This window comes from Mytilus trossulus, chromosome 8 (assembly GCF_036588685.1).
Source record: "Mytilus trossulus isolate FHL-02 chromosome 8, PNRI_Mtr1.1.1.hap1, whole genome shotgun sequence".
NCBI lineage: Eukaryota > Metazoa > Mollusca > Bivalvia > Mytilida > Mytilidae > Mytilus > Mytilus trossulus.
The window spans coordinates 25,168,689-25,240,777 of record NC_086380.1 but is presented as its reverse complement, the minus strand read 5'-3'; the positions used below and the strand labels follow the sequence as shown (position 1 = coordinate 25,240,777).

At 32.9% G+C, this 72,089-nt stretch overlaps 3 protein-coding genes across 4 annotated transcripts in view; all 3 read left to right on the top strand.

Moving 5' to 3' along the window:
* Positions 1-3,361, top strand: part of LOC134680739 (sulfotransferase 1B1-like) — an 8,574-nt gene extending 5,213 nt beyond the window's left edge. For both annotated transcript variants that reach the window (XM_063539948.1, XM_063539947.1), the window contains exons 4-6: positions 915-1,018; positions 1,467-1,647; positions 2,782-3,361. In XM_063539948.1, coding sequence (XP_063396018.1) covers positions 915-1,018; positions 1,467-1,647; positions 2,782-2,951 — 455 coding nt within the window. In that variant the 3' untranslated portion in view covers positions 2,952-3,361. The remainder of the gene's footprint in view (positions 1-914; positions 1,019-1,466; positions 1,648-2,781) is intronic.
* Positions 3,362-8,622: 5,261 nt separating this feature from the next.
* Positions 8,623-20,294, top strand: LOC134727499 (sulfotransferase 1B1-like). Its single transcript, XM_063591879.1, has 5 exons — positions 8,623-8,794; positions 10,310-10,624; positions 11,431-11,534; positions 12,443-12,629; positions 19,993-20,294. The coding sequence occupies exons 1-5, from the start codon at positions 8,623-8,625 to the stop codon at positions 20,022-20,024; spliced, it is 810 nt and encodes a 269-aa protein (XP_063447949.1). The 3' UTR covers positions 20,025-20,294.
* Positions 20,295-30,199: 9,905 nt separating this feature from the next.
* LOC134681769 (uncharacterized) lies at positions 30,200-57,486 on the top strand. Its single transcript, XM_063541410.1, has 4 exons — positions 30,200-30,488; positions 32,125-32,292; positions 44,117-44,344; positions 56,505-57,486. Exons 1-4 carry the CDS (start codon positions 30,338-30,340, stop codon positions 56,714-56,716), a joined length of 759 nt encoding a protein of 252 aa, XP_063397480.1. The 5' UTR covers positions 30,200-30,337; the 3' UTR covers positions 56,717-57,486.
* Positions 57,487-72,089: the final 14,603 nt, after the last annotated feature.

The following is a 72,089-nucleotide window of genomic DNA, read 5'->3' as shown; positions in this document are numbered from 1 at the left end:
ATTGACAAAGATACAGCTATGCGTAGAAACTGTTTTGTTTCAACTATGTAGTACTTTCGTTTATGTTCTTTCCGGCCGGGCCTGAATTAGTGGTTCAATACCTTACACGCCAATTTCAAAACTATTGGTATTTGTAGTGGCCTTGGTCAAGGAAACCAGATTTAACTTCCGATCTCCTGTAGAAAAAAATCAAAATACTTGACAATATAGATCTAGGTCGAGCGCACCTACCGCATACGGGTTTACCAACCTCGGTATTGAAAGGTTTGGCATACAGTTAACGTAGTTTGACAAATCAGACCGATCAGCCACTGAGCTCCACCTTTCTCTCACAAAGACAAGGGAATCACAAATGTTGTTTACCACATGAAAAAACAGAGAGCAATTCGCCAATTAAGAAACAGTGCTAGATTACATTTTGTTTAGCAAAGCAACGTGACCACTGTTTCTGAGATTGTCAATTACACTACATGTAGATGAAATGTAAGTGTTCTTTTAATTTAAGTAATAGTCTTGAGGGAATTTGGTAAGGACATGAGTCGAACAGCTACATTAATATCAACAAACTTAAGAGACTTCATGGCATCAGTATTACACGTGATAATTTTATTAATATATCAGTTGATAAGTATGGATAACCGCATGGCATTTCCATATTAGAACCATTATCGGCCCTAGGTAATGGTATCAGCCCAAGTGCCGCTGACTTGAGGGCTGATATCACTAACAAGGGCCGATAAAGGGTCTGATATGGCATAATACATGTAATTATCTTTTATCCTCTTCTTCAACAGAATTAAATAACATATTTCCATACAACAAACGATAATGACCTTACTTTGGTTTTCAAAACTGCACAAACAAATACATAGAATAACATCTTTCTTTAATAAATAATATTATTTCTTCTTTAGTTCTGTTCAACGGTTGGTTTCAACATACAAAATTATGGGAGGGAGTTAGACAAAACAATCCTGATAATCCCATACATGTTCTATCCTATGAAGATACAAAAAAGGTATGTTTTATTATCTAAATACATTTACATGTAACGGGAACCAATAAGCAGGTGGAATACAGATATAGGTTCATTCATTGTGTCCCACTTTTATATCCGACTTGCTGTGATGTGCTTCTTTTCACACGCTATGGTCTTCTTTACATTTTTAATATGCAATACACTTAAACAAATGTTTAATCGGTCCATTTTTTATACTCATATTAATTATCTAAAATAATTTCTAAATCTTCACCATGTTTCCTATAGTTTTAAGGCTTATCAGTGGATCACTATCTACAATCAATAATTGTGTTTTTTTCCGGTGGTGTTTCTAAGTTTTGTTATGTATAAACCTTTCTGATTTCTATATTTCTTTTTGCTTTGCATATATTTAGTAAGAAAATTTAAACAAAGTAGGGCTGTGTTGATTCTGGTGTTTTGATATCCGTTACTTGTTTTTTTGCAGAATCCATTTGATGAATTTAAAAGACTCTCCCAATTTCTCCAGCTAGATGTAACAGACTCAATGATAATGACCATTGCAGAAAACACAAACTTTTCGCAAATAAAAACATCCAAAAAGACGATTGCTGAACACCGGTTAGGAAGTGTATTTGTAGGCAATACATATCCTTTATATAGGAAAGGTAAGTTTATAATGGTTTACAAGTATAAGGTTTCATGAGCGCAATTATACTAATACCAGTACTAACAGCCAAGGAACTGATACAAACAGAAGTTTACGTCAATATTTTAAAAAAATTAGTGTTTATTCAATTGTATATTTATCGTTGTTAGCTCACCTAAAATTTGTGTCGCATCAACATATAGTTGTTGTATTCTAACTAGTTAGATTTGAGCGTCACTGATGAGTCTTATGTAGACAAAACACGCGTATAGTGTATTCAAATTCAAGTCTGGTACCTTTGATTACTAAATATTGCTTCTGTTTGTTTTGTTTCGAGGTTCTTCCATTTCGATGTTGTTGGCTGTTGATTTTGTTGTGTGAATACACAACCTGATCTGAAACTTCTTTGTCCAGACTAAGTGTAATAAAGATGTCTGGAGTTTTATTGCATTTCTTTTACTCTAATTGTATATCCAAAAGACTAGCGTCTCTAGAATAATTATCTTACAGTTATCGAATATTTCAATTTATTCAATCCGTTTATGATTAATTGAAAAGGATGGCTATTGTATCAGTTAAATGGTGTGAATAGACTCAAAACAACTACATTGTAATACAGTTTCAAATACAAAATTAAGTTGTTATATTGAGTAACTATTTATTTAGACATGATAAAATATACAATATATATAACTTCTACGGTACCATATTATCTGGTACCATATAACGATATATGCCTATTTTGGCATAAGTACATTTAACCGTCGGTTGTTGTATTTGTGTTAGTCTGTTAATTTATTCAAGGCACGGGCATTTATTTATTACAAATACTCATATTGTGATTGCTGTTGTGATTCATATACATAACAAAACTCTGTCCGCACCAAAGAGATCTTTTCACAAAAAAAGAAGACAAAAGTGACAAAAGAGAAGAATATCATAATGTTGCAGTTAAAAAGCTTCAAAATTTCTTTGTTGGCAAAACGCAATGTCTGCACAAAAAAGATCACACTAAACAAGTACTAAGAAAACTATTTTTTAGTACAAAAAATTGTGGTAGAAACATTGATATAGAAACCAACAAGCATCTTTCATGCACCGTATATTTTTATTTAATCATTTTATGTATATGATACCTTGTTGTTTTATATAGGTACAGAAGACGACTGGAAATCTTATTTTACATTGCAACAAAATGCTGAATTCGAACATATTTACAAGGAAAGAATGCAGTACAACAAACTTCAGCTTAAATCTATCGTTAAACCCGGCAGTAACGCTACTGGTTGTGTAGAGACGACTAGTTATGGATCAAAGTTGTAGCTATTTATCATTTTTGGCAATACGTGCCATAATTAGTTCTCTTACTTGTTTTGCGATGTTCCAAAACAATCTGAAGGTTTTATTTCATATCTGAAACCACAGAACTGGCATGAACACAACAAGATAGTAACTAAGAATTTAATTATTAAACAACAGCTAGTATTTAAAGTTGCGGGTTCACATTTATATCATAAACTGAACTGTTTTGTTAAATTATAGAACCGAGTTGCTTTATTGCTATAATTTATATATGCTTGCCTGCAACATTTAAGGTTTGATGATTTTATCACCAATCGTAATTACAGGTTAATAAACATGCAAATAATAAAAATTTTACTCACGATGTGTTAAATGTACTATGCTATCTAGTTAATATGTTTACTGTATAATAGTTTAAGCTTGCAGATATGTTAAAGCAATATATTTTTTTTTATATAAACTATTATAATCTTATTTAAAATTTACTTCGCTTCCTGTTTTATGACACCTTAGAGTCGTGTATGACTCATTTTAACTAACGGCTTAATTGGATAATGTTTACCTGTCTGGATCACATTAATTCATTACAGTTGTTATGGGAACTCTGGTTTTGAATAATGTCACGTGAAATTACATTATTGTTGTTATGTTGATCTTGTGACATAATGAGCTCTCAAGTGTCAAATCGCATGTACCATAATTTGTTTGACTTCTATTTAAAAGTTATGGGTAACCTCACATACACCACAGTTCCATGCAACCCCTTTAATTTATTTACCAGATGCTTTGAAATGATGGTACTGTGGTGTATGTTAGATACCCCACACTTTTATCTACAATGTAAAACATTTGTTTTCCTGGAATATTTTCCAACCCTCAAGTATGTTCGCTTGTCATGTTTTTGAATTTTCGTAAGATTTTTGGAATCCTCTGATTTGATTCATTTGAATGTCTTTACAAAATTGCCCATTGACCTCTATATTACTTATTATAAATCTTATGCATGTATAATCATGATAATTATGAGCCATTTCTAAACGTCTTACAAAATCTAATTTGTTTTTTAATACGTTTTAAGAACTTTAACTTGTTTGCTTATTTGATTCCCTAATTAATTTCCTATTAATATATACTAGTTTTATGACAGGCTATTTATTTTAAAACTGAGTAGCGAACTTCCTTAAACTAGAGTTTAGGTAGAAGTCGCATTGGTGAATTTCCCGTATATTTTCTTTTTCATATAAATAAGTACAACCATGAATTCTAATAATTTATTATTTTAAAAACAAAGGTGAGATTCAACGCTACAATATTAATCCTCTGATCGTACTAAAAAGATATACCTCATTCCATAATACAAACAAATTCATTGAACGAAAGACACCAAAGCATTCGACATAATCCACACATACTGAATTATTCGCACGATAACGTTAACGTTGGTATTAATTTCCATTACTAGAATTGAACATGGATCCAGCCAACACACTTTCAAAGCCTCCTCCAGAACTATTTAATGGTTCACGATTTGTCGTTTCCATTATACAAGTTAAGTTGTAACGCCTTACAACAGGCTATCCCATTCAGACCACGTACAAAATGCAAATACTGTTCATTATTCTTGAGACGTGCAGGGTATTGAAGGTAGTGTTATACGATTTTGGCAATTAAGTTCTACTGATTTGAGTCCTCCTGAAAAGATGAAATATTGGCATTCAGTGATATAAAGGTCATCTTTGAACAAAACTGATTATCGAAATATAAATCAGTTTTATTTGGCCTTGATTGTGGGAAATATAAAACGCAAATACACGACACAATACACCCGTGTTTACCTTATTTGTTCCAATTTAAGACGCACCTGTTATAGTGGGGACTCGACGAAGACACCAGGATTTTCTGTCAGTCAGGTATTGATACAAATAATAACAATAATAAAAGTCTTTATTTTACGGAGGTAACACATTTAACAATTACATGTTTATCTTCCATGAGGCCTTCAAAAACTATTAATACAAATAGAAAACGGACAAAAATACATACAAAATAAAATACATAATACAGTTAAATATAGCAGCTTAAGTATTGAATAAGAACATATATGAATTCAGTAGAAAAAAAAATATGCATTAGTTTCATGCATCTTTATTCTGTTCAGTTAGAAAATAGTTTGAATAGTTGGTCTTTATCAAAAAAGAAAATATTGAAATACACAGAAAAAAAAGCATATACATGTTTTTCTCTTGATATTCATTGACTTGAAGCTGAAAACTCTCGTCAGACTGAAAACGCTGCATTCATCAATTAGGATACGCCTATCATAACCAAACTACAAAACATAAACATGTAATATTTAATGTGAAGTACAAAATTAATGTGTTTTTCAAGAAATGAAATGTGTTTTTGGGGAGATATCAATAAGCATGATAAACATAGATCATCTGATGGGACAAAATAATTACGGTTAAAATAACCACCTTATAAAACACATAAAAGATAATATTGTTTGTGTTCGAGGAGAATCACCATAAATGTATGAATATCCAGAGGACATACATCCTTGAGCTTTTTATGACGAACTTGTATCAAAGCGACCTTCAGATTTTGGTGCAACATATAGTCTCTTTTATTTTGCACCCAGGATGATGATCATTGACAAACGATCGGAAAGATGTCTCAAACATAAAATTATCACTTTTTTGATATAATGAATATTATGAAAGGAAAGGGTGATTTGAACACAGAGAATCACATCTCAGTGTTAGAAAATATTTGGTGCAGAAGCTGTATAAAAATGATAGACAAATACAGACATCTTTCACATTAAAAAAAAATAATGGGCGCAGAGGAACTCTGGACACTAAAATGTAGCTGACAGAGCATCTGTTCATCCTTCGTGTACAATGTTTTACCTGCTCTAAAATTTCGTCTGAGAATGTTAAACTCTTCAGTCCACCACCCTAGTGCTCAATGGTAAACAGCAGGATAAACTCCATTGCCTACGGAACAAACCTTAAAGTACAACACTTGAAGGTGTACATGAGTAACACACAAAATCGAATATTCAACAATGGCATGAATCAGTGAATGTCATTTGAATTTTAACGTGTAGAAAAAATCGAACATATAAAAAAAGAAGATGTGGTATGATTGCTAATGAGACAAATATCCACAAAAGACCAAAATGACACAAAAATTAACAGCTAAAGGTCACCGTACGGCCTTCAGCAATGAGCAAAGCCCATACCGCATAGTCAGCAATATGCATGTTTTGATAGACATTCGAATTAAACAAAAAGTAGTATATTTCATACAGAAATACATTCTCTATATATTTTCGATACTGTTATTCAGTAAATATTTAATGACGTTTCCACAATTTGTTTTCTTCATTTTCTCTTTTATTATTCTAGCATTCATCATGTTCATATGGAAGACAATAAATAAATAAATAATAGAAAAAAGGAACACAAATACGCACAACACATATGTGTTTATATATTGATTAACTGCACGTTGTCGAAACACGTGTTCCTTATGTGTAAACTGTTATACGATTGGAGTTAAATAATTGTGTCATTTTGAGGTTATAAATAGAATGGGATTATGTAATATGTATGCTAACCACTCTATCTTTGTGATCTATATAATTGTGCAGATATTTATCCAAAAGGTAATGTTGTTCGTAATTTAATTTGATTCACACTATTACACATGATTGTTATATGAAATATATTGAAATAATATTATTGATTTACTTGATAAAACATTTATAACAAACGTTTTGCATTTCAAGTTGAATTTGTTTTACTTAATGATTACGAGTACACACAAAATGCGTCATTCCACAAAGACTATATGTCAAATTGTGTCAAATTGAGTCAACCTTAAACTTTAATAAATGTTTTTGCTGGCATTGTTGTTTCACTCTTTTTATTTGGAAAACGTATGTATAATATTAAAGAGATGACATAATATGTATGAAAAGGATTTTATTGATTTCGAATTTAATTAAATCAAAATTTTCAAGAAAAAAATGTCCGAAAAACGGAACAAAACAGGGCTAGTTAAATGAAAATGATTGATACGAAATTTATAACGTGTTTTTTCGCACCTTTTTCTTTTCTTTATCTTATTGCAAATTCAAAACAGAGATGTTTCTAATGTGTTCAGAGAGATTATGTGTGTCTTTTGAGATAAACGTTTGTGTTTATTTATATTTATTTACAAAATTATGCCCAGTTTGTATACAGACAAATTCAAACGCTTAGAACTTCTCCGGTATTTAAATGATTAAATTGAAACTATATCATGATAGCAGGTACATACACAGTGACCTAATCAGATTGTTTTTCAATTTGGAAATATGAAACTTGTTTTACCTAAATAAAAAGATAAAAAGATGAATAATTTGTACTCTGGTCAAATGTGACTTAAAAAGTACAACTGAACTCTCTTCATAGATCAATAAATCGCTCCGTTCGTAACGCATATGGTAAAAAGGGGGTTACTTTGCTAATTTGCTTAGCGGCCATATTGAGTTATCATAACTACTGCTGATAAAATTGGATAACAATTGCCCCTTTAAATTTTAAAAGGAAATATGTAGAATTGTACATGTTTTTCTATCCTATCCGTGAAAACTGTTTACATTGAAAAATTTGTTCAGAAACATGACTTTATTATATTTGCTGTCTAAAATAACGAAAAATCGTAAGAAAATTCAAAAGTCAAATCAAAAATAATGATACCAGAAGACGTTATTCATGATATATTCGCATTGCAGGTTAGTGTTTCAGGTTCAACATCTTATATCCTTCCTGCTTTCTAAGGTTCTCATCAAAATATGTGAAAACATGATGATGTCATCCTGCTCAAATCAGGGGAAGTATAATTTTCATCATATTCCCGTAAAATTACACCAGATATTTGTAAATATCCGCCAAAGGAGGTTTTTAAAAACATGGTAATTTTAGATCCAACACAAGAAAAGACTGAATAATCTGTAGCGTTGATATAATTGATATTTTTAATTTACAATTTAGTAATTAAATCAAAAGGGCCTAGTGAACCTGTTTAAGAATTGTGACTTTGCTGCTCCATTGGAAATTATCCCGAACGAGAAAAACATTACCATTAACATTTTATACGATAGATAGATTTTCAAATGTTTATCAGGACATTTTTCTTTTTCTCATTTAGATTGTTTTACATATGTCATCTCGCAGTGCTTTATACATGGTATAGAACACTGTTGTATAGTCTTACACATTTTTGAATATTTTTAAATACTAAGGCTCTTCAACCTCAGGCATAGCTTACCTTAGCTGTATGGTAACACTTTTAGGAATTTTGGTCCTCAATGCTCTTCAACTTTGTACTTTATTTTGCTTCTTTTTTTTATAACTTTTTTGGATTCGAGCGTCACTGATGAGTCTTTAGTAGACGAAACGCGCGTCTGGCGTATATACTAAATTGAGTCCTGGTATCTACGATGAGCTTATTGCTTTCCATTGTTGACGGCCATGCGGTGACTTATTAACTCCTTAGTTGTTTTGTCTCTAGGGAAAGTTTGTTTTTTTGCAATATATCACATATTATAATCTTATCGTTGCCATGACTTTTGTAAAGACTTAAGATATACCATTGATATTACACGTATCTAGAGAATGGTAATATTTATTTTTATACAATGTTAAAAACTTTTGTTGCGGATGGTGATTTAGCAGGATCCGTAACCGTAAAACAATATGAAGGACGTTATTTTCCACCAGATATGCCAGATATACCTTCACATTTGAAACGTTTACAGTCATTTGATGCCGATGGCAGTGATGTCATTATTTGTGCATATCCAAAATCAGGTATTCTGTTTAACAGCAGAAGATATTCTAACACGCTGAAATGGTGTTCCAAATAAACTGTGAACTAACTGTTTTGTATTGCGATTTTGACATGAAGTATAAAGTAAAATATTTTCCTAAAGTCGCATAAAACCAAAGTAGAGACGGTAATCAAGCAAGACTGTCTCTTTTTGTATCGAGCTTAATATCCTAAATGTGCAAGACTAGCTGATACAGTTAACTCCATATCTAGAACATAGCTATTATGATAAGTAGTTTCTTTTTTAGAATTTTTTTGTAAACATGTCCTTGGCTTAATGTTGCGGTTTTAAAACATTTCAAAACGAAGTACAAGTATGAGACTTAGTATAATTTTGCTAGTGAGATAGCTTTTTAAGAAGACAAAATAGTTAAGCGTCTATAGGTCTTTGAACTTACTTTAAGAACTAGTTATTTCCCTTCTTTTTAGTTATTTATAAACGATATCGACGTCACAAAATACCAGAGACTACCTGCAGCTTTCTGTGTACTGCATGGATGAATTAACATATTAAACAGGCAATAGCCAACGAAAATATTAAAATAACAACCAAATTGATTGAAAGACGAACATCAGGCCTTAATGTGATTGTGTGATAAAGATTGCAGTAATGCATGATAAGTTTGCTTTGTGTACGTTTATTCTTAATGAATAACCAATAACATTTGTTATTCTTTCACAAAAGATGTGCCAGGTTTTATTGTGTTTCTTTGTGTATTCAATGATTTCCGGTAAATCTGATTGTTAAAAAAAGCTCAGTTAAAGTTGCCTTAAATTCATGGTTCGTAAGTCAATATTGTACTTCAACATTGGGTTCGTTCATCAGTTCTTATAACTTTAATGTCAACAACACTCGATATATAACGTATATGTTCGTCTGGTGGGTTTATCTGACATTGACTTATATTTGATGATTCTTAGGTTAAAAATTAAGGTTTTTTTGTAATGGTTCGTTTCCTAGATGTTGTTAGCCCTTTCATATCATTTTACACCAAGTATGCATAGAAGATTCATTAAGATACATGAACGTACTAAGCAGTACGGGAATGCAAAATGTTGTACAGTGTACAAAACAAAATATACAAAAACAAAAACAAAAATTAGAGCGTCATGGCTTACACATTCATGGTTTGATTGTCTTTAATACACTTAACGTCTTGATTTGATTAAACATTCTGTATTGATGAGAAGTACGATAAAAACAGTTCTCTAATTGATAAACCATTCTATTCAATTGATGAACAAAGAGGGGATGGAAACCTTATTAAAGACATCTTTATGAAAATTTTCAGGCACATTTCAATCCCGTTGAGGCTTGGATGAAAACCTATCAGATTTCATATCGTAATGCTATTGATACATATCTAGACAAAAAAAAAACAACCTTAAAGATATTGTGAGCAAATTGGTATCCTAAGAAATGAATTGTTATACCCATCCGCAATCCCTTTTCAGATATGACATGAAATGGTTCAAATGTACCATCATAATTTCAGGATTCCATTGGATATGGGATGTAGTGACAATGCTCATCAATAACACATCAAGTATTTCGAAAGAACTACCAGGCAAATATAGTTTAGAACTTGGGCTTAGAAAAGTTGAACAGTCACCACCCAGAGTTCTAGGGAGCCATTTGTATTATGAAGAACTTCCACAGTCAATCAGACAAAGGAAATGCAAAATAATAAATGTTATAAGAGACCCAAGAGCGGTAGCAGTTTCAAGTTATCATTTCTTCACTAAAATAAAAAGAAGTAAATGGAACGGTACCTGGGCAGGTTATTTAAATTTATTTTTAAATGGTAAAGGTAAGATAAATATTCAATTTTAAAGATTAAACAGTTACAATATTACGGTATCAAGACTTCCTCTTTTTTGGAATTCAAAAATGCAGATTACCATCGGTCTATTTATTTATTTTTTAAAGTCAATATACAAAGGTAGACAATTATCACGTGTTTTGTCATACTACACAAAACTTTCTTATTTTATTATTAATAGCATTTTAAGTACATCCCTAATGACGTTTATTTATCAACATCTATTTTATCTTTCTTTCATAGCTTTAAAACAAAATATAAGTCCTTTATGCGTACATAAATGTAAAACTACCTAACTAGATCATCAGAGGCAAGAGGTAAACAAAAACAACTAAAAAGATGATTGTTAAAATTAATTAACATCACATGATGGTTTAACTACAGACTGATCAATATTGATTATCAGAAAACATTTTGCACAACCTACTACACAACACAAACTGATCTAGACAGAATTTAACTCTTCTTTTGCCGCTTGTAATATAATTACATTGATTCGACAATCGTAAAAGAGGGATGAAAGATACCAGAGGATTAGTTAAACTCATTGATAGATTATAAACTGACAACGCCATGGCTAAAAAAGAATAAATAAGACAAATGAAATTATACAAGACACATAATAAAAAAGAATAAATAAAATTATTCAAGACACATAATAGAAAACTAAAGACTTTGCAACAGGAACCATATAAAAACTGTGGGTAATCTCATGTGCTAAACATGTGACATCTGTTGCAAGAAAGCTCAATTGCGCCTACATAGTATATTCTTGATATAAATATCTTCTTCAGTTTTGTTCAACGACTGGTTTACATACACACAGTTATGGGAGGGGGTCAGACAAAACAATCCTAGTAATCCTATGCACGTTCTGTTTTATGAAGACATAGTACAGGTATGTAAATTAATATAACCGGATATATAAACAAAGAGTTATGATACTATTATAGTGTTATAACTATACCATACGCCACCTGATATGGGTTTGTAACAGGGTCACTTTACAGTTACGTTTTTTGCCCATGTGTATCCGATTTCGGCGATTACTATCGCATTGATAATTCTCTGACCAACCATTAAAAACTATTGAAGTATAATAGTAGATATTCGATACTTATACTTTACCCATGCCAGCCATAATAAGACTCTCAAACTGTCCCTAAATCGTGACCATGTATTAACATGCCTATATAAATTTTTCTCTCTTTTTGTAAAACTATCATTTGGGTTTCACTAATCACATCCTGAACTTTGCTGAAAGGTATTATTTTACATGTTTTATGAATTTTATTTCTGTACCTTATAATTGAATAGCTTATACTATAGTATAGTGTGTCAATATTTATTGAAATCGACGATTCCTGTTTACAAACCTGTAAGAATGTTCAGTCGGACTATATAGAAGAGGGCGATAGATAACAGAGCGGCATTCAAACTCATAAGTCGAAAATGTACTAACAAAGCCATGGCTCGAAACCAAACAAATTACAGACAAACAATAGTACAAACGTAGACTTGGCTACACGAACTTCCAAAAAAACATATCAATATTCATTGTTATTGAGGAAAGATGTAACTTAAGCCTTGAACACCTTATTGCACGACCTATATATTATTTTTCGACTGCAACATACAAGGAATACTCGAATATATTCTTCAAGGTACCGACACTAAACTTGTCTTAGTTTTCCCACTGAATAGATTAAAAGGAAGGCAAGCGAAATAAAACTAGATTGCAATTAAGAAAATACGATAAATAGGGCTGTGAAGACTCTGATGACCAATATATTTCCTTTCTTGCAGAATCCATGCAAGGAATTTAAAAGACTCGCTCAATTTCTTCAGCTAGATGTTAAAGACTCTTTGATAATGACCATTGCAGAACAAACAAAGTTTTCGAATTTGCAAACTTTTAAAGAGGCGGCTATTAGACACCACCCGCTTGCAGGAGGCATGTTTACGGGCAATAAATATCCTCTTTACAGGAAAGGTCAGTACATGACTATGTTAAAACATATTTTCCGATATTCTTCCCTTTTAACGAATGTTTTCTACCGATTTGGATTATCTAAACTTGTTTGTAGTAACATGAGCAAAGCGACAGGTGCCACATGTGGAGCAGGATCTGCTTACACTTCCGGATCATCTGAGTTTACCCCAGTGTTTTTTTTGGAGTAGTCTTTGTTTTCTATAAGGTGCTTTGTGTGATGTTTGTCTTTATCTTTTTTACACATCATGCACATGGCTTTGTCATAACTCTACAATTGTTTAGGTGAAACAACCAAAAATTCAAACTGTTTCTCTGTTTTGGGGTAATAAAAAGGGCAATCTCGATGCCCTCCGCCGCTACGGAAGTGACGCATTTATACAAATTAAGAAATTGACTTTTATAAATTAATAACATGACAATGAATAATGTACAACTAAGGCGTATTGTTCCTTCCATACTTTATAAGTAAAGTCTATTAGTTTGTTTGTTAAAATGTTTTATTTAGCGTTGTCGTATGTTGTTTACCATTCGTTTCGAAAAACTAAATTTTGAGTTTTGCATTTTTCTGAACTTCCCTCTTTTACAATTTATGGTTCGGTATTCCGCATTCTATATCATAATTGCATTCACTACAAAAGTCAAAAAGTCTGAAAAGACCAGTTTTTGCATGAATGTTTACTCGACATTCTTCATTTGTCTGAGTAATTTTAAAAAATTCTTGACATAGTATTAATTTGTTTAATAAGGTTCTTGATTTTTCTTGACAAGTATGACCTTTGTCTTGAAATTTCTTGACACATCCTGTATCATCCGATAAGAGTCTTCTCAACCAATTTTGTCAAAAATGTCTTAAAGGAGTAGTTCCAGTAAGACCCTATTTTCGCCCCAAAATACAGCAGTTTTACAAAATTGTTAACTTTTAGTTATTCATTGGACAGTAGAATGCTTCTGCTACATAAAGTTGGACTGATTTTGACAATACAATGCACATTTATCGGGTACTAGCACCAGTAAGTCAAGCTAAATTACTGAAATCTTCACAATTCTATTAGTTAAATTTTAGACTGTTTTCGTGTTAAAACGAAACTGGCCGCATTCGTGTTCATCCTGAATATGTAAATGTAAGTTGTATTTTATGATAATACATAACATATATAAAGGTTAAGGATGAACATGGATGCGGCCACTTTCGTTTTTGACAAAAACCATCATATTTGGAAGATTTTTCATATTTCAACTTTAATCGGTACGTTTTTTTGTGACTAAATCAGTTAAAATATCTCACATAAACTAATTGATTCAAATAAAATAGACACTTAAGTGTTTAAAAAGTGGTTAAAATCTTTCGACAGATGAACAGAAAATTGGAGGCCAAAATCGGTCCTTATCGGACCTACTCCTTTGTCTCGATCTGTCGTGACACATTATTGACATTCTTAATAATGTCTAAATGTGTCTTGACATATTCTTGACATTCTAAATAATGTCTGAATATGTCTCGACACATTCTTGACAGTCTTAAATATGTCTTTTCACTATCTCAACAGTATAAATTTCGCCTTAGGATGTGAACAGACTTATTCTACCCTGATTAGGATATTCTATTGCTGCTATATACTTATTATGGCTAAACCAAACTTTGAAGAATCAAGGAATAATTTAGTATAGTAAGATACCCTTTTGGTGCAACTGAATTGGAATACCCTGAATAATATAGTTTAATTTTTGTTTTTATTAAACGTTGAATTAATTGTTCTTACTTGGAATATAAGTTGAAGTTACTCACAAGCAACATTTAGATTTTTGCCAGTCAAATATGCTTTCTTTACTAAAACATATAAAATAGGTGTTGTGTAGACAGTTTTAAAATATGACCATGCGTCTCTTTTGGACCCAAAAATTCATCTTATGTGTGTGTGGCTAACAAAAAAGGGGTGGGGTGGGCTTTTGTGAAGGTCAAAGAATTTGTTCTCATCTTGATTCAAATACCTTATTCATTTTTAAGACAACCAAAACCCATTCTTTATTCCAATTTGAGTGTTGAATTTTCTAATTTTTTTTAACAAACATAAATATTTGTGATATCTCCTTTCGTAAACAAAATATGTTGAGATCTATATTGTGCATGTCTTTTTGAGATCCATTTCATAAGACAAATAATTTCTATAGAAAATGGACCAATAATAAATATATTTTTTTATTGTTATGCGTGGTGAAGATAATACTTTTCTTTTAATATTTTGGAAATCTTCATTGGTTTTTTTATGTTTAAATAATTAACTTCATAATTTTGATGAAGAAAATCAATTTTCAGTCATTTTTTTCCCATCAAAATGATGATTTTTATTTTCATATATGAACAAACTTTTACCATTGTAGTGGCATGGTCGGTCAACTGATAAGTTGTATAGCTTATTACAGGTAAAGCAGTAATTTCTATTTGACAGTTACGTGTACTCTGTTGTGTGGAATGCCTTATTTTTATGGAGAACATCCTATCCATGTGTAATACTTAATATATATATTCCAACAGATGTTATTACACAATTTTTTCTTCTGTTAAATGAATGTAAAACATCATAATTTGCTATTTATATGAGCCACAATTTGGTACAATAATTATTTACCATATAAACATTGGATATTATGAATGTAGATTGAAATATGTCTACAGTATGATTGGGTTTAATCATTTAATTTATAAGATTAAGGAATCAAAATTTGTCATTATTTAAAAACTCAATTTTTTTTTTATATCAACACACCCACATTTAAATTATTTTATACATTAGAGTTCATAGCCATATATGCATTTGTAAAGATATTTATATACCCAAGTTTTCAATTATTTTACATGCCCAGCTTTTATTTTTGAAGTGCAACTTGAAAAAAACGGTATATTATATAAGGAGAAATAAAGATTAAAGTTATATCATGAATATTGGTCATGATTTGTAAAATTCAGAACTGTCAAGTAAATTTAAGACACAATTCAAAATGTTCAGAATATGTCAAGCCATACTGAAAAAAAAATAAGAATTTCAAGAACATGTTTAAAAAATATGTCAAGAAATTTAAAGACACAAGTCATACTTTTAGATAATGTTGAGTTAACATTTATGCAAATTAAGACAAAAACTGGTCTTTTCAGACTTTTATACTTTTGTAGTGATTTACGCACTCAAATTACAACACTGGATTATCCGTTACATAACTAGAGGCTCCAAAGAGCCTGTGTCGCTCACCTTGGTCTATGTGAATATTAAACAAAGGAAGCAGATGGATTCATGACAAAATTGTGTTTTGGTGATGGTGATGTGTTTGTAAATCTTACTTTACTAGTCTTGCTGCTTACATTTATCTCTATCTATAATGAACTTGGCCCAGTAGTTTCAGTGGAAAATGTTAATAAAAATTTACAAATTTTATGAAAATTGTTAAAAATTTACTATAAAGGACAATAACTCCTTAGGGGGTCAATTGACCATTTCGGTCATGTTGACTTATTTGTAAATCTTACTTTGCTGAACATAATTGCTGTTTACAGTTTATCTCTATCTATAATAAAATTTAAGATAATAACCAAAAACAGCAAAATTTCCTTAAAATTACCGATTCAGGGGCAGCAACCCAACAATGGGTTGTCAGATTCATCTGAAAATTATAGGGCAGATAGATCTTGATCTGATTAATAATTTTACCCCCGTGTTGGATTTGCTCTAAATGCTTTGGTTTTTGAGTTATAAGCCAAAAACTGCATTTTACCCCTATGTTCTATTTTTAGCTGTGGCGGCCATCTTGATTTGATAGTCGGGTCACCGGACACATTTTTAAATCAAGATACCCCAAAGATGATTATTGCCAAGTCTGGATCAATTTGGCCCAGTAGTTTCAGAGGAGAAGATTTTTGTAAAAGATAACTAAGATTTACGAAAAATGGTTAAAAATTGACTATAAAGGGCAATAACTCCTTAACGGGTCAACTGACCATTTCGGTCATGTTGACTTATTTGTAAATCCTACTTAGCTTAACATTATTGCTGTTTACAGTTTATCTCTATCTATAATAAAATTTAAGATAATAACCCAAAACAGCAAAATTTCCTTAAAATTACCGATTCAGGGGCAGCAACCCAACAATGGGTTGTCAGATTTATCTGAAAATTATAGGGCAGATAGATCTTGATCTGATTAATAATTTTACCCCCGTGTTGGATTTGCTCTAAATGCTTTGGTTTTTGAGTTATAAGCCAAAAACTGCATTTTACCCCTATGTTCTATTTTTAGTTGTGGCGGCCATCTTGATTTGATAGTCGGGTCACCGGACACATTTTTAAAACTAGATACCCCAAAGATGATTATTGCCAAGTCTGGATTAATTTGGCCAAGTAGTTTCAGAGGAGAAGATTTTTGTAAAAGATAACTAAGATTTACGAAAAATGGTTAAAAATTTACTATAAAGGGCAATAACTCCTAAACGGGTCAACTGACCATTTCAGTCATTTTGACTTATTTGTAGATCCTACTTTGCTAAACATTATTGCTGTTAACAGTTTATCTCTATCTATAATAATATTCAAGATAATAACCAAAAACTGCCAAATTTCCACAAAATTACCAATTCAGGGGCAGCAACCCAACAACGGATTGACCGATTCATCTGAAAATTTCAGGGCAGATAGATCTTGACCTGATAAACATTTATACTGTTCCCAGATTGAATAGAATACAAATCAGTCACAGAATAATTATTCATCGGCGAAAAGGATAGTATCTTTTTGTGTTTGAAGAATCGTAAAAGTGTTTTATTTTCTAAATTCTATTTATCTACTCGGATATCATAGAGTTTAAAATTCTTTTTTTACCATATTGGACTTCATATTGTGTATCGAATTGAAACACGAACGCGGACCTCGATGAGAACACCTGGATTGAAAGTTTTCAAATGTTCTGACCAATGAAATTCATTTTACTATGTAACGCAAACCTCAACGAAAGCACCTAGATGAAATATTGTGTATTGAATTGAAAAATGAACGCGGACCTCGATGAGAACACCTAGATTGAAAGTTTGCAAAAGTTCCGACCTATGACATTCATTTTGATATGTAACGCGAACTTCAACGAAAGCACCTAGATGAAATATTTTATTTGTATTTTAAATCAACCAACCCATCGTTATCGCAGACTAAAATTGATCTCATATAAACAGAATATATGTTCATTATAGCAAGACTTGTTGTAAGTCACGGTGCATGACAGCACAATAATCCCTTTACATATCGGAACCACAATTAACGCCCGTTTCGCGTCAGTGACCGATATTACAATTTGACACAGTTTTAAAAGTTTATTGAGCTGTTCCTTCATTTACAATGGTGTGTGCAAGACTTAACTGTTTATTAAATTCAACAAATGTCAGCATTATCTTCATTAATTTTATTAATTTAACACAACATTGTTTTTATTACAAGCTATTTATATATCAATATGCAGCTAGGGAATATTTGTTGTTGGCCGAAAATATAAGATACACATCGATTTAAACTATGTGAAAAATAAACATATTTTGTAAGTTACTTTAATTTCCGTGTCTATATTTAATTAACGAGTACACTATAGTAAGACAGAAAATGAGAAACGGAAATATACAGGAATACCTAAAGTTTCGTAAGTCATTGCAATGGGCCATACATTACTTACATGTCACAAGTTTTCATAGCACTCAGCGAGTTTTGAAAGGAATATTTGAGATAAAGATCTACTGCATTTGGGCAAATCAAAAATATGCTAAACATCTAACTATTTTATTTTTAACAGATTCAAAAGTTTTGAATTTTTTAAACCGTGCATCAATATTTTATTATTTTTATTTAAATTCCATATATGTTACGTGTATTGATCATTCATTTGTTTAAATTGTGAAGTATATTACTTAATAAGAATACACGCATTTATATATATAATTTTAAGTCGATAAAGTTTGAAACAAATAAACGAAAAATACATCGATGTTGTTTTGCTTGAGTGATTTACCTGTTAAAAGCTCGGGTTGCAACACGGTTTAAAACGAATTGATACCAGTTTGAAATAGTTTAACGGGGGCGTGGCCTATTTGTTTAACGTAACTTACCGCCAACTTGAATTAAATTGAATGACTGCAAGCGAAGCTATTTGACTGGCATTAAAATGATTTTATATGCATTGAAATACATTGAAAATGATTTTTAACTTTTGTCAATCTTTATCAAATGACGATTAATTTCATTTAAACAGCGTTAATGCGTTTTTGTCCGATCAAGTTAAATTCGGGTTACTAGTGACGAGTTGGTTGACCGTTATGGAATAACCGTTTCACAAATGATATCGGATATGTTCCTTACGTCGTAACTACAATCTCCTTCCCTTTCATGAATTTGACCTACCGAATAAGACTATTTACCGAATTTGTATTCACATAAGCAACACGACGGGTGTCACGTGTGAAGCAGGATAAGCGTACCCTTCCGGAGCGCCTGAGATCTACCCTATTTTTTGGTGGGGTTAGTGTTGCTTATTTTTTTAGCTTTCTATATCGTGTCATGTGACTATCGGTTTTTTTAACCATGGCGTTGTCAGTTAATTTCGATTTATGAGTTTAACTGTCCCTCTGGTATCTGTCGTCCCTCTTTTGAAGCTGAGTGTGACGTCCATTTTCACTGAACTAGTATATATATTTGTTTAGGGTTCAGCTGAAGAACGCCTCCGGGTGCAGGAGTTTATGGATTCATTGGAGACCTATTGGTGACCTTTTGCTGTTGTCTGTTCTATGGTCGGATTGTTGTTTCTTTGACCCATTCCCCATTTTCATTCTCTATGTTATTTAAATATCTACCTCAAGTCCATCTCGACATTCTACTTGGTGTGTCAAACACCTGGATCTGTCAGATTCGCTATGACAGGAAAAACATGCTAGACCTAAAAATATACTAGTGTTAATTTCCTATTTTATAATTTTTCTTGAATAACAAGATCTCTGCATAAAATTAAAACTTGTTTACAATTTTAGCAGTCTCAACATCACTTCTTTCAGAAACTGAAAAATTGAAAATAACCATAACGAAAAAAATATAGAAACACACTTCACTGATGTGGCTTCTACATATTCTTCTTGAGACAATTATTTTTTTTCTAAATCTCAATTCTAAATTAATGTATAATCGATATGATTTAATTGGAATGACAATTGACTTATATGCATATCAGTTTAAGAAAAAAATACTAACTTTATAATGTGATAGTGTATGAAGAACTAATATAGTGCTCATAGTTTAGAAAATAGTTCAAAGCAAATTTCAATTTAGTGTTTTGTTTAATTTTCTAGGATACTTATACAAAATAAATAAAAGGGAATAATATCATACCAGATGAGGTCTTCCATATGGTGGACGAAACAGTAATTAAAAGAACTGAAATGAAGAAAAGGCTATATATGAACATTTGTTGACGATACTTTGAAAATTGTTGATGAAATGATAATAAATCATGATTATCCTCCCAGAGCACATAGAATCATCCATATTGTTGGTTAGGTTCGTGTGGTTGAGTCTTCAGTTTTCTATGTTTTGGTTTGTGTTCTGTTGTTTGTCTGTTTGCTTTTTTCGTTTTTACCCGCCATGGCGTTGTCAGTTTGTTTTTGTCTTACATGTCTGAGTTGGAATATCTATTTGGTATCTTTTGCTTCCAATTTGTAAAAAAATCCTTGGAAAATTTACACACACATTCTAGACGACAGCATACATGTAGTGTAAATCAATGGTTAAAGATAGTACATTAAAATATATCTGGTATGTTTTGTCACTAGTAGATAGTTGTTTCATATGTATACGTAGAAACATAAATATTAACACTCCTATAGATATTGTGATATATTTTCTGTAGGGGAAAAGGTGCTATTGATTCTTGTTTTGAATGAATATCTAATTTAAAAAAAAATCATCCTTTTGTTTTCTTTCAGGAAATAAAACTAGATGAAAACAATTTAAATCACTGCTTATTGTCGTCTCTATTTAATGTCTTCCACCTTCCGGTCATGTTGACCTAAGATGGCTTCGGCTATTATCTGTAAGTCATTTTGATCAGATAGCACTGCAGCTGTTTCTGTTGTTGTATATTGTTGGTTTTATAATATCATAATCCCAGCATCTAAATTATGTAGTTCTCTCCCTTTAACTACCTTCTATTCGCCTTTTTGATTTCCGTTTCCATTCAGCAAAAGAACTATCATACTCACATATATATGATTGTACCATTTTGTGATACCTACAACTAAACGAAAATCCATCAAGTGAAGAAGTTCTGCAGTACAAAAAAGGAATATAGAGTGGAGTATGAATGGAATGAGATGTTCAGCATTTAAATGTAGATTATTTTCTATTATTTAAGAAATAGTTATATACTGTTCTTATTCATGATGTCATATTTATGATCGAGAATGCGTGTTTATTTAAGATAAAAGAAAATAACCTCAACCAATTATTGGCAAAAAAGCATAAATATACAAGTTCTTTTGATTCTTCTAAAATGTTCCATTAAAAATTTTAGTTTTAATAAACTTATGTTAACTTCTTCTATTGCAATGTTTAACAAACCTAGACCTTTGTTTACCTTTTGCGAGTACACATATGATCATTAAGATATTAACTGAGGCGGATTGAGAACTAGCAAGAAACTAAGGTTTCAACTCCCTCAGGCAAAGTTGGCTTTAGATGAATTTGGCTATTTATTTTAGGTATTTTTGACATACAGCTCTTCAACGGTTTCGGTACTTATACATCTTCGGATTTCAAATGTTTGGCTTTAAGCGTTCCTGATGAAGGTAAATCCAGAAAAGCGCTTCGGACGCAAGAAATTTATAACGTGTTGTTTTCAATATATTTCATATCTCTTTGTTAAATGTAAGAGGAGGGAGAACAATTTCGAGAGATTGTATGGTAGGGATTCAATTCAGGGCTGATGCTACATATTTCATTGTCTATGAATACCAATTAGACGTAAGCGGTTTTATGGTAAGTCGTATCGTTGGTAGCTTACATTTTGATATCGAATTGTTACAACAAAAACATTGCCACTTGATATCCATTCCGAAAACTAGTGTTATAAATTTGATAGCGATCCTTCATTTGATTAAATTTAATCTTGAGTTTATAGACGCCAGTATTGTGGATTCATTTATTTTCGCGGATATCAATTTTCGTGGATTGCTGAAAACTTGCGTATTCGTGGATATTTGTTTTTTCGTAGTTTTAACAATCACTGTATACAAGGCCTATTCACAATATACTATTGGTTGGACATTTGAATTAATGGTTCAACAGGAACCACAAAACCGACAAAAATTGGTATCCAACGAACATACATGATTTCACAGTAATAGACAATTAATTATAAATGTGCTTTAAGAAAACAGTTAACATTAGTAGCCGTTTGTGCAAGCCAGTGCTAAATAGTGTTCCCTCGTTAGAAAGTAAAGACAAAAGTAACAATAATGAGAAGGTTTGGGAAATAGTTTACCTTCAATATGTCTGTCTTATCAGTGATGACATTAACTGCAATTGTAGAATAGATAAGATCAAGCGACATTATGACAGATTGGCATGTTCCACTATAAGGGTTTTATGAAATTTCTTGGCGGGGGTATAATTATTGTTAGGTGTGACCCGTATCTTTCTGCGTACTAATATGTTATAAACTAGCATCTGCAAAAATATTCAGCAGTTAATAAAGTACAGAGCTGTGTACCAAACTCCGAAACAGTGGTGACCTTGCTTTGCTAAACTATCAAAGTCAACGTAGCGTTAAAAAAGGACGTAACCGCTGTTTCGGGGTTCGGTTGTGTACATGTCCTGCATATGCTCATGATATTTGACACTTGCATTAATCATCTATACATTTATCTATCGCAATAAAAGGTCTCGTTTGATATGGATTAGTTGTTGTAAAGTTTATCATTATGTTGAAACCAGCCTCCTTTCTCTATATGATTCAAGTTAACTTTTTACCAGCAATAGGCTTGAAGTTTTATAATGCATTTCATCCTACAGAAAAATGTATTAAATCAATGTCCATTTTAATAGCAATCAATGTCAAAACTAAATACATTGCAAAATAATATATCTTTTATTGAATGAAATCAAAAGTTGTCTCTACCCGACTAAATGATGAATGATATAAATTCCAAAACCAATCCTTCTATGCATAATGTAAACAAAAAATTCTGCATGATCAGATTTTACCTAATTGTAGATTTATGTAATTATCATGGCATTTTTTTGTGAAATATAAAAAAGGGGCTCGCTGATTCGTTTGTATGTGTGTGTGAATAGTTTAAAGGAGTAGGTCCGGTAAGGACAGATTTTGGCCTAAAATTTCAGGTTCATGTAACGAGAGATTTTGGACATTTTTTTTACACTTAAGTGTCTATTTCAATTGATTCAATTAGTTTATGTGATAGATTTTAACTGATTTAGTCATTACAAACGCTAGGATTCAAGCATAAACATGAAAAATCTATCAAATATGCCAAAAATCCTTACTTTTCAGTTGTTTATTGTCAACAATGAAAGTGGCCACATCCGTGTTCAGCCTTAACCATTATATATGTTATGTAGTATCATCAAATACAACTTACATCTCAATATTATGAATGAAGAGGAATGCGGCAACTTTCATTTAAGACAGAAACCGTCTAAAATTTAACTAAAATGCTGAAATTGTGAAGATTTCAGTAATATAACATGACTTCATGATGCTAGTACCCGATATATGTGCATTATATTGTAAAAAAAACCGCTTATATTTATGTCGCAGAAGCATTCTTCTTTCCAATTAATAGCTAAAAGATTAAATTTTCACAATTTCGTAAAACTTCTTTATTTTGGGGCCAAAAAGTGGCCTTACTGAACCTACTCCTTTCTGTACAATGTTAAAACCCCACCATGCAATGAAAGCTTATCTTTATATATATAGTTGCATGGGTTCGAATCCCGGCGTGGGAAGAACCAAAAATTTGCGAAAGCAAATTTACAGATCTAACATTGTTGGGTTGATGTTTAGACGAGTTGTATGTAGCCTGGGTTCGAATCCCGGCGAGGGAAGAACCAAAAATTATGTAACATTGTTGGGTTGATGTTTAGACGAGTTGTATATACATTATGTACACAGCCATGTATCACCATCATTGATGGCGATCCGATGGATACATCTGTTGTAGGGTTGTCACTGACTCAGACGTACTTATGAATATAATTATTTTCTGTGACTGTATCTTACATTAATTTGTAGGATCCTTTACTATAGATAATTTAGCTGATCTGTAACAATAACATCTTCATGCCTTATATATCATGTACTGTAGTACGCCGCTAGATTAAAACTGACGTGGAAAGGTAACATATAGCCACCGAAAGCTCTTTTTTGAGAGCCCAGGTGGTCGTGTGGTCTAGCGGGACGGCTGCAGTGCAGGCGATTCGGTGTCACGATATCACAGTAGCATGGGTTCGAATCCCGGCGAGGGAAGAATCAAAAATTTGCGAAAGCAAATTTACAGATCTAACATTGTTGGGTTGATGTTTAGACGAGTTGTATATACATTATGTACACAGACATGTATCACCATCATTGATGGCGATCCGATAGATACAACTGTTGTAGGGTTATCACTGACTCAGACGTACTTATGAATATAATTATTTTCTGTGACTGTATCTTACATTAATTTATAGGATCCTTTACTATAGATAATTTAGCTGATCTGTAACAATAACATCTTCATGCCTTATATATCATGTACTGTAGTACTCCGCTAGATTAAAACTGACGTGGAAAGGTAACATATGGCCACCAAAAGCTCTTTTTTAGAGAGCCCAGGTGGTCGTGTGGTCTAGCGGGACGGCTGCAGTGCAGGCGATTTGGTGTCACGATATCACAGTAGCATGGGTTCGAATCCCGGCGAGGGAAGAACCAAAAATTTGCGAAAGCAAATTTACAGATCTAACATTGTTGGGTTGATGTTTAGACGAGTTGTATATACATTATGTACACAGCCATGTATCACCATCATTGATGGCGATCCGATGGATACATCTGTTGTAGGGTTGTCACTGACTCAGACGTACTTATGAATATAATTATTTTCTGTGACTGTATCTTACATTAATTTATAGGATCCTTTACTATAGATAATTTAGCTTATCTGTAACAATAACATCTTCATGCCTTATATATCATGTACTGTAGTACGCCGCTTGATTAAAACTGACGTGGAAAGGTAACATATGGCCACCAAAAGCTCTTTTTTTAGAGAGCCCAGGTGTTCGTGTGGTCTAGCGGGACGGCTGCAGTGCAGGCGATTTGGTGTCACGATATCACAGTAGCATGGGTTCGAATCCCGGCGAGGGAAGAACCAAAAATTTGCGAAAGCAAAATTACAGATCTAACATTGTTGGGTTGATGTTTAGACGAGTTGTATATATATATATATATATATATACAAAAAAAGTTTCTTTTCAAGCGTGCTATACTAATGTGTTCCCCATAACGACGTTCATAACGACGTTCATAGTCTTGAAAAGTCCCAAGATGGATGAAAGCGCTATACAATGCTGCTTTTAAAACTCTTTTTGTGTATTTAATTTTTAATATATATATATATATATATACGAGTCTAAATTGAAAACTACGTTCAAACCTATGACTGCGTTGGATAAAAACCGCAATTTTTATACGTGTGCATGTCAAACAAATTTCGTTGTAGAAGGGTCTAAAAACAGCACAAACAACATTTTCCAAAAGAGTGAAAAAGTATATTTAAACAAAACGCATTTGACTAACAGGTCGAACAACTGATGTTCTTTAACCCTGCTGACTGCCATTGGCGATTGCCAAATAAAATTGATCACAGGTTGTAACAAAATGGATCTTATTATAAATTTAATACGTCACAGAAAAAAAAAATTGTTAACTTGTGGACAGGATGTTGTGCCACAAACACTCGGTGTCAATATTTCTTTAGTACACCATATCCGGATTTCGACAATAAATGTCTCTTCAGTGATGTTAGGGATCGAAACGGTATTTGGAAGGCCATATAAAAAGCACCCTCATTTTTAGAGAAAGTACCCTCATTTTTAGATTAACTCTTGAATTTTAAGAGTCAATATATAGGATGAACGGATCATATAAACCGGAGGGAAAATATGATACATGCCCAAACAAAAAATATAAACGAGTCTAAATTGAAAACTACGTTCAAACCTATGACTGCGTTGGATAAAAACCGCAATTTTTATACGTGTGCATGTCAAACAAATTTCGTTGTAGAAGGGTCTAAAAACAGCACAAACAACATTTTCCAAAAGAGTGAAAAAGTATATTTAAACAAAACGCATTTGACTAACAGGTCGAACAACTGATGTTCTTTAACCCTGCTGACTGCCATTGGCGATTGCCAAATAAAATTGATCACAGGTTGTAACAAAATGGATCTTATTATAAATTTAATACGTCACAGAAAAAAAAAATTGTTAACTTGTGGACAGGATGTTGTGCCACAAACATTCGGTGTCAATATTTCTTTAGTACACCATATCCGGATTTCGACAATAAATGTCTCTTCAGTGATGTTAGGGATCGAAACGGTATTTGGAAGGCCATATAAAAAGCACCCTCATTTTTAGAGAAAGTACCCTCATTTTTAGATTAACCCTTGAATTTTAAGAGTCAATATATAGGATGAACGGATCATATAAACCGGAGGGAAAATATGATACATGCCCAAACAAAAAATATAAACGAGTCTAAATTGAAAACTAAGTTCAAACCTATGACTGCGTTGGATAAAAACCGCAATTTTTATACGTGTGCATGTCAAACAAATTTCGTTGTAGAAGGGTCTAAAAACAGCACAAACAACATTTTCCAAAAGAGTGAAAAAGTATATTTAAACAAAACGCATTTGACTAACAGGTCGAACAACTGATGTTCTTTAACCCTGCTGACTGCCATTGGCGATTGCCAAATAAAATTGATCACAGGTTGTAACAAAATGGATCTTATTATAAATTTAATACGTCACAGAAAAAAAAATTGTCAACTTGTGGACAGGATGTTGTGCCACAAACATTCGGTGTCAATATTTCTTTAGTACACCATATCCGGATTTCGACAATAAATGTCTCTTCAGTGATGTTAGGGATCGAAACGGTATTTGGAAGGCCATATAAAAAGCACCCTCATTTTTAGAGAAAGTACCCTCATTTTTAGATTAACTCTTGAATTTTAAGAGTCAATATATAGGATGAACGGATCATATAAACCGGAGGGAAAATATGATACATGCCCAAACAAAAAATATAAACGAGTCTAAATTGAAAACTACGTTCAAACCTATGACTGCGTTGGATAAAAACCGCAATTTTTATACGTGTGCATGTCAAACAAATTTCGTTGTAGAAGGGTCTAAAAACAGCACAAACAACATTTTCCAAAAGAGTGAAAAAGTATATTTAAACAAAACGCATTTGACTAACAGGTCGAACAACTGATGTTCTTTAACCCTGCTGACTGCCATTGGCGATTATATATATATATATATGTTTTACATTAGACAAACATTTTTGAATGTTGACTACAAGAAATAAAACCTTTGTAATCTATCTGCACGATAGTTGATTTCCTAAATCATAAAAGTTACATATTTGTCCCCCTAATATCTGACCAGTCTATATATAAATCTCATAAACAGTCATAAGATCGTCTAATGACGTAGCTGTTACTTCAACACAAAAACAAACAAAAAATTCTGTGAATGAATACCAGCATTAATACGTTTGGTTTCGATAAATAGTTTGTTTCTATCCTTAATGTTGCATAAGCGATAGCCTGGATGAGGTTTTGTATAATATGGTATGGTGATCCAGTAACATTGAACGTGGCATTTTGGTCTTGATTCCTTGATTTCATTCAGCCTGTTTTTTAGTTTCGCCCGGTATTCAATTCTAACAATGTTATGATATAAATTTAAACGTATAATACCTAACCAACATCATTGACTATTATGTATATGTAGCATGTTAATCTATTGTAATAAAAAAATCATAATTTCTAATAAAATGTGCAGATTTAGCAAAAAAAAAGTCCTTATATTTGTATAAAGTAACATTTGCTTATAGTGGAAAATTGTTTTAACGTTAAATAAGCTACAATTGAAAATTGCTTGATAGTCCCGCTCTGTAATTAATATTAGATAACTCTGGTTAATTTCCTAATTATCAATTTATCATCAAGGGGAGATAAATAGTTCGGCTTTCATTTATAGTCTTTTTAAAAAATGATGAATGATTTTTTATATTGGTATGTAACCATTTTAAACGTTTCAAATTCATTAACTTATATTCGTACAAATGTCTTTGATACACCGATAACAACAAATGAAATATAACAAATTGATACATTTTGTAATTATTCAAAATTTAATTAGAACCCTATACTTAATTATAAAAAAGAACCTGTTAAAGGGAGACAATACTTGCATAACCTTTTTTTTTTTTTAAATCGGCACATAATACAAAGGAATGTCACTCTTGCATACAAATGGCACATCAATATAATTAAAATTAACTGTGCATTGATGCTCCACCTCCGATGAAGATTCTAAATTATAAATATAACAATCTATAGGATAGTGAAGGCTAATGAAAGCTGACCCACTGTAAAAAATATTTCTTTGAAATTTTTTAAAACCTACTCAGAAAAATGATCGAGCCACTTGACTTTCATAGCTCATAACTAACGTTTTTACACAATATTTTAATAAAGTAGAAACATTCAAACTAAGACAAATTTAAAATTTTCATTGTTTTTGAGAACAATTCTGACATGTCAAGTAATTATTTGGCAAAACAGTACTGATAAAATCATGTAAAGCAGTGAATAGATACAAGTTTTTTCATGTTCCACTTACGAATATCCCAGCTCTGAAATCTGAACTAAAAATAAACTGGTTATCATGCTCGGAATCGTTGACTCTTATTCCACACCGAACCTAAAAATATACGTTAACCCAACTTTATAACTTGATCTCTTCACTATGCATTCTTGCGAATGATAATTTAAACATTTAAAGACAGTAGAATGATATACAATTGGAAAATATGTTAATAGTTGTGCTTATTGCCAGTTTTATTTTATTTTATATGACTGTTATGTTTTTTTCGAAATTTTTATGTTTTTTTTATATATACATGACGTACTGGAAAACAGCAATACATGTCCTCAATGTTTGAAAATACTTACATTTCTCTGAACTTGCTCTTTTTAAAAATGTAATCCAGAACAGTTCAGCTATGTGTGATATTTGTACTTAAATCAATTCTATTATGAAAACTGATGCCAAATATGGCATGATCATCTTGTCAGTGAGTTTGTTTAAAAGATGGACGAAAGATATATAATGTAAGTCTGACATCAATCATGTCACTTAAAAGAGAGAGACGAAAGATACCAGAGAGACAGTCAAACTTATAAATCGAAAAAAAAACTGACAACGCCATGATTAAAACTGAAAAGGACAAATAGACAAACAATAGTACACATGACACAACATAGAAAACAAAAGAATAAACGACATGAACTAACTAAAGTTAGTCTAACACCAAAACCGGTCTTGTTATGTTCCTGACTTTAACTTTGACTATTTAGAACCTGCATAGTGGGATATAGGAACGGTATGACTAGTGATATATGCACAACAAGAGATAAATACAAATCCGTATCATTATCATTTGGGATAAATGCAATTACTATTTCATAGTTTGAATGTTTAATACTTTAATGTATGACATTAACGTTACTTAAACATCGTTATACTTGCGTTTTATTACGCCTTCCGAAAAAAACCTTCTGAATACTGTTTTAAGTAACAAATCTGCATAACTGTGGTCTATGATTTTAATGTATTGTCTTGTTTACCACACGCATCTGTAAATTGCTTGTATTTTTGTTTTTCTCTTATTTTTATTAGGTACTAGTTTAGAGAAAGTTCTTGTGTTTCGCATGTAATCTTACATGTGAAGAAAATTCAATACACATTAATTTCAAATATAAGTTTCTTTATAACTATCACACTGCAAGACAATATAATACCCATTACCTTTCTACTTATTGTTTTAACAAAGGAGAAACTTCAGTCAGTTGAAGTATTTTTTGAAAGGGCAAGGACGTTATTGAGATATTTTTTTCAAAAGTTAGATGACTGGATTTTATTTTGCACAACATGTTGGACGATTGTGTTCTAAATGCCCCTCAAGACGGTTCTTTAAAATCCAGGTTGTTACTTAATAACGGAATACTAGTTATTTAAAAAAAAGCTTACATTCATGTACATGTTGAAATATATCGAATGAGAACGACAGACAATTTCCATACAGTATGCACATATAATAAAGAAAAGTGTCAAGTGTAATTTAAAGCAACAATTTCCTGCATTTAAAATTAATATTATAAACTACTTTACATTATCAACATATGAAGTACAAAGTACAAAGTACTCTAATTACTGTTTGTGTCTGTCTTTACGTTGTACTTGTTTATTTGGAAAAACCAGATTAATTGAAGTAACGTTTGAAGTCATATTTCACCCTCACAGTTGGTTAATTGTCAACGAACCAAACATGAGCCGATTACAGACATTTTGGAGCAGAAATCGTGCGTTGGTATATACAGTCAGCGGATTAATTCTTGGATATTCAATCGCGATTGTAATGAGCTATCTTTTATTTTCGATAGGGCAAGAAAAAGGAAGAGGGAATATCCAGAATTTTAGTAAGTGTGACAGTAATTTTTTCCATTTAATTCTAGTGTGAACATTTAGAAACTCTAAGAATAATTTATGTAATGGAATTTAATTTGTAATTTATGTTATCCGAATTGATGTTTTATCTACTAAGAACAATACAAACTGCCTCACTAGTCTCTTGTTAGTGTACTGTTCATAGATTTGAATTCTGAAATATGCAGAATTAAGAAGCTATCAAGGCTTTTAGTGTTAACATCTTTTGGGTAGCATGACATGTTTTAACTTACGTATGATTGTGATCTTCCACGCTCAAAGAAGCCGTCAGTGAGCTGGTGTTGTAGTGGTTGTTTAATCATGTTAATTATTGCCATCAAGTAACGTAAAATTTCCTATAAAGAGATAATACAAAAAAAGCGGAATTTATAAATCGTACAAGTACATGTAGGTCAAATTATTGAAATATTCTTCTAAAGGGATGAAATGTAGATATCTCGAACTATAATGTGTTAAAACTAGCGATGAATTAAAGTTTCAAGCTGAAACCACCTTAATCCACACCTGACAACAATCTACAGATAGACGGACGGACAGACGGACGCAAAGTGAGACGAGACAGATCACAATTGCTCACCTGACCAATATATTTTTCAAATGAAAAGTTCTACTTTTACCAGCGATTTTTAATTGTCCTTTCATACTATCTGTTTTTAACTTTTTTTGATTTTCGGAGTTCGTGCTAGACTTTTTTTGTGTTCGCCACAAACAACTAAAATCAGAATGAGATGCATTTACGCAGTTATATTTATTTTCTTGGAATCCCAAGCATACAGTAATGCGGTACAGAATTCGGCTAAATATTTAGGTTGCAAGTGAGAAATAAATATAGACACAGATACAGTATTTTTATAATAAGTGTCACTATGCAATGGCTTGGGCTCCTGACGATGGACATGGCCATGGTCAATTAGTTAATTCTAATTGGTCTAAATAGATATTCAAAACACGTCACCTTATGATCTATATATGGAGTTTGGGTGCTGGGATAGGCTTTGACAACGATTTATTGAAATAAAAAATGAAATGATTGTGTAACAAAATCAACCATGTCAATTGCAGCATGCATGTTCAGTGAATGTCAAGTCTGAAGCGTAGGACAACTCGTACACTTCTGTTTCAAATTTGACAATGTTTTGTTAATTGTCTTTACTGTTGAAATTAGTTGTTATGTTAAAAAAGATAATTATTCACCTTGAGCAATGTATTATTGTTGACCATTCGAGATTCTTTTTTTGCGAACCCGTCTTCAGCGTTATGTGTGATTTTGTTATTACTACGCGGGCCTCAAGGGATTACAAATCGAAAACAAATGCTAAATATGTTAGTTTTTGTGTCTTTAAAGACACAAACAACATACAGAATTAATTGCAGGATAAAGACAATAACTGTTTAGTGTCTTTAAATATCAGCTGTATTTGTACTCGGCTCGAAACAGGTGTAGTAGCTCGCTAAAAGCTCGCATACACCTTGTTTCCTAGCCTCGTATAAATACAGCTGATATTTAAAGACACTAAACAGTTATTGTCTTATATGTATAGTGTTGTTTCAAGTGGAAGCGAGCGAAAACTATGCAGGTCCAATTTTTAATAGTATTTTGTCTTGCAGCTGTCAGAAGTCAGGCGACAGAAAATGTTCTAGATTTGCTCAAAGAATTCAATAAAGTTCAAGAGAGGATGGATGCTCTTCAAAGGGAGACTGTTGTCCTTCAAAAGGAGAATAGTGTCCTTCAAGAAAGGATTGATGCCCTGGAAAAAGCACAAATTGCTACTAAAGGTGAGACATTTCAGGAACACACCATAAAATGATTGTTACTCATTTAAATATTCATCGGTCATTTTCATTACATTTATTTGCTTTATTCTAACGTTGTGGTTATAGCCGTACACTACCGATTATTAGTATATACACATTGTTCATATCTTGTACATAACATATTGCAACATTTATGTATCTAATATCAGAGATTGATTTTGCATTGTATGGTCTATTATTGCTATTGTCTTATTTTACTGATACAATCAGTAAATGTGTGAATCCGTATATTTTTAACAAGATTTTACATGCAAATCGGCATGCTGATATAAACAATGCATGATTCTCTTTTATTTTCTGAAGCCTAATTCACCGAATGTTCTTAAATTAGTCACATTTGCATAAAATGTAAGTAAACTTAATAAAAACGTTTTCTAAATTGTATTAATACTATCAATTTGCACAAGACCAAACTATTAAAAGGTTTAATGTTTTGATTTTTTACAGTTTTCAATAGAGCTACAAAGAGCAGTATGTAACATGTCACCTATAAACATGTCACATGATTCATATTTCAATAAAAAAAATTATTCTCCTCCTTTGCTACAATGCTGCTTTTGATAAAAGTCAAATAAAATTAACAAGTTGCACCGTTTCAAACATGAAATAAATCTAACTGCTTATATATAGACCATTATTAGTATAATAAAATATGCTTCTAGGACAATCCGTCAGTGTTTTTTTCTTTCTTTTGAGAGCCTCATTAAGATGTCAATGGTAGAATATGCATCATGTATAAATGACTAAGGCTAATTTGAGGGGTGGTCGGAGGGATCCTGATCCCGAAATCCCGCGCTTAAAACCATGAAATTCAGAGATGCAGAATTAAAAGAAATACATATCACGAAATCACGAAATCGAAAAATATATTCCCGGATCCAGTAAGGATCAATCCCCAAATCCCGAGCCTAAAAACACACGATCCCGACGCCCCGAAAAATGCTCGCCTACTTTTAATCTCTACCTTACTTTCATTTCACTATCACTATTTTCCCTTTTAACAATAAATGTTTGTGCCCCATTTATGGGAATTATGTTTTCAGGCTAGACTGTCCGTCCGTCCGTTCGCTCGTCCGTCCGTCCGTTCGTCCGTGCATGTCTGTCCCGCTTCAGGTTAAAGTTTTCGGTCGAGGTAGTTTTAGATGAATTCGAAGTTAAGCATGTTTTACTTATTTTAATATATATGCAAGTGGTATGACCCCTTAAGTCGTAAACATTTCAAAGAAAACAGTTGACAGAATCAGGGCCGACATTCTATACTAACATAAAAAGTCCTTGATAGAATACAGATAGTCTCTATATATTGAAGTAGTATAATCGTAGTTTACATGTAGATAAACGCGAAAAAATAATTATATTCTCTAAGGAGGTATAATAGTTGTGGTTCTTGCGATCTAAACACCGTGATATGAAACGCGAAAAGTATTTGTCCTTTCTAAGGAGGTATAATAGTTGTGATTATTGCAATCTAAACACCATGATATGGAGAACGCTCTGAATGGCTTATTTTTTTATCTCCATTTTTGTTATCCATCATACGATTGAATGTACTTGTGTCAAATATTTTACTTATTTTAATATATATATATCCCAGAGAGCCCAGGTGGTCGTGTGGTCTAGCGGGACGGCTGCAGTGCAGGCGATTTGGTGTCACGATATCACAGTAGCATGGGTTCGAATCCCGGCGAGGGAAGAACCAAAAATATGCGAAAGCAAATTTACAGATCTAACATTGTTGGGTTGATGTTTAGACGAGTTGTATATATATATATACAACTGGTATGACCCCTTAAATAGTAAACATTTCAAAGAAAACAGTAGACAGAATACAGAGAGTCTCTATATATTAAAGTATCATAATCGTAGTTTACATATAGATAAACGCGAAAAATAATGATTGTCCTCTATATAAAGGAGGTATACTAGTTTTGATTCATGCGATCTAAGCCCCATGCTATGGCGAACGCTCTGATTGGCTTATTTATTATTTTTCATAATTTAGTTATCTATCATACGATTGGTTGTATTTGTGCATCTTTCAAACCGGAAATCTAATCTATGACTAAAAGTTGGTCCGATGAGGGATTCATATCCGGACTCCTTTTTTGTCTTTTTTCTCCCAAAATAACTCAATCTGAATAATCATAAGAATGGATGACAAATGCGACTATAGATATAGGAAGATGTGGTGTGAGTGCCAACGAGACAACTCTCCATCCAAACAACAATCCAAAAAGTAAACCACCACAGGCCAAAGCACGGCCTTCAACACGGAGCCCTGGCCCACACCGAACAACAAGCTATAAAGGGCCCCAAAATTACTAGTGTAAAACCATTCAAACGGGAAAACACACGGTCCAATATATACAAACAAAACGAGAAACGAGAAACACGCATATACCACACAAAGAAACGACAACTACTGTACATCAGACTCCCGACTCAGGACAGGTGCAAACACCCGCAGCGGGACAAACGCCCCGCCCCTATGGACCCAAACCCTCCCCCCCCCTCCGAAACAACAGCACAACACCACAACACAGAAAAACACACGACAAAATATCAATTGGCAGACCCAACTCAATCAAAAAACGTATGATTACACAATGAACGAACAAATTCGACACGCGATATCTGAACACAAATGCACAGCCAACAAAATATTAGAGACAAACATTCATGACCAAAAAGCTTATGCATGTTACCTATAGGTCACAGAGGCATGATGATTGATTTTATTGTGGAAGGTCTTCTCGTTTAATAGTATAGATGGCATTGACGTTCAAAAGGTTAAAAGTAATTTGTCTGCCAATTGGGTACTTGATGGCCATATCCGTTACCGCTCCCAGTGATGCCATATTGAGGGTTAGAGGTTGATACTTACAAGAGAAGCTATCGAATCATGAGTTCTTAATCGATAAAGTTGAAGTCATCTCTTGGAAAATTTACGCACTCTTTTTGCAAGTAATCATGACTTCGTTGAATATCAATGTAACAAATAACCACGGATATGTTCCTCTTGTCCTAGCCAAAATGCCGTCCATTTTTACACCTTTATAATATCGTCAGATGCCACTTATGATCGGATTTGTAATGACCATCATTTGCTATGAGTAAAACAAGGTGTGTCACTAATGAAGCACAAACTGCTTACTAGTCTGTTGCAATTTTTTTTTCACCCTCGGTATTTTAGTAGGTTCAATATTTAACTCTCTGTTAAACTGCAGAAATAAGATAGATATACACAGTTAAATCGTGTTGTGCTAGGCTATTTACAGATAAATTGTGTACAATTATTTTGAATGGATAATTAGATCATATTCATGAAACAAATGTCCAGAAATTAGAACGTCAAATTTTGAGAACTGAGTGCAAAAGAAAAGCAACCAATATGTTGTCATAGCGACCTTCAAAATTAATAAATTCAGAGCTCTTCATAATTGAAGAAGAACATTTAGATGAAAAGAAACTTAGATTTAAAATATGTGCATCTGTAAATTTATATAGAGAGAAGAAAACTGCATCCGACTCAACCTCAAAAATAAATAAAATTGGCGCAATTAAATGATTATTTTATTGGCGAAACTAAGACATATAGTTTTGAAAATAGGGTGGCGCAAAAGAAGTATTAGCGCAATTAATTTGTGGCGCAAATGAGTTACTTTTTGGCGCAAAAAGATATCGCCCAAAAATGTAGTATTAACTTATTTTTTGTAAAACAAATCACATATGTTTAGAAACATCTTTTAATGTTAAGGTTTCGACCAGCATTGAAATATAGGTATAACATGCTATTCATGTTAATTTTCGGTGTCAAACATGGAGTTAAATTTTCTTGTTTAAAAAATAACAAATTTCTAAACAAAAAAACCCTGTGCGAGTAAGTTTCCCATCGAAAATTGATATACAGGTATACTTTCCTTTCTAATTTGATTCCCCATGTCAAAATTTCGGCAAAACGTATTTGTGTTAAAATGACAAATTTTGAGAACATCTGAATTTGATCTGAATGAAAATATATATTTAGTTTAATTTGCTATTCCAAATTGATTCCCTGTGTGAAAAATTATTGGTTGTCCACCATTTACGGAATGGCCGCCAAAATATATAGTGCTTGGATTCTAACAACATTTTATATTTATGGAAAACACATCCTGAATTTATTCCTTGTCTCAAAATTTGAGTTTGTTATAAATTGTCAGTATTTATATATTCTACGGAATAAAAAAGTATCTTGATTGATGTTATTTGCACACTAAACAACGGTAAAACACAGCTGGATACGACTAAGTACCTAGTATAACCAGTTATCAAAAGTACCAGGATTATAATTTAAGACGCCAGACCCGCGTTTCGTCTTCATAAGACTCATCAGTGACGCTCAGATCAAAACAGTTAAAAAGCCAAACAAATACAAAGTTGGAGAGCATTGAGGACCCAAAATTCCAAAAAGTTGTGCCAAATACGGCTAAGGTAATCTACTCTCGTGGTTTTATGGAGAATTGCATTACGCAAGATTAATTTGCATTGAAGCAAAATCGCCATCTGTGTGAATATTCAGCACATGTATCTAACATTCGCTGTAAATCTGACGGGGTTGTGCTAATACATGAAATGTCGTCAGCAAGAACAGAAGAGCAACTGGCTATATGATAAACACCTGTTTTCTGGTTATATCTTTCAAGTTCAACCAACAATTCGTTTATGAATATTAAATATAATAGCCCCGACAATTCTCCTCCCTGCCTTACACCTTGTAATACAGGGAAAAAATCAGAATGACATTGGTTTACAACTACAGAACTCATGGTACCAATATTACAGTCATTTATAACTGACAAAAGTTTACCTGTTACCCCTATACCGTATAGCGGGTTATTTTCGCGTGTGTAAAATTTCGCGTTTTTCATTGAATAAGGTATAAGAAAAATTTTGGCGGTTATTATTTTGGCGGACTCAACATTTTTAACATTACCTTTGCATGCACACTTTTAAATTGGCGATTTTGTTCTATCCGCGAAAATTTACACCCCGCGAAAATAACCCGCTATACGGTATTATACAATTTATTTAGTATACATTAACCCAATTCTCCATACAGCAGTGTATATACAGTGCGAATCCAGCTAGTTCATTTTTACTGTTATATACGGATATGTCTATTGTAGAATAAAGGATCATGGGAAAACTGTATTTGTTTACGTTTTGAAAATATCAAGTTAAGTGATTTGAAGGAAAGTTTTAACATATTTTCATTGTGATATGTCTTTATAATATACAAACATAGCATTAAAGTTTAAATAAGTGTTATAAAAGCATCATAATATAGCATATCGATTATAGAAAGCGATCTATTTTAACTATAGATGCGATGAATTATCACTGTGTAGTGCAGTCATTATTAATGTAGAATTTTCAAAGATGCGAGGAATTTTTATTGTAGAATTATGTGATAAATGCACTTGCAACAAATGAAAAAACTAAGTTGATGACTTTAGGATTTATGATACATGTGTTTTCAAATTGAAATACAAACTCCTCATTCATTCTTCATCAAATATATAGCTTTTCAAACTTGTAACAAAAGCGATTCTCAAAATCTAGATCCGTGAATGGATACTACCGCAGAGGTAAAACCACACACATTTGGGTTATTTTACACAAAATGCATGCTACAATTCATTTTTGTTGATTTTATACCCTATATGGGCTATTTCAAAAACTAGGGAAAAAAATCCCCAAACTAGATACACGGTTAGATTCAGCATGTCAACGAATCCCAAATATCTATATTAAAGGACTTTTGTCTATAAATTTGGACCCCACAAAATTGAAAAAGGGACCAAAAATATAAAAAAAATGCATGCATCGGATACATTTGTTATTGAAGGCATGACTGTAACAATAGGATGAATATACAAAAATATCTTATTCTGGGTTCTCATTGGGGGGTTCTGATCTCGGATCCCGCTTACTGTTTTGTCAGATTCCCGTATTCCGCTTATTGTTTTGTCAGATTCCCGTATCCCGCTTATACTATGCTGTTTTTTTGTAATTATCCGTGACCGCTAGACTTCATTTCTCGTTTTTCACGACACAATCATTTGACTTTCACCTGTCACGCTTGCAAAAAATCGGCAATCCGGCGTCACGCTTCTACCCAAATGCGATCCACTATTTTACTCTATTCTGACTCATATTAAGCCCATTAGAAATATATTAAAAAAGTAGCGTGGATTTTTTTATCCCGTCTTTAACCCGTCTCGTTTCGTTTTTTAGCCATATATAGATGTCGTTCATGTATGTGACAATGAGACAACTCTCTATCCGAGTCACAATTTATAAAAGTAGACCATTATACGTCTAAATACGGTCTTCAACATGGAGTTTTGGCTCACACCGAACAGCAAGTAATAAACGGCTTCAGTGTAAAACCTTTTAAACGGGAAAACAGAGGTTCAATCTATATCAAGATGTACGTAATTAGTGGTGAATTGTCATGGAAATGGATAAAAAAAATAAGGATTAAAATCCATATACGCTTTATAAGAAACTAAATGGAATACATTTGAAATAAATGTTATTTCTATTGAATTTATTAGAGTGTTTTAAAACCAAACTTTCCTCCGTAAGTTAAATTTTATCAAATCTTTCTCTTATTTTATCTATTGTTTGAGCAAGTCGGCTAAATTAAGGCTTTACAGCTAATTTCCTAATGCATGTAAAGCAAAACTTTGGTTGGCTTGCTTGCTTTGTTTGTTTAATTGTTTATACAAACTTTGTAAATAAGATTGACATTTTTAAACCATATGAATAGGAAAAGTTTAACCTGTATGTTTAATTTTTGAATTAAATTGGGTGTTATCATAATGTTTATTCAATAAAAGAAAAGCAAGCAAGTCAACTAAAGTCTTGCTAAAGTCAACTAAATTTTCACTGTATAATTATACAGTGAAAATGCACCGCATATACAATACTAATGATTCGCTCCACAGTGAAAATGAAAGAATAGTATCATTATTCGACAGTAAACATGACCAGCATTACGAAATCATCATAGTGGAATTTGGTTAAATATGAAGAAACCAAATGACAAAAAATATTCTACGTTATACAACTTTATTAATTGTATTAAAATGAATATTTTTTACTGCAACAACATCTTACCTGTTAGTTATAAAGCACTTGCACGATCTGTTCTTGAAATGTCCTAAATATTCACCTATTTTGGTATACATTTCACAGCTGGATGGCTTTAGGCGCGATAAAACCCCGCTCGCATCTCTTTCTTTGTTTTATTAGGATTATGTATTTATGAACATATACATTTTAACTCATTTTCTTCATTTTCTTCAAAAATTAAAAAAAGTTCGTCTGTTTATTTATCATTCTACATTAGACATTTATGGCATATACATGTACAGTAAAAATGATATTTTAGGATCCGCACTTTACATACACTGATACAGTGTCAATTTATAGGTTAAACAATACTTGGTTATGTTTTATGAAGATTTATGCTTTCGATATAACATTTAAAGTCATTGTCAAAATTATTATCATACTTTGGTTGGTATATATCATAGAAATATTCGGCGAAACAATTTGCTACAGACTCGGGAGTATTACACACTTTATTTTCATACACAATCTGGGGATAAACTTTAGACGAACGAATTTTAAAACGTGCACTGCACTACTATTACAAAAGTAGAATACAATGATATACAAATGAATGAAAATTTCATATAAAATTGAGGATTGGAACTTGTTTCAGAAAAAAATCTCTGTACATTAACCTCAGTTTCAGGTATAGAGGTGTGAGTTTTTTTTCTATGACAAGTGTTTTAACCACCAAGAACTTGCGGTCATCCGATGTTCAGTACGTCGTTTGTTTACATATTGTTTTTCGTTCATTTTTTGAAGATAAATCAAGCCGTTACTTTTCTCGTTTTAATTGTTTTACTTTGTTATTTTTGGGGCCCTTTTTAGCTGAGTATGTGGTATGGATTTTGCTCATTGTTGAAGCCCGTACGTACAGATACCTATATCACACCTATATATGTTAATTGCTGTGTTATTTGGTTTCTTGTGGAGAGTTATCTTATTATCAATCATACCACATCTTTTTTTATATTTAGAATAAGCTAAAGAACATTTATTTTTTTATAGATTAAGTCTAAAATTTAAAGTTAAAGATGTTTCTGTTGTATTTTGAATGATACGTAGTAAACTATTCAAACAAACAAAAATAAAAAGAAGGGAAGTTCAGAAAAATATCCTCGATCTACCTTAATCCGATTCAAAAAGAAAGCCGGATTTTAACATATTTGAGGGACCCGTAGGTGGCCTGTTGGAAGGCAATTTTTTTTGCCCTATCCAATATACCCTCATTTTCCAGTGGCAGTCCAAATTTCCCCGATCATCATCTCCAATGGCCTCTATACTAACAAGACCTACCTATTGTATTTATTGTGAACTTGTTCTCGTCTTGAATATGCATGAAATATTTGCCACTGGACGTTAAGCACCCAACAATCAATCAATCAATGTTTTCTTGCACCATACAAAAATCGTAGTCGATGGTCTCTTTTGAACAAATGATGTTAATAATAAGCATCACCTTGGAATATCAAACTGTTTTATTCATAACACAGTGACCCTTGGATTAACAAAATATACACGGATACCTAAGTTCCCGATGGATAACTTTTCAAAATGAACTGGTTTTTTTTTCATTATCCTTTTTTTTTTAATAAACCCGTCATATTCTGTCTGTTGCCTTCATCGTCAAAGAGGTGTTTAAATCGTGTAATGAAATATGTAACGAAATTGTGTCGTAGGTTTAAGATTTTTGATATTTTATCATAAGGTCAGAACTATGAGAGAAACAAAAATTCGTGCAGACTAAATGCTAATTTAGTCTTTTTGGAGGAAGGTGGCGTTGTCATCATCGGCCTGAAGATTTTGGAAATATTCTAATAGCCTGACTAGAAGTAATGAAATAGTCTTGCCAATGGTAGGATGGAATGTATATTTTTTCATCGAATTGCAGGAAATGGTTAGTTACAAAATGGAGACAAACTTAAGCGAGCAACAGGCGAACACGAATGTTACGTGCGCACAATATTCAAGCCCTCTTCTCGTATGAATAAAATTATTGTCGCTTAAATGAGTAAAATTTTCGAAAACATTCAGCATTCCTCATTCTTTTGAAAATTTTAAACAAATTGAAACAGCATTGATTCCATAATTTTCTTTATGTTGTTATGTTATTGCAAAAAGTTTGTTTATTAATTCAAGATATATTGTTATAGATTGTGCTACAACGGGATTTAAACTAGAAAATCACATGTGACGTGAAATAATTTCGGTGCAGAAGGTTTTGGGTTTTATTTTTTCATTGTCCAGAAGTATTTCGAGTTATAAATGTGTCACTAGAAACATAATTTGCATAAGCTTTCATGCGCAGCTATAACTTGAATCGTTTATAGACCATTGACATCGGAAGTATCATGCAACTCAAAAAGACAGTTTAATACGAAAAAAAATTATTTTACTTAAACTCCAACTCAATTTGATTGATTGTTTGTAGTTTGCTTAATGTTTAGTGGCAGATATGTGATGTGTTTTCCGACAGAGAATATATCAACAATATTAATGGTTTTGAATGATTTGACCACCAGGGATCAATGAATAACGAGACATTTGACTTACCAGTTTAAAACATATCTTGGAAAGAAGCATATTTTTTCCGTACAATATATAATTTTTGGAAGATTCAAACCGCTGCATTTCTCGCGTGAAGTGCGCTTTCTACCACGACTACTACGGCGGCACTAGCGTATTGATGAGGGGGAGGACAGGGGTAAGGGAGACAGGGAGAAAGGGGGTAGGAGAAAGGAGAGAGGAAGGCTGGGAGAAAGGAGAAAAAGTTGGAGAAAAAAATAAAATATGAAAAATTAAAATATCTCTCTTTTTTCCGGTAAATAAATAAAAAAAAATAAGAAGAAGAGGAGTAGGAGAAAGGAGAAGAGGGGTAGGAGAAAGGAGAAGAGGAATGGGAGAAGGGAGAAGGGTACCCCCCTGTCCTCCCCCTCATTGATCAAGTAATGAAAATATACTTAATGTTACTGATAAATGAACAAATAATAACACAAAGACGGAGAGACAGTGTAGATTAATTGTCTGTTTGTACAAATTTTACTAACACAAATACAATGTATGAGAAAAATTTAAACATCGTCCGTTTACATTACTTAGTATTATGATTTAAAAAAAGAAAACATTCTTTATTTTTACTGTATTGCCCATTTGGTCTATAAACCAATGAAAACATCCGACACTTCAATTACGTCTTATTTGCATATTAACGCATCCGTTAACAGCGCACCCGTTATCGCAATGTTTACGGAAACGTTTGTGAATACCACGTTAAATTTAATCGGACGTACCCGTTAACGCCTCCGTTAAGTTAACGGGTCCGTTAGCTAACGGATACTTAGTGAATAAGCTCCCTGGGCGTAAGAAAACCCTTAGTTTTTTGAAAAATTCAAAGTTTTGTAAACAGAAAATTTATAAAAATGACCATATAATTGATATTCATGTCAACACCGAAGTGCTGACTACTGGGCTTGTGATACCCTAGGGGACGAAACGTCCACCAGCAGTGGAATCAACCCAGTGGTGTAAACAGTTATCAAAGGTACCAGGATTATAATTTAATACGCCAGACGCGCGTTTCGTCTTCATAAGACTCATCAGTGACGCTCAGATCAAAACAGTTAAAAAGCCAAACAAATACAAAGTTGGATAGCATTGAGGACCCAAAATTCCAAAAAGTTGTGCCAAATACGCCAAATACGGCTAAGGTAATCTACTCCTGGGCGTAAGAAAACCCTTAGTTTTTGAAAAAATCAAAGTTTTGTGAACAGAAAATTTATAAAAATGACCATATAATTGATATTCATGTCAATACCGAAGTGCTGACTACTGGGCTGGTGATACCCTCGGGGACGAAACGTCCACCAGCAGTGGCATCGACCCAGTGGTGTAAACAGTTATCAATATGTTTTTGATTTACGAACATTCTATGGTGGGCAATTTTTATTTTTTGTAATGCTAGAACAACCTGCACAGTCTAAACTTTATCTTCTTTAATTTGAGCCACGTGTCTTCCTGAAAATCCGGGAAATTCTTTACTTTAGTAAAGATATATAAAAAAAAAAAGCAGATACACTCTATACATGATGATAAATGATTATCTAAATTATTTTCGAAAAGTCTCTATTTTAACCAGTTATACTTTATCATGTTCACTTAGGACAAGAAACCTAAGTACTTCAACAAATTGTAAAATATTTGTGTAAATTTTACAAGCTAAATTTGTTCATTATACTTATAAGACAATAAAGATTTATTGATTTACAGATGCTAGAACTTAACTCATATGATTATGGCAAGGCTTATGACTTACTCCTCTCTTTATACATGGGCTTATCCCGGATTTTTGAAAGGGGGCGTTATTCCCGATAATTGAGATATACTGCCGAGCGGAGATAGGCGAAACAAATTTTGGACGAATTTATACTATAAATTACATATATCGTAAAAACACATGAGATTCTAAATTGTATTTATAAAAAAAAAGGGGGTGTACGCACTCTAAGACCCCTTGATCTGCCACTGTTATATAACATGTATAAGACACTATTGTTTTGTTTCATTTCAACGAAAATTATGCTAAACAAAATTTGCCCCGTCCTAATGTTTTTATCTTTAACAGAATTTGGAAGATTCGACCTTGCATACAAGAAGAACTGTGGACAAAGTTCTACTTATAGAGAGGCATGTAACAACGCTGTTGATGGGAACCTAGAAACCTTTTCTCACACAGGACATACCGGTTTCAGTAATGGAGTTAACAATGGAACGAGTAAACCATATTGGTGGGTCGACTTAGGAAACACTTACAAAGTCCGCCGTGTTGACGTCTACAACAGATTGTCCTCTGGTAATATTGATTATAGAAATGTAGATATGGACCATTTCACTTTAAAATTATAATACAACGTACTAGTTTGGTCAAAAATCTGAAATCCGGTTGATATGGGGACGGTAACAAGAAGCATTCGTATGTCTTACGAACGTCTAAAGGGCGTCTCTAGATTTAAGAATGTAACAAGACCCTACCTCAGACCTATCTTAGAATGATTGACAGCCCTTAATGTTTTGAAAAAGTGCATGATTTAAGTACGATTCTTAAGTCTACCTTAAAGCATTCTTACTAATTCCGATAGCACAAAATCATTCTTAAATTTTGGTCAGTTATTAAGTGTTCTTAAACCAAACTTAACAACTTAGGGGTGTACCAAGAACACTTCGCAATAGCTTCACTTGACATTTTTTGTAAGAGTGGTCCCGACTACTCTTAGCTGTACATTCACTTGTTAATTTTAATACAAAGTTTCTTAAAAAGTTAATACGTCAACCTTAGAACTTTTTTATTCTAATTATTAATTCATCTGAATAGGAAATTATATTTCAGCGTTTTCTTGGCCATGTATGTGGAGGATGGTAGTTACTCTTTTTTGTAAATCATTATAGTTTTGGCTTGTTGAGAAAAGTGTTAAATATAAAGCAAGGAGAAAGTTGTGACCTTTTTCAATTTAAACCAAGAGTTCCAAATGGTGAAGTTTAAATCACATCTTCTTAAATTTATCGAAAGCCATCATGAGTGGGTTGACCAATTATTAATACCGGCTTTGTAATATAATGAGGAACACGATAGGCGCCACATGTCAGTGAAGCAGGATTTGCTTACGCTTCGAAATCATCTAAAATCATCTTCAGTTTTTAGTGGGTTGGGTATTGTATATCTGTTTTTTTTTTTTTTTTTTTTTTTAACTTATTGCCTATTGTGTCTTTTTTGTTCACGCATCGTTATCAATATTATGGAATTTTACAAGACTGTCATACAAATGAGAGGTTCAGCTCTTTAAATCAGGTTCGATCCATAATTTTTTTACACTTTCAAAATGCCTGTAACAAGTCATGAATATTACAAATGTCGTCCATTCGTTTGATGTGTGTAATCATTTGATTTTGCCATTTGGTTAAGGACTTAATTTCTATTTTGAATTTTCTTCGGAGTTAAGTATGTTTGTGATTTTAACTTTTTGTAAGAAGGCTTTTAAAATGTGAAGAAAATATTGTTTAAAGTGAAAAAAATATAAGAAGATGTGGTATGAGTGCCAATGAGACAACTCTCCATTCAAATTACAAATTATAAAAGTATATCATTCTAGTAGTGATTTGACCGAAATGAACGGAAGAATAGAAAAAATAAGCCTACGTCATTTGAGACTCGTCATTTATACCCGATTCACATCCTACCATTGGCAAGGAGAATAATAGGGCCCTCAAAAGGATTGTCCTGAGACAAGCATTTTTTTTAATTAAAATAACACTGTTCTATAAGCAGTTAAAACAATTTCATGTTTGAAGCGGTGCAAATTTTTTAATTCAATTTTACTTTTATCAAAAAATGGCTGGAAAAATAATGTTTGTCTGCGACCAGAATTGTTTCCCTTAGGTTAAATGGTAGTTGATTGTTATGCGCATTTAATCGTTCATTAAAACGTGTCTATGATTCATTTAAGGTGATTCTAATTTCTTTGCGAGGAACCAAAAACGGAGACAACAGAAAATTATTAAGAACTCGTAACTTTAAAACTATTACGATGCAACTTAAGAGAGAAATAAGTGCGACCTACGAACAACCTGAGGGAGCTTTGATTTACACTCTTTGAGCGATCTTAGAATTATCTCATATTCCCCTTAATTCAATACTTACGACCTTTCTTAATAAAATTTCTTGTTACCGGCCCCAGGTGTTAAAAAATATCATACGTATTGAAAAAGTACAATTTAATCTGTAAATACTAGATTCTGTCGAAGAGCAATATCATCTGCGGCTGACAAAGTTTTGAGACTCATTTCTCACCTGGGTGTTACATTTTGTGGTTGATGTATCGATCGCGCGATTGTTAAGGAGTTGAGGAATTTCGTTTGCATCTTGTTAGTAGTAAGCTATAATGAATCTAGTAGTTGCAGTGAACTGAGATATCACTGTCTCATCCAAACATTCTTACTGTGTGAGTCTCTCTAAAACAATTGAAAATATGAAGCAGACAAGAGTATCCAACAATGACACAACTAGGAACTGATGAATGAAAAATCAAACATTTAATTATACACATAAATAATACAGTGACATATTCCCCCACTCATGCGTTAATCTACTACTAGTATTAAGTGTCTCATCAATATGTCCACTAGAGAGACACGTATGTGTTCCAGATGTAGAACTTGCATTACCTGTACCATTACTCAAATTTAGAATATCTGAGTTATGAGATTGATTCCTTTGGGGTTCCGAAGCTATTGAACTCAAAGGACTAAACTCTTCAGCCGAACGATTTAGAGAACTACTTGATATGGCCATGTACTGACCTGGTTGTACAAAAGGCATTAACGTATCATCAGAATCAGAATCTGACTTATCTGAATAATCATGAACACTAACTGTACATTCAACATCTTTTACAGATTCTACAATATGTATCTCATCGTCGACTCTATTGGATTCACTTGTGCATTTACTGTTTCTTTCTTTCTTACTATGAGGTACCAATTCTTCGGTTGGCAAAAAATAAATGTAGTTAACAGTAGATTCCTATGCACTGTCCTAGTTTTGACTTACTTTTACCATACTCAGGTTTTATCACATCAACGGGGATATTTGTATCAGGTTGAGAAACTACAATGAAGGGCTCTCTGTTCCAACGGTTAGCCAGCTTTTGTCGACTTTTTGTATGCATGTTCGTGAGGAGAACTCTATCTCCCTTCTTCAAAAGTGAATTTCTCACCTTTAAATCGTACCTGGTTTTATGTCTCCTGCCAGCTTTCTCTGCAACTTTTGCAGCTGTCTTGTAAGCATACTGTAATCTCCTTTCTAACTGACTAGCATACGATTCGTGACTCTTACCTTGGGATACGTCTCTATCAACGCCTAGAAAAGCATCAATCAGGAGATGAGAATTCCACCCAAACATTAAAAAATGAGGGCTGTATCCCGTACTCCCGTGCTTCGTGGCATTATATGCATTTACTAAAGGCGGTGCGTAACTCTTTTAATCTGACTTCTGTTCGTCGTTCAAGGTTCCAAGCATGCTTAAAAGTGTGGAGTTAAACCTTTCGTACTGACCGTGTCCACTTGGATGAGCTGGAGTTGGCCTTGTTTTCATCATACCGGCAATTTTACATTGCTCACTAATGACTCTTGATCGCTATGTATACGTGCGGGAAAGGAATAATGCTGAATGAAGGACTCCAAAAGGTATCTAGCAGTAGTCTGGTCCGTCTGATTCCGTGTTGGAATTGCCTGGGCATACCTTGTAAAATGATCAGTTATCACTAGTATATTTTCATTACCTCCCTTTAACTGTTCTAAACAGAGAAAATATATACAAATTATCTCCAATGGTTGACTTGTCTCTATACTTACTAGTTCAGCAAATCTACTACTCTTAGTTTTAGTTAGTATACAGTTGGGGCAAGTCGCCACCTTACCTTCTACGTCCTTATTCATATCAGGCCAATAAAATCTGGAATTGACAAGATATAGAGTACGATCTTTGCCTTGGTGACCAACATCGTCATGTAAACCTCTCAAAGCAATATCCCTGTAAGCAGCTCGTAAAATAAGCTGATATATATACTCATGGTTGAGTTTACTTACCCTATAGAGGACTTCTCTCTTAATTACTAATTTATCCCAGCCGTAAAGTAACTTGCGTGTACCTAAAGGTTTCTTACCAATTTCTCTCTCCGTAGGTTTATATATGTCCTGCTCTTTTTAATTCAAGTGCCCTCGCTTTATCTTCATCTTTCTTCTGTTCTACAACCTAAGAAATGTTTGAAAAGGCATCTAGCTCGGGGTCATCCTTATCGACTATACCTCCCAGAATTTGAGACATAAAATGCTCTTAGTGGGTGGATAGCTGGACGAAACTAAAATAGCATCGCATAAAGCTTTAATAGCATCTCTTAAAAAAATCCTGATGGTCATAATCAATCCTTGACAAACTGTCAGTGTCAACGTTCGACTTACCATTCATATAAACCAAACTGAAATCATAATCCGCTAATTTCTGCTATCCATCTCTGTGATGTAGAGTCTAATTTGGATTTTACCCAAGACATAAGTAAGCGGATTTTTATCCATGCGGACTTACTTATTTCCATAAAGATAGTCTCGAAATTTATCGGTAACCGACCATTTCAAAGTGAGAAACTCTCGTTTATGGACCGGATATAATTTCTCCGCAGCACGTAGCACTCTACTAGCATATGCTATCACCCTTTCGATACCATTCTGGAGTTGATAAAATATGGCCCTAACCCATCACCACTGGCGTCTATATTCAAAATGAATGGTAGACTATAATCGGCAAAATCCAGAATAGGGGGACTAGTCAATACCTCTATCAACTTTTCTCTGGCTGCTTGCTGTTCATCGCCCCATTTCCACTTCGTTAGCATGGGTTTATTCTTCTTTTTAGATTTCTGTTTCTTGTTTGTTTGGTGTCCTACCAGAAGATCATTTAATGGTCTTACTATTTTAGCATAATTTCGTACGAACTTCCTGTAATAGGATGTGAAAAATAAAAAAAAAAAGACTTCTGACATTCTTTATTTTGGGCAGTTTCGTACCGCTTTTACCTTTTCTTGGTCTGTTTTAATTCCCTCTTCAGAGACAATAAAGCCCAGGTATTTAATTTCTCTCCTAAAGAACTCACACTTTCTTCCTTTTAGTTTTAGGCCATGCTTCATTAATCTACAGAATACAGACGCTAGTCTTTTCATATGCTCTTCAGCTGTCTTAGAAAAAATCACTATATTATCCAAATATCTAAGGCATTCTCTCAGATGTATCTCACCCATGCATCTCTCCATGAGACGCTGAAATGTCGCACAAGCATTGGTCAACCCAAAAGCTAGCTTGTTGCACTCATAAAAACCGAGAGTACCGAGACTAATGCAGTCTTATAACGATCAGACTATTTAGGGTTACACTGCCAATAGGTCGACCTAAGGTCAATTTTACTAAAATACTAACTTCCGGAAGACAATCTAGTGTCTCATCTATGATGGAAAGACTTTGTGCATCCCGAATAGTCTTCTTGTTCAATTTCCTAAAATCAAGACAGAATCGGAGACTTCCGTCTGGTTTCCTCACAAGTACAGCATTGGAAGAGTAGGGACTAGAAGATTCTTTTATGGCCCCTGCTTCCAACATTTCCTTCAAATGTTCGCGCACCTCCTCGAACAATGACGGTGGTATGCGTCGATATGGTTCCTTAAAAAGGAGTGTTGTCTCTTAATTTAATCGCATGTTCCACTAATGTAGTGAACCATAGATCCGTTGGTCCTGTAGGAAAGATTGACTTTCATTTAGTTAACAAACCTTTTAATTGTACCTTTGTACTGTCAGGCAAGTCCTCCTTGATGTTAATACCAAGTTCTTCAAGACTCTCCTTACCTTCATTAATTGTCTCACTATCTGACAATGTATGTTCATCAAAACCGTCACGTACAACAGTAACTCCACTAAACTCACAATGGACTGTTTTATGTTTGATACAAATCCTAACAGGTACCCTTTGTTGACCGCTACCTTTGACTGATACTACCCTGGGACATACAACCACCTGATCTGACAACTCACTCAAAATAGAGCGGTTCTCGGTTAATAAAGTCTCGGTATTCGCGTCACCTTTTAGCTTTACTATTCCCGATATGGTCATTACTGATGAAGGAAACAGTTTAAACGGGCGTCTATTGGAAAAACGGACCACTCTGGAACTGTTATCCTGTATAGACGAAAAGACAACATTCCACTGTTTTGTTATCGAAATATCATCATCAAGACAGTGTACTAACTCCATACCTAACCGTAAAATGTTTGTACCAACTATAACCGGGACTTTCTCTGTATAATCAGACATAGGTACAACCAACATAGAAACATAGAAGGACTCGCCTTGAAGAAAAGGTATCTGGACCTCGACCTCAGCATTAACCAATATACGGCAGTTTCGAACCACCAGCAACACTGACTAATAACTCAAATTCATCCAAATCTTTAACTACGGGGACAGGTTTTATCAACTTCAAAACATGATCAGAAACTGTTGAAATCATCGAATAATTCGACGCTTTACATTTCATCGAATTTACCTGTATAATTGACTGATTCTCCATACCTACCATTCTATCTGTCAAAGATTTAGTCTTAATTAAGTCTGATTTAAATAAAGGGCTATACTTACTTTCTAAGTCTCTAGTCTCCCCTGCGACAGAGACTAGCCGAAGTTTAAATTCTGATTCTGATTCTGAAATTTGCTACATGCATCTGTTCCTGACTGTCTTCTGTTAACTCCTCTATAATTATTACGGCCCCTTCCATTACCTCTATAATTACTATATCTACCTCTCTGTTTACCTCTATTATTCCAATAATGACCTGAACCTTGTGGTTTATTGTTTTGTCTATTCTGTTGATCATCACTTTGAGAATCTTTAACTTTCTTTAACTCAACTTCGAAATTATCTAGCTTTTTATTAAATGCATCTTACTTCTGTATAAGAACATTCATATCTGATACAGCAGTAACTGGTTGATGTGTGACAGTAGCTGTAGGCTTAGAAACAACTGAAATCTGAAGCTCTAGTTCAATTGCTCTTACCTCTTTCCTTAATTCATCAAAGTTTTTGATAGTGTCATATTTGTATCTGGTATCATGTTTCAATACAGAATCCATGAAACCTGACCTAAACTTTGTTCTCAACATATCATCTCTAACTTCTGAAGTTAGTTTACCTTTATCATATGCTCTCTGTAGTATACCCTCTAGTTTCATACCGTAATCGGCCACTGATTAGCTCTCTTCCTGCGTCTTAGTATAAAATGACTGTAAAGGTGTCTCATTTGTATAAAAATTTCCGTAAATGCCTTCTAATTTTTTCCAGAATCTTATGAAGCCCAGTAGTCAGCACTTCGGTGTTGACATGAATATCAATTATATGGTCATTTTTATAAATTTTCTGTTTACAAAACTTTGAATTATTCGAAAAACTAAGGATTTTCTTACCCCAGGAGTAAATTACCTTAGCCGTATTTGGCACAACTTTTTGGAATTTTGGGTCCTCAATGCTCTTCGACTTTGTATTTGTTTGGCTTTTTAACTATTTTGATCTGAGTGTCACTGATGAGACTTATGTAGACGAAACGCGCGTCTGGCGTGTAAAATTATAATCCTGGTACTTTTGATAACTATTTACACCACTGGGTCGATGCCACTGCTGGTGGACGTTTCGTCCCCGAGGGTATCACCAGCCCAGTAGTCAGCACTTCGGTGTTGACATGAATATCAATTATATGGTCATTTTTATAAATTTTCTGTTTACAAAACTTTGAATTATTCGAAAAACTAAGGATTTTCTTACCCCAGGAGTAGATTACCTTAGCCGTATTTGGCACAACTTTTTGGAATTTCGGGTCCTCAATGCTCTTCAACTTTGTATTTGTTTGGCTTTTTAACTATTTTGATCTGAGCGTCACTGATGAGTCTTATGTAGACGAAACGCGCGTCTGGCGTATTAAATTATAATCCTGGTACTTTTGATAACTATTTACACCACTGGGTCGATGCCACTGCTGGTGGACGTTTCGTCCCCGAGGGTATCACCAGCCCAGTAGTCAGCACTTCGGTGTTGACATGAATATCAATTATATGGTCATTTTTATAAATTTTCTGTTTACAAAACTTTGAATTATTCGAAAAACTAAGGATTTTCTTACCCCAGGAGTAGATTACCTTAGCCGTATTTGGCACAACTTTTTGGAATTTTGGGTCCTCAATGCTCTTCAACTTTGTATTTGTTTGGCTTTTTAACTATTTTGATCTGAGCGTCACTGATGAGTCTTATGTAGACGAAACGCGCGTCTGGCGTATAAAATTATAATCCTGGTACTTTTGATAACTATTATGTGCAGTAGCACACGCAGGAAGAGTAAGCAGAGTATTGCGGGCTTGATTTTTCAAAGAATTTCTCATACACTCTACTATGATTAACTCCGGGTACAAGTTTTCTCGGAGCAAATATCTAACTTCGGTATCCGTGGTCTTTGGTACGTTGGTGTATTATTAGTAACGTCATGAGTGTGATTTCCCAAATCAAAACTAACTTTCGGTTTCACCTGATCATTTAGACCTGAAAAATTGTGATAGTATTTTCTAAAAGGGGGAGGGGGTGGTGGTCTAGACGGAAGCTTATCAGTAGGTGGCTTCGGTGTACAAGAAGTATACACTGTCGGTATTTTTCCAAAATCCGACCCTTCTTTCTTAATCAACGGTTTACCATAAGATATTAAGTCATACTCCTTATTAGTAAGCACTTTATATTTTCCATGTTTAGACAAAAATGCTATCTTTTTTTCAATATCAGTCTCTGTCATAGTATGGTCATATTAGGGACATGACCTTTAATAAAAAAAATTTAACTACATAATAATTTTATTCATCAAATATTGCTTGTTACATAAACCATCAAGATTCCAAGCTTCTCTTGACGTACCCTGTTACATTCCACTGAATACCCAGGGAATAATCAGCTGATTAAATAAATTGACATACATGTTTTTTTACATAACTCTATTTAACAATTTAAAAAATTATTCATTGATTATGTTTCTTTTAATTGAAAGTAACATTGGACTTGTTGTCTTATGTCCATAAATATTGGTATCTACTCTCTTGGTGTATTCATTAATAAAAATTCTGAATACGTCTTTGTTTTTTGTTTTCTGCTCAGAAACATAATACGACTTATATATTGAAAAACTAATAATTGTAATCAAAAAAATTATTGGGTAATACTTGCTGTTTGTAATTTTGTATCCAAATATCATGTGTTGTAATTTTATTGAAAAAAGTAAATTACTCTTTTTTTAAGAGATCGTTTATTTGTTGCCAAAATTTTGTTAAATAAGAGCAATTGAAAAAATAATGAGCATAGTCTTCTTCTATGTTACAAAAATTACACAAACTGTTATTAGTTATTTTCCATTGTAATAAATGCTTTTTAGTTGGTACAATAAACTGTAGTAGTTTCCATCTGTATATTTTTAATTTATTTTCAGTTAAGTATTTGAAAATAAAGTTATATGATGAATTCATATTTGAAGCTTCTTGCAATGGTAAAATTTTGAGCCACCTGTTTATCCCTACTGACGTTTCTTTTTTACTATGCACTAGAGAGTCATATAACATTTTATTTGAAAAACATGAAGTCTCAAAATGACGATCTTTCCATGTGATCTTATTTCTCTGGATATTTACTTTACTTTGGACAGAATTTTCTTGTTTTACTATGTCAATCCAATTTTGTGGAATGGATTGTTTCAATTTATGAAATTCAGCACTCCAATTTACTTTACACCTTAATTTGTTCAAAATATAATTTTCTGATAGTGACATAGTGTCATCTAGAATGTCGTTCATGACCTTTAATATTACTCTCAGCTTCGGTACCAGATGTGTTTCCATCGGCCATAATCAAAGCAGAATACTCAATGTATAAAACGGGACACAATACAAAACGTAAAAAGACACATATGATAGACAAGACAAATAATGAAAATGATGATGATGACTTACAGTCAAATGATCTAACGTGCATGTGGAATCTGACAGTGCAAGGACCAGGTGTTCATGCAACAATGCACACACGCATGCAAACTGAAAAATATAAGTAATAAGATAAACTATGACATCTTAAAAATAAATAAAAGTAATACTCAACAAGATAAAGAATATATAATACTTGTAATCAAATATTTCTAGTAATTAATGTTAATTACTAGTATTATGATTGTTATTCTTAGATTATTTAAATATCAGTTCCAATCTAATAAAATACTGTCTGGGTTCAAAACTAATACACTATTGTTTACTTCATTGATTTAAAAACCAGTAGAATCCACCGCGGAATGTGTAATGAAATTGACATCTGTGATGATTATAAGCACACAACGAAAATATGTACTAGTATGTAATTTTCTCAACTGGAACGCAACACAATATATATGAATGAATCTATTTTCCTTTTGTTATCGGTGTAAAATTAAACATTCACCAAATCAATACACTTCGTTGGAATGCGCAAAATATGAATATTTTCTTAACATTCATTATCAATATGCCTTTAAATGTTTCCAACCCAACTCCGGCAATTGTTTACAACGTGTTCACACTATATATACCTCAACAGTGCTGGAAACATTTGGATTATCGTGCCGCCGAGTAGATATCTAGATGAACTGTTATCCAAATAAATTCAAGAACGGACAGATTCCCCGACAACTCTTAACTAAGAAAAACCGTGGCACCAAAACTAGGTCATCTTTCTCTCTGAAGGCTCCATTTGTCACAGTGAACTGGACATACACCAAATTATCGTTATGGCATATATCAGACAGTGACTTTGGTACCACTTTTATTAACTGCAAATATATATTTATTTCAACATATACAAATCTTTCAACAAACTCGGAAAACAATAGCATTCATTCATAACCTAAATATAAAACCACAAACTAAATAGAACTGACGGACTAATGAATTCGACAAAGCACTTCAAAATAACGCCGTAAATTAATACTGCAAATAAGACAATTTATAGCTGTAGTTCAGTGATTTTGAACTTTGCTAGAAAACTATGTAAAAAGTACGGAAAGTCCGTATTGTATCTTATTATAGATTTTTACGATAAAACTATCATAATATTTCCATATAACTTTTAATGAATGAAATTCTATCGAGAAACTGTAAATAAAACTTTTCAAATAACAAAATTAACAAACCTGCAAATATTGTTTTAGCAAATAAGCATTCACTCAGAAAGGCGTTTATTCAGTTAATGAAATACTAAATATCTATGTATATATAAGGCGTATATTTATTTTCCCGCGTGCGTGCAGTCATATTTTATTCTATCTAAATCGTTCAGGTGTGTAGTGACGTGTATCTGAAATTGTGCAGCGACGTGTATTAGAAATGTCATTAGTCTCAGTCAAACGTCGTATTGAGATAATGAGTATGATGACACAGAAAATGGAATGAATGAAATAGATGAACTGAAGAATGACAAATCAAACATTTAATCATAGACATAAATACGACGGTCACATATATATCTAATACAGTTGTCCTATTACATTTTTTACTTATAGTGTCTGAGAAATCGACATAAGCACGAAATGTAGCTGATTAATGAATTTGAGTCAAGATTAGGCGATCATTGTCTGACAGACATGTATACCTTGCAATATATCTTTATACCAAATATAGTTGTCCCATAACTCACAATTTCTAAAGAAAAAAAAAAAATGAAAAAAAAAATGTCAGACGGAAACTTCAGAACATGAGGCATATGTAAACAAGATATGAAGCATCCAGGTCTTCTTCCTTTTGAAATATGAAGCTTTGTAAAAAGGGCTAACCCATCCAATACCGGATAAACATCCCTATGTTCACATTCACTGACATTCGTTGCAGGAGAGACGAAAAGGATAACAGGAATTTCCCAAAACATTGTACAGCACAACAGTCAAAACTCTCCTGAAAATAAGACATACAAAGACAGAAAGAAACAACAAAAAACACATGGACCATATAGCTTGACTTGGTGCAGGTAATAAATCAGATGTGATTAAACTAGTTTTACGTGCGCACAACCTCCCCATCTGCCTATCTATATCATATGTCATAAAAGTAAAACACAAAATAAAAAACCGACACAGTCCAACTATCAAAAGAATGACCACTAACTTGAACAAGGAAATAAAATACGGCACAAAATTTGAAAACCAAATTGTGCTCGCTTCTACAGGAAGCTAACAACAGCTGTTGGTTAAGAGCCGTTCAAAAAGAAAGAAAAATCAGAAACAACATATGTTTATTGATTACATATTTAATCAAAAATATACATGTATCTTAAGCCATCGACAGTTGTGATATAATATATATATATTTATTTATTTATAGGAAATAGACTTTACAACTTGGATGTTACTGCTGGAAAGTCTTTGTCAGGAATGAGTTTGTGTGATCATTACAAAGGAAGAGCGTCAAATGGGGAACTTGTCATTCTTGTCTGTAGGCAGCCTATTGAGGCTCGCTATGTCAAACTACAGATTATGGAGGCAAACTCTACAGATAACTATCTGCATTTAGCTGCGGTCGAAGTATATGAATGACTCCGTCTTTTAAAAAAGGAAAAGTTATTGCAGAATACGTCATATATGTGTAGTCTGTGCCATTCAATCTGTTAAGTATTGCCAAAGTAAATGAAATAATACTTTATAAATTTCGTGCCTCCGAAGCGCTTTTCTGGATTTACCTTCTTCGGAAACCCAAGAATTTGAAAGCTAGGGATATATAAATACAAAGAAACGTTAGGATCTTGATGACCAAAAGGAACATAAAAAAAGCCAAATTCAGCCAAGGTCAACTTTGCCAGAGGGAGATGGAACCTTAGTTTCTTAGGAATTTCTTAATTTAATTCAAAGGGGAACTTTACTTTATAATCCATGTGAGTACTGAAGTACGGACTACTGGGTTGCTGATACCATTTGGGACTAATAGTTCACCAATAAATTTACTCTGACAAGAAACTTGGTATATATCCTTCTAGTAAAACCATTGTGACGCGGCGTGAGTAAGGGCAATATTAAGTATTTTCCGTAATACAAATACCCAAAGTCGGACATGTATTTTGTGGAAATTTATGAAGTATTCAAAGCAGATGACCGAGAAAAAAACTGTTGCACCTGTTAAAATTTAGTCGTTAGCCGTCAGGGGAAATAATAAAAAAATATAAGAAATCTCTGAAAGGATGATCTTGATATTGAGGTTTGACTGTATGTAAAATGTTGTTCTTTTAACATGTTTTTGACCTACATAAAAATTTCATTTCTGTAATGGACTGATTTCTTTTAAGCTTACTTAATAAACTTAACTTTTTCAAGCAGCTGCTTTATTTTTCTTCTTCGTCTATTGTTACCTTTATTCCCTACAACAATGATTAAAATTATGAAGGGAATAAACACTACCTGTGAACTTACGCAATCTTTTGGATATCTTTATCAAACGAGCTTATCTGTCTATCAAGTATTTTTTTATTGAACGATCGCGACTATCTTCCTGCGCTATTAAATACAGGGAGAGCACTATATGAGATACATTAATTTTTGGAGAATTTCTGAAACAAAGTGTAATGCAAAAGTTTACTAGTATAACAATTGATAACATACACTTGCCATACATTTTGGTTTTAAAGAATACGATTGAAAAAAGTTTGTTTTTACATATATTTTAAAGTTGGCATGCCTTTTGATATTTTATTGTCAACCGGAGCACTCCGTTTGTTTTGATACATTTGTATTCGAAAGCTAAAATTTGAACAGGGGCAAGTCACACTTAAACAGTGCCTTAGTTGGAGACGCGGTACTCCATCCAATCTTAGATGTTAGCCAATACCAAATGAGTTTAATAAAATTTCATGTACATGTAGGTGCCTTAAAACAGCAAGGTAAACATCATGAATTTCATATTGCATAACGTAAATGGGCAGAAGGTCATCAAATTGTTAGAGAAAAAAACACATTTGTACGTGTTTCCTAGCAGTTGACAGTCTCTTGCTGTGTATATATCTGCAGTGCAATTTGACAGGTAACTTTGTTCATGTTGTTTTCCAATCAACGTTTATCTACAGTGGCCAAGCTGGGGATTTAAATAACTTTTCCTTCTAAAGCCCCAAACCGGCCATAATATAAAATATTAAGATATTGGCAACATGAACATTTTCGAAATGTGTTATCCAAAGGCCCGAAATATCGTGGGTCTAAATTGGAAACACAACTTGAAAACACTGATGGATTTAGTTTTAGGATTGTGCCAGGTAATTGGCTAAACGCGAAAAAGAAGACATGAATACTCTTTCCGAATGGGTCAAGGCAGTGAGGTCGTTGATACAAATTATAATTAAAAAACTAAATGGGTATATGAATAAACATGCTATATATATCGATCTTTAAAGACCCAAATGTTGCTAAGCACCTGTCATACCACTATTAAATCAATTTTAGTCTAAAAGGTCATTTTGATCTTATCATCATCTGAACAATAAATTATTAAGTCATGTTTAAACTTTCAGTCAACTTTCAGACTTATCCACTGCGGTGAATTCAGTACTGTTTAGACAATTCCCTTGCAGTCAATTCAGTACTGTTCAGTGGATCTTAGACAATTCAGTATACTGCTGATCAATTGGTGTGTACAGGTAAATAAAACACTACTGAACAGTCTGAACATAGACTGAACTGGTCTTAATTGACTGTAAGCGAATATCGTTCAGATAAAATAACCGTTTCAGATCAAAATTGTTTTTCTAGTGTACCTCGATGACAAATATATTGTTGTTCCCACAGATAAAGCCCCAAACAACATCGTTTTATTGTGTAAATCAAATTACATCAACTGCTTGATAATTTGAATGGGAGCATATAGTTGGACCCCCACCCCACCCCAGCCTGGATCTGCCCCTGCATGCTGGCACTATAGATTGATGTGAAGAATTAATATTTTTTTTCCAAAATTGCTGTTACTTGTATATTACAGTCCCTCTAGACCTAAAATTAAAACTGAAGTACTGTGCAGCTATATAGATTTGCAGAAAGAAAAGCAAATAATGGCAGTTTAGATTGATGCGGTCAAAAAACAATTGTTAAAAAGATCGTCAGAGGTATGAAATGTAAACAGATATTATATTGGTTATTGAGATCCGAACATTTTGTTATGTGATAACGAGCCATCCTGACTCCCGGAATGACAAATGTAAAACAATTCAAATAATAATGCCCCCCCTAATACTAACGGCCTAATTTATGTACAAAAATTGAGAGAAAAACAAAAAATTATGTAACACATCAACAAAAGAAAATCACTGAATTACATGTTCCTGACTTGGAACAGGCACATACATGCAGAATATGGCGGGGTGAACAGGTTAAACATGACTGTTCTCTTTTGCAGATTATATATCTGAAATATACGGAAGCGTATTAGGGACATAGAAAAAATAAAATTGGCAGTAAACTTTTTTTTTATAAAGACAAGGGTTAATAGTTGTGTTATAAGAATGCAAACTTCCCAAAATACAAAACTGAGCAGCTCATTGGTTGTCCTGAATATGTATGGCATTTTTGGCTACTTGATTTACCATTGTTTAAACAAGGCAAAGTCAGTGACTTGCTTTTGGGATACCAAACAGGCCTTTGAAACTGTGATGCTAAATGTACTCAGATCTGACGATCCTATGACAGTGTCGTGGAAACTAAAACATGGAATATTGAACACTAACATCAAAGTTTTAAAAGTACTTAGAAAGAGTATAAATTTCGAGATTTCAACAGTCGAAATTTCGATTTAAAAAAAAAGTCGAATTTTTGAGTAAAAATAAGTCGAAATTTCGTGTTCAAAATAAGTCGAAATTTCGAGTTTTAAAAAAGTTGAAATTTTGAGTTTAAAATAAGTCGAAATTTCGAGTCTAAAATAAGTCGAAATTTCGAGTTTTAAATAAGTCGAAATTTCGAGTTTTAAATAAGTCGAAATTTCGAGTTTAAATAAGTCGAAATTGTGAGTTTAAAGTGTAAATTTCAAGATTTTAGAAAGTCAAAATTTCAAGTTTAAGTCAAAATTTCGGGATTTGTAAAGTCAAAATTTCAAGTTAAAGTCAAAATTTCGAGATTTGAAAAGTCAAAATTTCGACTTTGAAAAAAAAACTTCACTGCCAATTTTATTTTTTCTATGTCCCTAATACGCTTCCGTAGAAATAAAACCGGCAAAATAGCAAAACTCTATATAATTTAAATCGCTTTTTTACCCAACCCTTTATAATAAGGCAAAGTGTTCTTAAAACTTATAAATCAACTCTAGCAGTAGAATTTATAAATCAATTTTAGCCGTAGAATTTATAAATCAATTTTAGCCGTAGAATTTATAAAAATCAATTCTAGCCGTAAAATTTATAAATCAATTCTGGCCGTAGAATTTATAAAAATCAATTCTAGCCGTAGAATTATAAATCAATTTTAGCCGTAGAATTTATAAATCAATTTTAGCCGTAGAATTTATAAATCAATTTTAGCCGTAGAATTTATAAATCAATTCTGGCCGTAGAATTTATAAAACTCAATTCTAGCCGTAGAATTTATAAATCAATTTTAGCTGTAGAATTTATAAATCAATTTTAGACGTAGAATTTATAAATCAATTTTAGCCGTAGAATTTATAAATAAATTCTGGCTTTAGAATTTATAAAAATCAATTCTAGCCGTAGAATTAGAAATCAATTCTAACAGACCAAATCAGTTCTAGCTAGAACAGTTCTAACCCAGTCTATGGAAGAAGCGTATCGATAAAAGCTTTTCTTATATCAATGCATGAGCGATATTGTCTAATATCAAGCTGTAAACATGCAGACATTCCATGCGGAAAATGTTGTTTTTGGCAACGAAAAATTAAGAAAATACTAACTTTATAACTTATTGTTCAAATATAAACAACAATTGAGTCTAAATATACATTCAGAAGTTAGTAAGAAGCTAAAGTTTATGTCCGTGTAAAATTTGAAGTGCTGCATGTGTTTTTCTTATCTACATAAATAAACAATGCGATGCTTTTAAAATATCAATGCGATACTTTTAAAATATCATAGCGGTGTTTTTGTTATATCAATATTAGTACTGATTAGTATAAATATTAGACATATTTTAACAATTTTACCTATTATGCCTGTTTTGTTCACGCATAGTTGTAAATATGACAGAATTTGATGGGACTGTCATACACATGAGAGGTTAAGCGCTATAAAACCAGGTTCAATCCACCATTTTCAAAACTTGAAAATGCCAGTAATGAGTCAGAAATATGACAGTTTTCATCTATTCGTTTGGTGTGTTTCATCATTTGATTGTACCATTTAATAAGGGACTTTCTGTTTTGAATTTTCCTTCGATTGGTGTTCAGTATTTTTGTGATTTTACTACTTAGTAGTATTGTATGTAAATTAGCAGTTTTAAGAGCATTGCTTAAATTCAAATTGTTTTTGGTAACGTCTTACAAATTTCTCAATAAGTTTTGGAAGCAAAACTGATCAAATAAGGATTTAATAAACAATGCCGTAATCAAATAGCTAAGTATCAACATGATTGTTCACATAGATAACATTTGGCAAATTTCATAATGAACGCACCGAAATAATATATATCCGATATGCTCGCAACGCACGTATGGAAGACTTTCATTGGATAACAATGAAACTAACTTGTGACAAAGATGAATCATACTGTCCTCGTTCAAATTGATTCGACAAAATCTGACCTGTACTTTTGAATCTCCTTTTTTTTTTACAAATTAGACCGTTGGTTTTCCTTCCTGTTTGATTTATTTAACACTAGTAATGTTTTGTTCCTATATAGCGTGGTGTTTGCTGTGGGCCAAGTCTCTGTGTTTAAGGACCTACTTTGATCTATAATGGTTTACTCTAAACAAATAATTACTTTGATGGAAAGGTGTCTCACTCGAACTCATGCACCATCCTCTTATATCTATAAATCTTTAAAATTTCCCTTTATAAATAACTGCTTTCAAATCCTCTAACTGAACGATCTAAATGTATGAATATAGAAAAGATATATACACATTTATCACGGCAAAAGACATTAACATCTTATTTATTTCTGTTCTAATCATTTGTTTTAGTACTCATTGAAGAAATGCATTTATAAGAAGCAATGCGGATTTTTATTTTGCATTAAGAAAAGTACACGTATTTATACGATCGGTTACCAGACAAAAACGAAAGTCAAATCTCTGTGGAAACAATACATCGGAAAACCCGCACGGTCATTGCGATGTAAATAGTCTAGTCAAAATAGACGAAAAATGTGGCCAACTTAAAAAAATTGCAACAGAATTTTTTTTTGTATTTTTCAATTCTAACAGGCTTTCTTTATAACATACTAAAAGTCTACCAAGATATCTGAGTGGGAACATGGATTTTTTGGGTGAAAAATGACAAAATTTGTCAAAAATAGCGAAAAACTGGGAAAAGCTTGTAAAATATTTATTCTTTGAGATAATCATTGCAAACCAAAAGTTTTACAACAGTAGGTACAGTGTTTATGAAATTATTAAAAAAAATCGGTGTTTTTTTTTTTTACCAACATGAAATTTTAGGTAAAAACATCAGATTTCTGTTGGAATTTGAGATTCACAAAGCACAAATTGATTATAAAAACAGACAGGAAAAATACAAAAATGGTAATAGAAGTTCATTTTATGTTTCAAAAAAGACAAAAACCTCAATGATAATCATTTCAAAAACTTTACAGCAATTTTTAATTGGATAAATGATGGTTTTGGGTAAAATATACCAAAATTATTCAAAAATCGCTAAAAACTGGAAAAACACATTTTTTGAGTTTTAACTGTTTTTAAATCATTCCAAAATAGAATAATGCAAATTTTTCATTTATTAATAATCCGATAAAACAAAATTCACTATAAAACAATTACGAAAATAACTGATTTTGGGTGAAAATAGACAAAATCTGCCAAAAATCGTCGAAAACTGGAAAATTCTGATAAAATTCATACTTTTTTAGAAATCATTAAAGAATTTAGTGAAAAGCAATTTACATTTCTTTTTTTTAAAACAGTACAATGCTTTTATTATTACCATATTAACCAAGAAGGGATTTAAAGCGAAAATCAAAGATGTATTGACCATAATTAGAGGTAAAAAGTATAATTCACAAATAGGATTGTTAATTAAAAAGTATATGGTAAAATACAAGAAAATGGTGTTTTAAGATTATTCAATAGTTTTTTGTATACAACAAATATCTACTCATCAGTAAAGTCAGATTCAACAATTGGAACAGAATTAGAACAGTTCAATCCACGACATTCAAACACGAACACTGAAGACCATTTTTTCTGCAGACGCATCGTTTGGTGTCACAATTTTGTTTACAGTTACATCTTATAATGTTAAGAAGTTTATCCGGTGCTGGAGGAAGGTCCATCAAGATTGGACAAAGTTTTCCACGTTTTATTTCCCAACCATAGTCTGTAGGATCCATGTCTCCTTCTTCTGACATCCATTTTTGGCACTGATGATAAACTCTTAGACTGTGAAATTTCCCTGAATCGGATGTTGGTGGTAAAGTTTTTACCTGGACTGAAGTGTTTCCAGTTATTACTTTGGATGTAAATTTTCGCCATCGAAGAATGTTTAGTCCTTCAAGAGGAAGTCCTCCATATAAACACGTTAGTGCTTCTTCTCCCGCTTTGATAATATCAGCTTTAATTGATTTGTTATTCATGAAAAAAATGCCTTGCGTTTTCAGATATTCTTGGTTAAGTTTTTTTAATGCAAGTCCTTTGCCTATTCCAAAAAGCCTAGATGTCGAGTCACAACCTGTTAAGGAATGTAAAAAGGGCAATAAATAACAGACATCTTCCCCAAGAAATCCTCTAGTCTGTTGTATATTCCATACTTTTAATTTTTTGTTGATTGCCATTTTATCAGATTTGAAAATAACCCTTTTGGACTGCTGATTCACATGATGAATAAGTAAAACCAATACATCTGTATCTTCACCAATAACTACCACTTCTGAGGACAAAGCACAATCTACTGCAGTTAGTGCAATAAGAAGGTCTGCATCATCAGTTGCATTCTTACATCGTATGCCATTATCCTTAAGCTTGTCACACAGCATGTTAATAAGAGCTTGTTTGTTATGACTGTTTGACATGAATAGTTCCTTTTTAGTTTTGCAAGGCATAGAAGAGGTAAAATTGATGTTCGGCGAAATGATGCCTTTTGTTCTGCGCAAATGTGTTATATCTTTGATTGAAGGCAGATCTGGATAACTGTCAAAAACAATTACAGGGTCTTTGTATTTTCTAATTACATGATCAACATACATTTGCGTAATGTCTCCAAATGAATCCCCATGTATCCAAGGAAGTCGCTGCAATAGTGATCCACCATCAAGGACATACTGGAAACCTTCACCATCTATTTCATGTATGCAATCGCCTCCACATGCCCATATCGCATCTGCTAAGTTTGACTTGCATGCCTCTCGAGGTAGTCGGTTGCAATCAAATAAAGAAGAAGGAACGCTAGACAGTTCATACTGGAATACCTCAGATGTGTTTTCAAAGAGACCATTTGCTGCTGTGGTGAGGCGTTGGAACATCAGTTGTGGATCTATATCAGTATTTAGAAAGTCTGAATCTGACTTTGACTTAGGTTTTGCTGCCAATGTTATTGATTGGTTTGACTTTTTAAAGACATAATTTAAAATTTTTTGGCCTTTCATCAGTTCTAACGTTTTATTTCCAGTACTTTCAGCTTTATCGACGTTAACATTAGGCTCTGCCTCAACACCTGTTTCAATGTTTCTAAGTGAAACATCATTTGCAAAAGGATTTCTTTCAGTAAGGTATTCCAGAATCGCAATAGTGTCCACCCTGTCTCGTTCCTTCCTTGCACGAGTAGCTTCTTTGTGCTGATCACTGGTACAATATCCAACACCAGTGATATCTTGCATGGCACTGTTGTAGTCTGCACAAGCTGGCATAGATAATATCCATTGTGCCCGTTGTGATTCTCCCATTCCTCTGCCCCTGGTTAGACCTCCAGAAGATTTAACACTTCTCATCAATATTTGTTCTATTGTTAGATCTGTGGAAAGACCACTCCAAAAACGGTCAGTCCTCCTAAGTACATGGTGCCCTGCTTTGAAATGTCTATAGACTTCTGGGTGATCAAGTTCTAGTCTTTGCATCATTGACAAATAAACGTAGGCTGATTTGGCATATAGATTGTGACCGGCTGCTACAAGGAACGGTAACATTTCCTGTATGCTACTTAAGTGAAGATCCCAGTTTCCTGTTCGTTCAGCTATGAGAAATTTGCTAAGAATGTTTGTCATGCGGCAAAAGTTCAACCACAAAGTTGATGTTCTTGATTTACACAATTTCTCTTTTGTTGCTACCAGTTTAGTACTTATCTCAGAAAGAATTGAACTTTGTTCTACAGATTCAGTAGTTTCTTCGCCAGCAACAAATCGGTCGTATAGCTCGCATGCTTCTTCGACAATTTCGTCGCATTCACTGGAATCAGCTTCTGTATCAGTTTCGTGTCCACTAGGCAGACTGACCCTGAATGATTCCTTCATAAGAAGTATATGAAGTGCATTTTCCACCATCATAAACCCACGAACAGCTCTAGATACTGCTTTGCCACTTAGCATATGATTTACCGCATTTGATGCATATACAGTTTCTAATACTTCATGTAGACCAGAACCAGCCATAAGACGACCAATACTTCCAAGGAAGCTCATTTCAGTGTGAAATCCTCCTAGACGAAGGACGATCTGTTTAAGATCACTCTCGGTTTTTTCATTTGTGACTATACACAAAGCTTTCCAGTACAGAGGCTGATCGAACGTGACAACAGGTGGTTTTTGGTATCTGTGAGCTTCTTTGCAAATAAATTTCAAAGTGGAATAAATGCAAGATAAATCACTAGGATTTAAGTCGATCATAGGTAGAAATACGAATGATGATTTACCAGGATATGTTCCTTCCTGAACCATTTGCATATATCCAGCCCAACCCGGCATAGGAGAACGCAAAGGCCATGACACCTTCCACAATAGATTGACCATATATGAACAGTCCACATCTTTATAGTTCATTTTTCTCAGATTACTATACACACATGATGCCATTTGATTTGATTCTGATGGTTTGTAGTAAGAAATGTTGATTTTGGCCAGCTCTGCTATTTGCTCTGACGTCACGTCTATTCTCGGAATAATTTTTAATTGCGTGTTACAGTCTAAAAATATTTCTTTTTTCAAATGTAATGTAAATTTAATGTAAAAAAGATCTTTGAACAATGAAATAAGAAGTTATTCTCGTATTTTCCACCCATAGCAGACGAAAATATGATCTTTTTTCAGAAACAACTAATAGAGATCTTTTTGTTCATATATCTTCAGAGGATGGACAAATATTATATATATTTTAGTTTTTATTCATATATACTTACCAAATTCATAATTATAACATCATCTGTTTGTTTTTATATTTGAATGCATAGCGGGAATAAACTTATATTGTCTCCCTTTGATAAATCGTCTGTGTACGGCATCCCGTCTGTAACGTAAAATCCGCAAAAACATGCGCGATCTTATATCATAAAAATGACAACTTTCCCATGGGTTGATTTTGGTAGACTTTTGGTATGTTTTATTTATGGTATTTCCCTAAAGGATGGCGAAAAAAAATATTCTGTTGCAATTTTTTTGAGGTCAAATGCTATTTTGACTAGACTAAAAAGAGCGTCCACGCGGCGAGCTGATTGTGTTCATAGAGATATCGATTTACCAACGGTAAAGTATTTGATATCCAAAAAGAACTGTTTTCCTTCTCAATATTTTTTTCCATGTTAATAACAAATATATTTTCTGTCTGACAAGATTTTTGATATTCGTTGTATCTGAAGTTGTCCAATTTATAGTCTGAGGCTACTCTGCTGGTTTGTTCAAAGTTCGGGACATCAGCATTTGTACATTTAAATTTGTTTAGATTATTGATTTTACCATTTGACTATTTATTGTAATTTAGAGCTGTATTGGATTGGATTGTTTGAATGAATGTTTCTTTTAAGTAATGATATTTTTTTGTCTATTTCGATATTACCAAGGTGGCTAGGCTATAGCAGTGTGACCAGTATGATCGGTAGACGTATTTGCAACCGCATTTAAATTCCGCCATTGCATCATAACTTCAAATAGAATTATAAAAAATAAGATGTGGTATGATTGCCAATGAGACAACTGTCCACAAGTGACCAAAATAACACAGACATAAACAACTATAAGTCACCGTACGGCCTTCAACAATGAGCAAAGCCCATACCTCATAGTCAGCTATAAAAGGCTCGATAAGACAGTGTAAAACAATTAAAACGAGAAAAACTAACGGCCTTATTTATATAAAAAAAAAATGAACGAAAAACAAATATGTAACACATAAACAAACGACAACAACTGAATTACAGGCTCCTGACTTCGGACAGGCACATACATAAATAATGTTGCGGGGTTAAACATGTTAGTTAGTCGGTAAAACAATGTTAATGAAAACAATAGACTGAACAGATTATTAACTCTTTCAACCATCAATAGGGTCAAGAAACATTTTTGAAATGATAAGTTCATGTAGGCGTTAATTTTGTTACAGTAACGAAATTTTAGTGATATTGATCCTAAAACATTAAACCGGTCATGATCAAAGTTTGTGACTTATGTTTGTAGTTTTCTTGACATGCATTGTGACGTGTCGTCGTATTCATTTTATATTAGAAAACTATAGCAGTTATATTAGAAAAGTATCGCATTCATAAATTTTTGATATTAAAAAATCATCGCTATGATATAAGACAAATATCGCATTGATATTTTAAAATATAGCAGTATCGTTGACTTATAGGTGATTTTGGCGTAGAAAACAATTGAATTCATCTCAATTGCATTCCACTGAATTTGCTACATGATATTTATTGAATGTGTAAATTTACAAATGATAAATCGTGTATTAATGTTTCATTTATTCAATTTTCTCGTTTAAATACACCTTGCTTGTTATTACATAAAATAACTCATGAAAATTATACACCAGACGTATGTCGTGTTAAATGTTACTCTGTTTTAAGAAAAAAGTCATTAGTTTATACCGAGAAATCAGCCTTTCTTCGTACAAATGCTAAAATTCGTCTGAAAATTCCCACAATGCAACTCGTTGATATAAGACAATATCGCTCATTGATATAAGAAAAGTTTTTATCGTATCGCACCTTCCATAGACTGTAACCTATAGCTAGAACTGACTAAAAGGTGTCAGGCTGACAGTTCTATGTACGTATTGGAGAATTGATAAGAAGTAGTGGATTCGTAAACGATAATCAACGAGCGACTTTAGTCGCGAGTTGATTATCGTTTTCGAATCCACTACTTCTTATCAATTCTCTTACTTAACCCATTTCTAGTCTCTAACTTAACCCATTTCTAGTAAAACGACTATATGTTTCATGATCTGACAATGAATCAACGAAATTTCATGAAAATAATTTCGTATTTTGTTTGTTTTACTCTCTAATTGCTGGAAATGGTTAGATCCACACGGTTCACATTTATATCTGACTTAATATAAGTTTAATTTAACTTAAATCGGTTGTTATCTACCCTTATTAATTCCAGATTGTATACTTGTAAATAATTATTTTATTCGATGTTTAATCATTACATTTTTTTTTATATTGATTAGATTTTAGTATTTATAATTTATTCAAAAAGACATATGATTATTATACAGATTTTTTATAATCTTGTTTGGAAAGTTGAAACAAAATAGTCACCAACATTTGAAAACCTTGAATACTTACATTTAAAGTATTTAGCAACCAAATGAGCAAGTTCCAAGTGTTTATATAATTCTAGTAAGTGGATTTACAAATTAATAAAGATAAAAAAAAAATTAAATGGATTTACAAATAATAGATTTACAACATATATACAAACGGACTAAGAATATTGAAAATCTTGATTGATGTATCAATGCCACAACAAAACCACCTCACAAGACACCAGTTGATGACAAAATGAAAACAATGATGGGTCTTGATTGAACAATAATATATAAATATTGAGGAAACTGGTTCGCTTTCATTTTATATGTTGAGATTATTTCAACGTTGTTACATTTGGCATCCATCTTCAATCATTAAATAAACTAGTGATATTTGTTGTACGCATTATGAAACCCAAGCAAAATTATTCATGCTACAAGTGTGCAATATATAAGTTTGTCAATTTTAAAGTGTAACTTATAATCTGTTCATAGCCGTGATCGTCTAGTCGTTCGCACAGTAAGACACAACTCTGTAACCAACAGTACCAAGTTCCAGCCGAGGACCGGGAATATTTGTTTTTCATTTTACTTTTTTCTCTACCAAAATAGGTTTTTGAATCTGAGAGGTATCTATATTTCATTTTTCATAACAAGTTGACAATTTTGTTTTCGGTTTTTAAGTCAAAGAAGTAGTTTTACAGTTGTAGCTTATCACAATTTATTCATATTAGAGACAGTTAAAAGTTGATGTATTTTGGATAATTTATTATCAAACAAACAAAAAGTGAAGATATGATAGCATAATAATACTAATTCCAAAAGTAAGAATTTGTTATGATGACAAGAGGAAGGCCTTGTATGTTAAAAGTGATAAGTGTAATGTGTACATGGATTTTGATTTGATAAAGGAAATGTACTAAGTCATATTTACAATTCCTTGAAAAAAATAAAGTTATGACTTAAGTTAACATTGTGGTCAGTTGATTCTTAAAAAATAATCCACTGTTAGAACAATAGACTGACGTCAGAGAAATGGGTTAATGTTCTAGAACAGTTCTCCTGGCAGATTTAATGAGAGGTTAGAAGGGATCTCCACTGTAGCTACATAAACAAATATATCGTACATGAAGTTGGATTACACTACCCGCCCTCTTTGGTCGCAACACTTTCTTCCTCTTGTGTCACTCATCTGAGGTTTATTTAAATTGATTTTGTCGCAGAAATTAGGGACTAATGTGTTGTCAGTCAAAATGAGAAAAACAGAGAAAATATATACCCAGATCCTAAAAAATAAGATGGCAAATAGGACGAAATATGTGCTAAAAAAAGATGAGCAATTCCAATTATGAATACGGTATCATGTTCGGGAATGTGAATCTACGAAACACGGAGACAGTACAAGTCATTTCCAATAGCGATCGATCAGACATAGTCTGAAAGATGACACTCATTGTATTTGTAGGGATACCAATTGTATATCCCGAGCTTATTTTAAAATCTAGAAAAATATGTCTCTTTTATAATGGTTGGGGGAAGTGCAGGACTTATGATTTACAACAAAACTTATTACAAAAAAAAAAAAAATACATTTCGGCAACTTCTATTTAAATATTAATGAGGAAAAGCGATATCGGGTCAGTGACTGTATATATGACATAGAAATATACAGTCAACGCAATTTGACTCCTTAAACTAGAACAAGTGCAGTATAAAAGCCAATAACAACTAGTGAGAAATCTAAGACAATGTGTGACATTCTTGTCACGCTTGTGTCTTTGTCAAATGATCTAATTGTAAAAACTTAGTACATTAATTATGTGTATTGTGGCATACTTGACACTTATTTTTCATTTAAAGATTGTTTAAAGAAGAAAAATATTTAGATATCCTTGCTTTTAAGAAAGGTAGTTCATATGTTAATTAAGACTCGTCGTTCACCCATTACAATGGGAATTGAAAATGCAAGATACTCAAAAAATCGTATTGTACAGCTGATAAAGCGGAGGATGAACGTCATTTTTCAATAGAATGCTCCCTTCATAATAATGTAACGTGTAACCGGGCGGGGACGTTTAGATGTTTTTATCCTCGGGTTCGTACCAGTTTCCTGGATTTGAAAAGCAATTCAAAAGTTATAAAGTCAATAAAAAGTTACACTATCACTATCAAATATGAAACAAATACTTAACTACATACAACGATTTTCAACACCTATCAACCTAACCCGAACTTGTTGAATTACAACTGTTTAAAACCCTTTATGTCCGATACTGTTTAAAACCAACTGTTTGAAACTATAGTCTGGAACCTAAATGTATAGAACTGGTTTGAAACCTAAATGTATAAAACTGGTCTGGAACCTAAATGTATGAAACCGGTCAGACGGTTTTGAACTATTGTCTGAAACCTAAATGTTTGGAACCTGTCTGGAACCTAAATGTTTGAAACGGGTCAGACGGTTTGGAACTATTGTCTGAAACCTAAATGTTTGGAACCTGTCTGAAACCTAAATGTTTGAAACGGGTCAGACGGTTTGGAACTATTGTCTGAAACCTAAATGTTTGGAACCTGGTCTGAAACCTAAATGTATCAAACGGACTGAAACCGAAATGTATCAAACTAGGCTGAAACCTAAAAGGTATAAAACTTTATTTAATAAACATGTCTATAACTGTCTGAACAACAGGGCAGCACTAAGGCATGGTATGTCAGCAAACACTCACTGCAATAGTGAGAGATGTGAGACGCAAAACCTTAGCACCAGCCATGTTTGGACAATCTGTACCGAACCAACAGTCTCAGCCCTTTCTATATTCTTTCCGCAGGTTCCAAGCACTTCACTTTACTTAAACTAAACCGTCTGCCTGCTATTCACTTCTTTCTTTCCAACCTATCCGATGTTAACTGTCTGCTGTCTTCGGTACAAATGACGATTTGAACTGAAAAGCTACCCACTATTTATACTTTAAACGCGGACCTCAAAGAGAGCACCCTAGCAACAAATATACAGGTAAAGCGTCTGATAGCAACCAAGGATAAAAGGATGATTTTTGATACAGTTTTCAA

Coding starts and splice junctions, on each gene's coding strand:
- LOC134727499 (XM_063591879.1), top strand. CDS start 8,623: ATGTTAAAAACTTTTGTTGCGGATGGTGATTTAGCAGGATCCGTAACC. Junction 8,795..10,309: donor TTGTGCATATCCAAAATCAG/GTATTCTGTTTA, acceptor TCATAATTTCAG/GATTCCATTGGATATGGGAT. Junction 10,625..11,430: donor TTTATTTTTAAATGGTAAAG/GTAAGATAAATA, acceptor TATCTTCTTCAG/TTTTGTTCAACGACTGGTTT.
- LOC134681769 (XM_063541410.1), top strand. CDS start 30,338: ATGAGCCGATTACAGACATTTTGGAGCAGAAATCGTGCGTTGGTATAT. Junction 30,489..32,124: donor AGGGAATATCCAGAATTTTA/GTAAGTGTGACA, acceptor TTTGTCTTGCAG/CTGTCAGAAGTCAGGCGACA. Junction 44,345..56,504: donor CTACAACAGATTGTCCTCTG/GTAATATTGATT, acceptor ATTTATTTATAG/GAAATAGACTTTACAACTTG.